The sequence below is a fragment of the Dreissena polymorpha genome, chromosome 12 (assembly GCF_020536995.1).
Source record: "Dreissena polymorpha isolate Duluth1 chromosome 12, UMN_Dpol_1.0, whole genome shotgun sequence".
Classification (NCBI taxonomy): domain Eukaryota; kingdom Metazoa; phylum Mollusca; class Bivalvia; order Myida; family Dreissenidae; genus Dreissena; species Dreissena polymorpha.
Window position 1 is genome coordinate 13,502,309 of NC_068366.1, and position 72,089 is coordinate 13,574,397.

General features: G+C 34.9%; 2 protein-coding genes across 8 annotated transcripts in view; both read left to right on the plus strand.

Annotated features, from left to right (window-relative positions):
- The first annotated feature begins 3,504 nt into the window (after nucleotides 1-3,504).
- On the plus strand, nucleotides 3,505-45,238 carry LOC127853961 (uncharacterized). 5 transcript variants are annotated; one of them, XM_052388830.1, is made up of 14 exons: nucleotides 3,505-3,639; nucleotides 5,672-5,878; nucleotides 11,986-12,198; nucleotides 13,346-13,561; nucleotides 20,479-20,706; nucleotides 22,658-22,885; nucleotides 24,176-24,403; nucleotides 35,531-35,758; nucleotides 37,002-37,229; nucleotides 38,513-38,740; nucleotides 40,027-40,254; nucleotides 43,496-43,609; nucleotides 44,387-44,608; nucleotides 45,150-45,238. In XM_052388830.1, exons 1-14 carry the CDS (start codon nucleotides 3,570-3,572, stop codon nucleotides 45,170-45,172), a joined length of 2,661 nt encoding a protein of 886 aa, XP_052244790.1. In that variant the 5' UTR covers nucleotides 3,505-3,569; the 3' UTR covers nucleotides 45,173-45,238. The 5 variants fall into 5 exon arrangements, with proteins under 5 accessions (XP_052244790.1, XP_052244791.1, XP_052244793.1 ...); XM_052388831.1 differs by having other exon boundaries at nucleotides 44,393-44,608; XM_052388833.1 differs by lacking the exon at nucleotides 38,513-38,740.
- A 26,301-nt stretch (nucleotides 45,239-71,539) lies between these two features.
- LOC127853892 (uncharacterized) overlaps nucleotides 71,540-72,089 on the plus strand; it is an 11,291-nt gene continuing 10,741 nt past the window's right edge. For all 3 annotated transcript variants that reach the window (XM_052388694.1, XM_052388693.1, XM_052388695.1), the window contains exon 1: nucleotides 71,540-71,677. In XM_052388694.1, the coding sequence (XP_052244654.1) occupies nucleotides 71,608-71,677 (70 nt within the window). In that variant the 5' untranslated portion in view covers nucleotides 71,540-71,607. The remainder of the gene's footprint in view (nucleotides 71,678-72,089) is intronic.

The following is a 72,089-nucleotide window of genomic DNA, read 5'->3' on the forward strand; positions in this document are numbered from 1 at the left end:
ACAAACCTCCGTTTACATTCGTAGGCGTGGACAACGTAGATCCAGCGTTAAACGATATGGTTGCCTGTTTTCCTGTTTGACGACGAGATCGGTCCATATAGAAATAGCTCACAGCTTGACCACTGATTCGTTTCTAGCGGCTTACCAACAATTTACAAGCAAACGAGAATATTTTGAAAAATTGTTCAGTGATAATGGTACCAATCTTGTCAGCCGAGATAAAGAACTGAAGAAATCTATAGAAGAGTGGAACCAGCCAAATATCGGAAGATATTTGTTGCAGAACAACCTAGAATGGAAGTTTAACCCACCATATATGTTCAAACATGGGTGGAGCATGGGGGTGCATGATCAGATCCACGCGCACCGTACTGAAATCCCTTGCAAATGAACAGCTATTAACATGCGAGAAATTATTAACATTGATTGCCGAGACCGAAAAGATTATAAATGACAGACCTTTCAACCCCGTTAGCAACGATCCAAAAGACATTTCAGCATTGAAACCAAGCATGCTACTATTAATGAAAAGTAATCACAGTATACCAAGAGGAGTTTTCCAAGCAGACGACACATATAGCAGTAGATGGAAGAAACAAATACAATACCTCAGCGACGTATTCTGGAAATACTTGCCCACTCTTCAAATTCACCAAAAGGGCAAAGGAAAACCAGAAACTAACAAGCCGGTGACATAGTACTGGTCGTAGATGACAACATCCCCAGGGGGCAGTGGCCATTAGGCAGAGTGACCGAAGTATTTCAGGGCAGGGATGGGCTTGTACGAAAATGTAACGTTCAAACTAGAAGCACAAATCTTTTAAGACCTATAACAAAGTTATGTTTATTAGAGGGCACTGATTAAGATGTTTACATACACAATACTTTTCTTAGATTTAGCTTTATGGTATTTTGAATATTTACATTTTTTGATAGTTTTTCTATAGAACATTTTATTATACATGATCTTTTGATAAGTGTATTTTGTATGGATTTTGAATTTTGACTATTTTTTTATGATATAAAAGTTGGAGATTTCATGGAGGGCACTGTAAGAATTAAATATATATTTAAATTCTTTGTTTTTTTTAATTGTTAAAATGTTAACTTTATATTTAGCGCGTTTTTATTTTTGGCGCTAAAAAACATGACGTCACGTTAACTTCGCCGCCTTTTTTACGTCGACGTCTCATAACAAACTTCAGCCAGTAGAATAACAAAAAATAACGACAACGGCCGATTGATAAGACAAACACATAATTATTCAGGATTTGAAGCTAAATACATTATAAGACCAAAGTTCGGTAAGAGTTTTGAATTATCTTTTATTATACACGCATATTTCATTTTGTTTTAAGCAATAATTAATAACATACGATAGTTAAGTTTTTATGTACTACATGATATTAGATCTACGTGATCTGAAATAGTAAACATTTTTGAACATATTAATCTATGTTTATGTTTACAGTGGTGTTAGGGATTTTGTTCCGCAAATAAGAGGCAAATAAGAGGTTGCTTAGGGATGAATATTTTTGGAGATTAATCTCTAACAATCCGTTTTTTAAGGGACTAATCCCTAACAATCCCTTGTAGGGATTTTTTGGGTTGAAAACGGATTATTTGGGATTGTCTGGGATGCTAGCACTCTGCGCATGCGTGCGGCTTAAAAGGCGGAGTTTAGAATGTGAGCTTTTGCTATGACTGCGCATGCGTAGGGCTGAAAAGGCGGAGTTATTATTGCGAGCTGTTACTCGCGATAATAACTCCGCTTTTTCAACCCTACGCATGCGCAGTACTTAAGCGCGCAACGAAAACGAAATCAATATCACGTGACATCAATCGAGCAGACGCTAGTCTCACTCTGTTATCTGGCGTAATCATTCGCTATTGCAGCGTGTCTGCCCGCTTGATTCCAATACACAACATTTCATTACTTCGCACAATGGAACTGAAAACATTTTAATCATGAACAAGTTTCGATATTTGAAGCAGCGTTGATAAATTTAACGTGATTTTTAAATAAAACGTAATAGATTTGAAAACCTATGAGTCTCTGAACCAATATTTAGTAATGAAATGTAAAAATGGTATTTAAGGCCGAGTTAGCTTTTTTACAAGTACACATTTCAATTGCCTTAAACTTAAATATTTCTTTCTGGAACTAATGATTTAAGAATAAATATAAGAGTGATCTCAAAATCTACAGTCTTTAACTTTAATATTTTCGCGGGTATTAAATAACAATACTTTGAGAGATTATCGGCCGAGTTAAAGTATTAAAAGGCTTGTAAATACTTCTCATGAACATATAATTTTAACGGTAGTTTAAAATGTACAAGACTAAGATTTTTTATTTTAGCGTGTGCGGTCTCAGAGATATTCAATTCTTGAATGGATTATTAACGTATTGTCTCTCAATAAACCAATGCATTTACCCTCCTTTCAGAAAGATATAGATTTGTTTGCTATTATGTTCATGAACTTGTTTAGAACACACGTACTACTGAACCAAAACTATATTCTTTAAACAAACAAATACATGTTAAAATATCACTACATAAATCTAATAAACTTCCTCTATACGCAGAGTAATTACGCGGTAACGATATTGCCTATAATATGTGTTACATTTGAACATGTACATGTATTTGTGTCGCTCATGATAATAAATCGGAACTGAGGGATCGATTTCTATTTTGGGTACCGGAAGTACTTGTACGGCGTGACTAGCTTTAGGCTGCGTTCCGATGCGCGATGCATATCGTATAAAATAGGTCAATTAAAACAAGAAGATATTGATAGAATGTACGTACAGGAACGTTGTCTTTCTTTCTCGATGCACGTTGCTCGCACTTCCGGTACCCACGTATAAACAAAATCGTCATCAACATTTACATATTATACCTAACATACATTGTCCAGTCTTAAAAGGCCGCATTTGTATGGCATTATACTTTGTTTACAATAATCTGTTGAAATATAAACATACCGAAAGTGCTAAATGGACAACCAACGACCTAACGTCCGAGCCATATCGCGTGAACGAAACAACACGTTGGTGTCTTTTGCGATTTGGGGATGTGGACATTTAGATTGCAATAAAGTTAGCTTCATAGATACAAAACATCTTTAAAGAAAATATGCATATTTTGACTGTTACGAACACAGGTCAAAAGCTGCATATGAATTTGTAAATGTATTATGAAACTTTCTATATCGGAGTAGTCTGATGTTTTCGTGAACATTTAACAACTGACTGCAAAAATTGTTTTAAACATAGTCTATACATTTCGCATAACCTGCATAGTTTACACAAAATTTAATTGACATTAAAAAGTTATGTTAAATGAAAATCCATAGTTCGTAACTGTTATGTAAAATCCAAATACTGCCCTTTGGATGCATTTAATTGTCAGTGTTTTGAAGATAATTTCATATGCTACAAAACGTGACCATCTCGCTCAACTCAAAGAGTTCAATGTGATAAGATAACACGAAACAATTTACTCCGGCGGAAATGAAGAAAATGTGTTATAGCGAATGAAGTGCATTTAAAAACGCCAACGATGTTTGCAATTTTAGTCTTCATTTACATCGGAGTGTTCTGTAGCGCTTTATCGAACTCTGAGAATGAAGGTAATATTTAAATTTAAAAATTTTAATAATCAATATCGTATCAATATTATAAACTAACTTTTTAAAGAAGAAATAATCAGCCAATGATAGACCTATACATATTAGTCGTTTCGTTCATGAACACATTACAATTATGTGAGTTTATATTATTATACTTCAATGGCTTTAAACGATTTACATTTATACAATTTAAGTATATCAGAAGAACATATTATAAGTGCTATAAAATGAAATAAATGGGACACAGACGAATGCCTCTTCTTGCTTTATTGCTGGTGCAATTTGTTTAAAATTGTATTATAGATCGAAGTAAAACAATTGTATCAGAATCATATAATTCATTAAGGCAGATACTATAAAGATATACACCTAGTATCTTCATTGTTTGGAGTCGATTAAAATCATCATATTTTAGTCCTTCCTGTATAGACGCTACATTTTCCGGGTCGATAATAATAATTGTGAATGTTTTTTTAACAAATTGGATATTATTTACTCAACCACTTTATAATGAATATACGTATATCATCAGTGCATTAAAATAACTTGTAAACAGCTTTTAAATTATAAGACGATGGATTTGCAACATTCTATCACATATTCAGCAACGAAAATAATGTGTACATAAGAGAACCAAATAGCACTAAGGATGGAATAAAAAACAAACTTAATTCATTTTGGTTTATGAGCAATCCCCATTTGAAAATTGATTTAAAACACGGGCTGCAATATAAAATACTTTATAGTATTTGCAGTGTTTCGTAAACTTCTGTTACAACACATACATCGCTTCTACAGTTATGTTGAGTGCATTTTCTGGTACAACTTCTTCTGAAATGGAAGTCTAGTGTGTTCCTGTATCAACGTTTTATTTGGTCTCACAAATAACAATAGTATGGTATATACTATACTGCTTTACTGTATTATATTTAAAGTATAGCTACTGAACCTCTTCCCGTCCGATATTTGTCTCTTATCTCTTTAATTCATTTAGTAACAGAATAAAGAAAAGCCAATATCTGTTCACAAGTCCCGTAGTTGTGTTCCTACTAATACGTCATATATATTTGGAGCGTTAAAGGAGAGTTAATTTTTTTTCAACCAATGTGCTTCTTATGTGTGCTTTATATTTACGGTTCATATACAATACAACTATTACGAATGTTGTTTCTATTAAGACAACATGAAGAGATGGCCTGAGGAAACATATCGCGTTATTCATACTCACGACGTCATTTTTACGTGCTTACTACTGTTATACCGGCGTAAGGTGTAATGCATTCATAATGAATTAAATTAATTATTTAAATTTAAATACGCCTTAGATGATCAACTCATTAAATCTAATAATCAAAAACATATATATATATATATATATATATATATATATATATATATATATATATATATATATATCCAGTGTATTCGGTTATATACAGTACATGCATCCGGCAAAATATAAAGAGGATATTTGTTGGATTCGATGGAATATCGATTTTATTTCACGAGTGTTTATATAAAATAATATTTTCACGAGTGGCGCAGACACGAGTGAAAATATGTATTTTTTATGATCACGAGTGAATCGATGTTCCATCGAATCCAACAAATGTTCTTTTTATTTTATGCTTTTCACCATTAATTTTCATTGCAAAAGAGTTTAACTGGATATTTTCGCAGGATGTATGACGTCATTTCGTCAAAAATGACGTCATTTCTATCGGTATTTTTCACTGTTATTTTTCACTGTTTACAACAGTGAAATACCATTTTTATTTCACTGATATTTCTCTATAAACCACCGGAAAGCATAAGATAAAATACAATAACAAACGATTATTAAACAAATATGAGATATGTGGCATCCCATTATGTACAAAACGTTTGAATTTGTTTGTTATAAAAAATTATTAAATATGCTGTTAGTTTTATGATGGGATTACAAATGTTATTAAAGGTCCAACATTGCAAAAGAGTGTTTAACAACTGATATTGTATAGTCGTATGAAATCACGATGCAATGGTCTTCCAGGTTGTCCAGATCTCAACAACCATACGAACTGGGAAACCACTGGGCCTTATATTCACCATATAAAGATGTTGTCTGCAGTTCGTGCTGTCGTCTACTGTCAGACTGGTTATCATGCATACCTGAATGTGCCTAAATTATATTCCGATCATTTCCCAATCGCGTGCAAAAATGGGTCTTGGGACGTCTTCTCTATTTGTCAAGAAAAAAGTAAGTACAAGCGCATTCATCATCATGCAAATAAACCATTGCAAAATTAATCAAAACGTTTAACGTACCAGAGTTGGCTACCACGTTTTAACACATCGATACTAATTCAAAGGTAACATAATTTTGAAATATGTATCGATGTTATATTGAATTTTGTCTAATAAAACAGCGTTTCTCATTCTACATAGAGGGTGATACCACCGCATGTATTTGTCAACTCGAAAAATATAATCACATTCGAGGTAAATTTTTCCATATGGGCGGTTGATAACACTTTGTATCCTCCTCGTTATATTCGTTTAATTATACGTAAATCACAAACAAACAATCATGTATTTAAAAATTTATATAAAACGGTTAAACTCAGCCTTCAGTACTGTTTATTACAATTGGCCTCGTTTCAGCGACAGGCTGGTATATATAAATGTCACATCCCGTAGAGGGTTATACAACGTATTGTCATAACTTCGGTTTACATCCCCAATTTTTAAGGCTGACAATACGATGTAGTACCCGCTACGAGATGTGATAATTTAACACAAGTTTCCATGCATTTCTAATTTTGATAATGTCCATAACGGCAAAATATTTCAAATGAGTACATTATTTTATAATTTATATATAATTTTGTCCATAATGTTTTTAAATAGCTTGATACAATTTGTAACAAGTTAGAGTTGGTTAGTGGCACACGATATGAAAATAATTACCTTCAAAAACGCAATGCCATAATTTAAAGTTAAACATTAAAAAACAACACTTTTATTTAAAATTTATCTTTAATATTTCTCCCTTCCGTCATGCATTGCGGGGTATTGAAATATCTTTGCACGAATGTTAACATTCAGGCGTCGGTGTGTAATTCGACAAAACAATAAGACTGTGTTGAGAACCACGGTTAAGCTTGAAATACAGGAAATATACTAACTATTTATCAAAGCTTTGCATGTACACAAGTAAAGAAATGGAGGAGTGTACAACTTCAGTAAAAGCGCTTGTCAATACATTTAGGTGTTGCGCTAGTTAATACTTATATGTGTGTATACCAGGTTACAACGACATCAGGAAATTGTAAAGAGTTGTGATATGAAGTACACAGCAGCAATAAGTCTTTATTATGCTCTTTAGCTTACAGTTGTCGATGTCGAAACATTGAATCATTCATCATTCTTCATTTAACGTTTGAATTATTTTAGGCGGATTACTTTCTCATTTAAAAGGGCACAACTTATCAGTAAAAAACTAGGAATATACAATAATGAATCGTTTTATGTTGGTGGTAGTTAAATATAGACATACTTGATATAGACACATGCATACAATTTGGTTTTGATTTTGTAGTCATGCTCATAGCCAAACAGTCTATTCGTTGTTGATGGTAGGACCGCATGTCTAGATTGTGATTGCATCGTTGTATACTTTGGATTCTGAAGTAATGTAAATAACCCATAATGCTGAGTATTGATGAAATTATGCTCAGGTACCATTCTTAATAAATTCATAATGAGAGCTGGTGAAGTACACTGATTATATCTTTCAGTTCGAAATTACTGGAAGTGTTCTTGAGATAATGTTTTAAGGTGGCGTGGTGCTGTTCTGATTTTGCTATGATTTCAATCTGGTTTTGGGTACCTTGTAAATAAAGAGTTATAAATGTTGTGACCAAATTGTCAACTCTGACATTGACCTTCCTGTCTTAATATTTAAACGTACTAGAACAAATAATAAACTGGATTTTTAATAGAAAACATAACAGAAAAATAATACTCCACTAAACTATGGATGTGGTTGTATTTTACGTCTGAAGTCTGAACAAATCCACGTACAAAATAAGAAACAATTGCATAATGAAATGCAGTCCAAGCATAAATGAAATAAAATAGTTTAAATGGTCGTATTAACCATTTGTGAGTTGTTATTTAAGGTAAAAGACAAAATAAACTCAAAATAAGCTCATCAGATATTATTAATACGTACTAACAGAAGCAGTCGATGAATCGTACCTTGACAGTGTGTACATTGATGATTATTAATTATAAATCCATCAGTTGACATGTACCTCGAAGAGTTTCTAGGACATTGGTCATGCGTTAATATTTGCGTAATAGCAATACTCTGAATATTGAATTAATGCGGTCTGTGTGGTACGAACGGATCGGCAAAAATGTCTGGACCCAATGTCGTATACTTCATCTATGCATACAACACACATGCCATAAACACAACACGCTTACTAAGAGAAGATAGAGGGCGAAACGATCGACCGAGTCAACAATGGTGATTTCTTGCATAAACTTATTCTTGTAAAAATGAAGCAATGTATTATTTTGAAGGGACTGGCAACCACGACGACGAAGAAAATAAAAGTTGTAAAATACCGTATTTTTTTACAATTATTAGTTTATATTGATTAAAATATTACGACTGTTATATTACATTACTTGAAAAAGTTGTTAAGTTTTCATATTTTCAGTATATTTGGTAATACATTCTACTGGGTATGTCTACTAGGTAACTACCAATCTCCTCGCAGAGTTGTCGTTCCTTGCTCTCACATACACCTCTGCGAAATGCTCAGCATGCCATATTGCCCAGAAACTGGGCAAAACCGAACAAATGCATTCAAAGTATATTTGATTTGGATTTTTTAGGATCAGAGGCGTAAAAAAATGAAATAGGAATTTAAATTTTACGATACATCGTGCAAAAACTTGCGAGTTTTAATGAAACTCTTTGGAACTATTTTATTGCCCATTTACACAGATATAATCATTCCACGCACTTCACACATGTAAACAAGTGAACATAATGTTTATTACGTGACGTTAGGCATTGTTTCGACGTATGTATGTATATAGGTTTTTTAACATCAAAACAACCATATCCATTTTATAATAATGAATTAAGACTGATATAAGAGACGATGGCATGAGATGGTTTTCTTTAATGCAGTGAATGTAATGTGACCGTCGTTCAAGAGATTGTTAAGTATACTGTAACTTCCATGATAAACGCTTGTAATGATCATGACATAAATGAGACGCTTTCATAAACAAAAGTCCGTTCTGAGCCCATCACAGAGGTGAATGTAATGTAACCGTCTTGAAAGAGATTGGTAAACTACCAGTTAACCATAAATAACGCCAGTAGATTGATCATCATCGTCACGTGGAAAAGCAGGAATGCAAAGTGTGCATGCGTTATGAATTGTAAATATCTAATATATAAAATAATCAATCTACTTGCGTTATTTATAGAGTGTATATCGTTATGTCACCATTTTTTGCGATGTACTTTCGATTTCACATCGCGACATTTTATTACCGAATATACTGAAAAAATGAATTTTTTCAAGTAATGTAATATACCAATCGTGATATTTTAATCAATACAAGCTAATAATTGTAAAACAATACGGTATTTTAGACCTTTTCTTTTTTCGCCATTCGTGGTTGACAGTCCCTTTAATATACATCCTTACTCTATAATCTCTGCCTTAAGGTTTCTTCCTGATATACATTACGATGATTACGATGATTTAATGCTTATAGCTTAAGTGTTTTATATACCTGAGATACTTTAGAGTACCTACATTGTTTAGTTGTGTTGTTATATGGTTAAACACTAATATCAAAATTGGTATTTCAATATTCGGCCGTTAACGACGTCGATTATTAGATTATTCAGTATGCATTATATGAAAACAAGCTGAAATATGGTATTGTGTTGAACATATCAAATACTAAAGTGAAAATGTATTTACAGTACCACATGTAACTACATACATCAAGTGCATATGCATTGCGTTCATACAACAAATACATGCATACAATTGTACGTTTCAACATTAACTATAATCGTTGAGAAATGAGGGGTTATACATAATTATTATATTTTCTCTAGTATGTCTCATGAGCGTATGTTGTGCAGTTTTTTTACTGTAAAAAGAGCTCGGCCTTACACTAAAAGATTAAACAAAAAACAGCAAAATCTACTGAACACAACACTAGAGTAATCGATTCTGACACTTTTATTTTTAAATAAGCGCCTAATATTTACCCATACTGTTTTTACTATTAAAGTGATATTATGGGCATCTTACAGTGTATAGGTGTCTATCGCAAACGTTGTTTATTTTTGGTGTTTTCACTTCATATACACTTATATTTGTTAATGCAGCATCAACATACTAAAACAATATACCGGAAAGAGAAAAATAATGCATTTGAAAACCAACCGTACTTTCGTTTGACAACTGATCATGCATGAACGATTTGAACCTAAATTTAGTTTAAGTGCAGATTCGTTCATACGACACAAAGACACAATTTTGTTTTACGGATCATTTTGGCTTACAGGACTGGGTGGGTCCCGTAAGAATATCGAATATAAAGTATATTTTTATAAACTACTGGTAGCAAGATGAGTTGCAGATAATTAGTCAGTAACCACATTTTAACTTACTTTTTTGGCCTGTTAATTCTTTTCAGCTCAATTCAACAGTGCCAAATGCCCATAATATCACTTTAAATAAAATACAAATTAGAGACTTCCAATCGAATTCGTAAGAAATGGCCGAATACTTATCATTATTAAAATAATCGTTGAGACCCCCTTTTTTGACTGATATTAGTGTTAGTTAATCTTTTTTTTTTAATTATTATTAGTTCGAAATAAAACTTATTGTTTAGCCTTTTAATTCATTTCGAAAACAAAAGGAAAATGGCTTAAGCCTTTAAGATATTTGAACTATTATCATGAAAGCCATTCTTATGATCACCTTAATTTGAGGCAAGTTTCAATTTGTTAATTCAATATAATACAATATATACAACACACATAAACCATACTAATGACGGTCACCGACTTCTGAACGGTAAATTCTCAAAAATATAACGTTGAAAACAGGTTTATGGCGCGTCAATAATTAATCACTCATACACGTGTGAATAAAAATCAGCCTAATAATAGTTTTGTTTAAATTAGAAATTATAACAGATAACTTTAATCGCATATTTATGTGCATGGTTGCTGGAAACATTGACGGCAAGTTAAGCTTACAGCCGTTTGTGTTTTGGATCTATTTACGTAAATTAATTTAATAAATACACATTATATGGAAACAAACAATGTGAATAATGCGCTTATTTTTATAATATGTTTTTGTACACCATTTGGGAATGAAGTTGACTGATATGTACCTTAATTGACTGTACAAGTTTTGAGCAACCGGAACAAGATCAATATATTTTTCAGACAATAGAAATGCTCGACTGCGTGTACATTGTCAGTTATAAGGAAATGGCACTTTAAATGGACTTTTAAAAAATACACAAAAACGTGATTCTTCAAACAAAGTTACCTTTTCAGGCTTTATAATTTCAAAAAAAGACACGCACGTAGACACACATCGGCGCATTTTAAAATACTCTCATACCAGTTAACAAGCCAAATTAATTAGCAGTAAAACAATCCAACAGTTCTGCACATGCAAACTAATATGTTATTCATTAAGATTTTCGGTCTTTTGTTCAGTATTTTATTTGTTATCATGATTTATTCCTTGGACTTTAAATAACATACAACCTGTTTTGATAATAATCAGCTTCCTTTTATAATATTTGTTTAACCGCGGAGAAATTTACTCTATCGTTCATTATTTAAATTGTTTTCATGATTTAATACTTGGATTTTAAATAACATATGCCCTACAACTTCTTAACAATAGATCCAAAGTGTTATGATCGTAGGGGACAGCAAAACATAAAAACAAATATTAGGTTCGGCAATTAAATGCCAAAGCAACTTTGTGTGTTCTTAAAGTGTGTAATTTAAAATGGTTTACACAAAAATATACAATACAGACTGTTTTCATGACAACCTTATATTTGAATTGTATCGTCAAATTAATTTGTCACACTCATAATCAGACATCGATCGAGTGTTTTACAAAGCGTAGATGCACACATGGAATTAGTGCTGTATTTTGCTATTCGTTCTTTTTTTCTTTCTTTGTAAATTGTTCACTGTGATCAATAATCCTGTATTATTTTCTAAATACCTGCTTTCAAGCAAATATGCATAGTCTTAATAATTTTCATTTTCAGGTGTTAATTGTCCTGACCCTATCAATAACTCGAATGATACGATGTGGCAACATACACAGCCTTTCAACTATACACGGACAACAAGTCGTTACACGGTTAAATGTGAGCCGGGATATGACGCTGGTGTACATGGAGGAAATCGATACACAGAAACTATTTTAGCAGCGTGCAACGGTGACCAATGGACAGTAAATGCCGTTTGCAGAGAAATCGGTGAACAAAACTCTTTAGAAAATCCCTAACAAATTCAAAATAAAGATAAATATTTTATATTAATTGAACAATCAGTTACAAATGTGTAGCAGTATACACAATATAATTAACAGCCTTGGTGAATGTTTCAATCAGATCGGTAATCTATCCGATGAATCGTTACATTGCTGCATGTAATAAAAAGTATAACACTTAACAAATAAAACATTGATATATGTTCAGAATTTCTCATTTACTAATTATGTACTAGTTGTATCTGCTACAAATATATTGTTCAATTGAAAGACAAACAAATTAGAGATATGAATGAATAATTGTATTTCAGGGAAAAGCATAATTAAAACTTTTGAAAATTTGTATGAAATCATCTTAATTCCGTTCTATCCGCATTTGTTGAGATTCACACACGATAATTTTACTTTATAAGTCTACCATTTTATATAAAAACTCTTAACGTTTTCATAGTTTGTTGTTGACGATGCACTTTGTACAAGTCGAAATAAATTATATGTCTGTGTGTCTGTCTGTATATCTGTCTGTGTGTCTGTCTGTATGTATGTATGTGTGTCTGTCTGTGTGTATGTGTGTCTGTATGTGGGTTTGTGTGTAACTGTGTCTGCGTGGCTGTGTGTCTGTGTGTATGTCTGTATGTGTGTCTGTGTGTAATATGTATGTGTGTCTGTGTGTAATATGTATGTGTGTCTGTGTGTAATATGTATATGTGTCTGCGTGTCTGCGTGTCTGTGTGTGTGTGTGTGTGTGTCAGTCAGTCAGTAAGTCAGTCCGTCCGTCCGTCCGTCCGTCCGTCAGTCCGTCAGTAAGTCTGTCTGTCTGTCTGTCTGTCTGTCTGTCTGTCTGTCTGTCTGTCTGTCTGTCTGTCTGTCTGTCTGTCTGTCTGTCTGTCTGTCTGTCTGTCTGTCTGTCTGTCTGTCTGTCTGTCTGTCTGTCTGTCTGTCTGTCTGTCTGTCTGTCTGTCTGTCTGTCTGTCTGTCTGTCTGACTGACTGTCTGTCTGTCTGTCTGTCTTTTTGCCTGCCTGCCTGCCTGCCTGCCTGCCTGCATGTATGTGTGTATGTATGTATGCATGCATGCATGCATATATGTATGTATGTATGTATGTATGTATGGATTAAAACGGTACATTTTAGAATGTGGAGACCCAAACATTTATTCCAACTGGCAAAATAGTGAAGCGGCGGAACGCATACATCGGATAGTATACAATGAAACCACGCTAAATTCGAGCGCCATCGTTCACTGTATGGATGGTGATGTTGTGTATACGGATGATGGTCAACGAAATAGTGATTTCTTCAACATTGTATGCACAGCAGACCATAGATGGCAAGCAGACGGAATATGCGGTACTCATTCATGTATTGCCTTTGACCAAGTTTGTGTACCTTTGTTTTAACACGATAACAAACCATATATTGTACATCAGTAGAGAAAGAAATTACCAGTATGAAATGGCATTTATATATCGTACACGAACTTTTTGTTATTAACAGTTGCATTACACGACGTAAATAACACAGCATTTATTTCCGAAATAATAATTTGTGTTCGGTTATGTAAATTATTTAATAGCACGTGAATTAACGTGTATTCAATCGTATTATATGCTTAGTACAAAATAGGAAGATATGATTTATGCAAAAACAATTAAGGAGATGATAAGTTTTAATCAAGATTAAGAAAAAAACTCCGGACAATACATTTATATTGATATATCGTACATCTTCCCTGATTTGCTTCGGTGATAAAAAGATGTTGGATGAAATCTTTTCGCCGGTTATCAGTATTGAAGTTAGAAGGAAGACACAATGTTTGTGTAAATTAATTATGGAATGTCTTGTTTCTAGAGAAGATTTAGCCCAACATATCACTTTGGTAAATTCAATAAAAGTTTTAAAGCAGTTTGATTAAATGTGCTGTATGTTCTGATACTAATAAGAACAACGTAGTGAACTAACACACTCTCTAAACTTCTCAAATATTTATAATTATTTATCCACTTCACGTGTTGTTTGTTATTGGTATGCATACACGAGGCTCATCCATCAATATGTGTAGTTGGTGACTTTAAGTAATACGTTTTTTATAATATTTTGCAAACGATGCATCCGTCCGTCGAGTAATATTGTTTGTAGACGATAATCTTTCATGCATTTAATCATCTGAATTTCACTGCATATCTTTCTATTCTAGAGCTAGAAATGTAATTAATTCCTGTATGCTATCAACCCCTCTCTAGCGCTGTAGTTTAGCCAAATGCTATGGTCTTCTGATATCACCATTGTGTTGCAAAATATGTACACATCACCTTGCCCATAACTTGTAACGATCTTATATGACGTTAGTAATTGACGATAAACTTCTTAACTGATCTTAGTCTTCGTGTTTGCGAAATTTAAGTCTTATTTCAACTTTTTTTATTACTATAAACTAAATTACATGTTTTTGATTACGTTGCTCGTTAAACGTTTTATCATCATTGAAAACGCATTGTATTTTTGTTTTTGCTGTTATGTTTTGTGTTAATGTTTTATCATTATAATCATACTTTTCGTTTTGATAAATTATCGCCTCAGTCTAAACGGTTATTCTTTTTAGGTATTACATTCATTTTCTTTTACATGTATGTTCGTAGTGTATTACAGTCACATAAACAACCAAGCTATGTAATATGGATCTTTAAAACCCAATATTGCTACCTCTTCCTGTATTTACACGACGATGATCTGAAAAATTGACTATATGATGCTATTTTCTTTAATCTTTTTGTAACAAGAAGGGATGTAGTTGACACTTGTTCGTAATTTCATTTCATCGTTACTCAAAAGGTTGTATCTCTGTTGGTCTGATCTCCTTTATACAATTGAGTTATTCATGGTTATTAAATTGAATGCGTTTTAATTCTCTTTTTTATTGTTTAATTTGAGTTGAAATGCTTTGAGGTTAACTTTTATTTTCACTTCTATGTATCATGTATATTGCTGGGCCAAGTGTGAGGCTGAACGCTCTAAAACCGGTTTAAACCCCCAATGCTTTGAAATGACCGTCCCAAGGCGGTGACCCCAGCTTTATTCTACTATGTGCGTATGTTGTTTCATTAATGTTGTTTTGTATTGTGCCGTACTGTTTTGGCATTGGGTCACTTGCCTTAAATAAAGGACCAAGAAATTGTATATAATAAGAATGCAATAATGCTGCAGCAGCTGGAGTTTCACTTCTTCATATTAAACGGGAAATACATGTCCAGTACATACAGTTCTTTGTAAGCAGTAAATACAAATTGTAAAAACATCTGAAATAGAAATTTACCTTTTTCACCAAAATTATAATTTACGCTCATGCCATGAATAATGCAAGCCATACAACCGTAAATATAACGTTATAGACTTTAGTGCGCATTGTAAAGGGGCATTTTCACCTTTTGGTAAATTGACAAAATTGAAAGAAGTTGTTTCAGATTCGCAAATTGTCGTTTTAGTTATGATATTTGTGAGGAAACAGTCGTACTGAACATTTACCATGCTTTAATACAGCCATTATATGTATCTTTTGACGATTTAAAAACCTGTAAATTATAAAGCGTTGCAACGCGAAACGATTAAAAAATTTGGAGAGTTCTGTTGTTGTCGTTATATTTTGTGAAACTACGAAGATTGCTTAAATGAAGTATAAAATACGTCTTCCATTCATACTTGGCAGGATGGCCGAGCGGTCTAATTCGTAGAGATTTTACTCCAGGACTCCAGGGATCAGTGGTTCGAGCCCTGCAGAAGTTTACTTTTTTACTTATTTTTTTAGGGATGGCAAAATTATTCGAATATTCGAATATTCGATTGAATGGTCAGTATTCGAATAATAGAATCGGAATTCGCATATTTTTTTTTCAAACGTAATTGTCCTAATATTTAATGACCTGCGAGCCGCTAACTAATTGGCACCCGAAATCATTTGCGATTAACATTTTTGGTGTGACGTTCTTCGTGTCAAACTGATAACGCGACCCGTATCAGCGTTGATTGCGTAATGCAATTTACACACTCTAAGAAAGGCCCCGAACTGTTGTTTGTCAATGGTGTGCCAAATAACGGCTTCAATTGACTGGCGAATAATAATTATGTTTCTGTGATCACAGTATGAACAGCCATTAAAATGTGTAAATTACTCAAATTGCGCAATGCAATATACACACTATAAGAAAGGTCCCAAACTGTTGTTTGTCAATAAGATGTCAATTAAGAGCTTCACTTAACTTGCGCATAATAATTTAGTTTCGGTGATCACAGTCTGAACAGACATTAAAATATGTGAATTATCCAAATTTAACAAATGATATAAATTCAGGATTCAAGAACTATGTGGCCTTGAGCCAGGACGACACTGAAGCATAAATCGCATTAAGTCCACACCGAAAGGCTTTGTGATGTTATTTGCATAACTAATTTATATGTTTCTTTTCATAAACATACATGATATCGTTATTTTAAAATTTAAAATAGAAATAAAATTATATGGCATGGTGTTTTTCCTTCTATTTGTGCCCGATTACAGTATCGGTCATAGTATTAGCCAACAGCGATACAATTATTCGATAGCAACATTAATAAACAGCCTCGTATTCAGTACACGGATGTAACTTACAAAACTATGGAAGTTAACACACAACAAGTTTCACTCTTTTCTGATATATTTCGCCTAAATAGGCTTTTTCAAAGTTTGTTTTTTACAATTAAGTTACATTTTCTTTCTATTTTTCAACACAACAATTGTATATTCAATTGTATTTCTGTGTCAATTTATATTTAATATCCCTACTGGATACGAAACTGAGTAATAGAAATTAAATCAATCCAGCCGTTGTATGCGAATATTAGAATATTCGATTGAATGGATTTGCGAATATTCGAATACCGATATAGGTATTCGATGCCTTCCCTGATTCTTTTATATTTTATTCTTGATTTTTTACTGGAGCTTTATAGATCCAACGGTTACATTTATCAATATAAAACATTTAATGACAAACTTCAAAACATGCCAAAATCTGTGAAAAGGCCACTTTAATTTGTCGGCAGATTACAAGGAAGATTAACTTTGAGGATATCGGGCCGAATATAAACACAATTAGACAATTTGGAAGCCCAGATACGGCAACAGTTTTATGCAAGATAGGATATATTGCAAGTTTTCATAAAAACGGCGACAACTACACTTTAACATGCGTAAATGGATCGTGGCGAAATAACTCCCTATGTCAGGAGCTAGGTACATGTAATTGGTCAGATTATTTTAAAAGGTTTTAAAGCTATAATTAACACTGTCATTAGTGGTCCATAAAACCTCAAAATGATTGGGATTTACTATTTGATAAGTACACTCGTCTCCCAAAAATATATCGATTAAAAGCAATATTTAAGTTTTGTTTAACATTTTACTGCTTTGTGCAGTGAAGTATGAAATTATTACGAACGGATTTACTTCGGATTAACATACCTTTGTGTTATGCGTAAAAAATCGTAATTTAATGGCAATTTAAATAGCTTTGATTACATGTTTACCTGTTCATTCAACAAGAAATAAATACAATAAAAAGATCCAATCTTAATTGCAAATTTTAATGCAAATATGCATTAACGTGAGTGTTTTATTATTCTGCTCTCATAAGATTGTCACACTCCTCCAAACCTCAAAATTGCAACACAAGAACCACGACCACAACATACAATTCCAACGCCACAAACATATGCAGCAGAGGTTACAGAATGCTTGGTGAAAACTATGGCACGTGTCTTGAAACGAACATTGGAGCAAATTGCATGTCAACTGTACCATAATGGGAAGGATTTCTTGAGTCAATATTGAAAAAGTAAAAAAATAATAAAATTTAATTAACAATGCCGTACAATGATAATGCATGTTAAAATGTATCTTATGTAGTTCAGGAACAGTAAGCTTTGTATATCAATGTGAAGTTCTAAAGTACATTTTCGCTTCAACATATGTTAAATATATATGGGGTGTTAGAACCCTATCCGTGTAAATGCTATGAATATCAACAACTATATATATATATATCTTTGTCCGACTACAAAATCGGGTAATGTCATTATCGTTATATGCTTGTGAAAGTATCGGAAGGTTTCAAACAGCTTAGTGTGTAGTCTGAATGAGTTGTCCATTGTATTCTCTGAAATAACATTATCACGCGGATTATTAAATATTGAACCTATTAGTACGTGTATACGAGTTTAGATATATATATATATATATATATATATATATATATATATATATATATATATATATATATATATATATATATATATATATATATATATATATATATATATGCGTGTGTATTCAAAAGCTTAAACTATTCTATTTTAGTAAATATTGATACTTATTTTACTTTTGGATATTACACGATGTGCTCTCTTCAGTAAATATTGTATTCAAACGAATAACACAAACAGACAATATATACAATATAATTATTAAGCAATCATGATAAGGTATGCTATTAAAGGGGCCTTTTCACAGATGTTGGCATGGATTGAAGTTTGCCATGAAATGCTTTATATTGAAAAATTTAAACATTGGATCTAAAAAGCTCCAGTAAAACAAAGACTTCAATTAAAGAAAGAAAAAAGTAAACTTCAACGGGGCTCGAACCACTTACACCTGGAGTCCTGGAGTAAAACGTCTATCGCTAAGACCACTCGGCCTTCCGTGTTCATACCATCAGTGATGTATTTTATACTTTATATAAGCCATCCTCGTAGTATCACAAAATATAGCGACTACAACGGCACTCTCCAAATTATTAAATCGTTTAGCGTTGCAAGGTTTATAATTGTCACGCTTTTAAATCGTCAAAAGATGCACATAATGGATCATAACTACAACGAAACTTCGCGAATCTGAAACATTTTTTTAAATTTTTGTCAATTTCCCCAAACGTGGATACCACAACAATTTTGTATTTAAATATATAATGTTATAATTGATATTTAAATATGAACTCAGTTTGACCATCAATTAATTATACAAATACACTTACAAAAGAAAAGTTATCTCACCTATATCAACATTTAAAATAACACACATTCTGGTGCCAATGCAGGTTTCTATAAGACAATTCCAGGAACAAGTTTTAAGTATAAAGAAATGATAAGTCCTTTCTTTCTTACTTTATTTTTATATGCTTTTTTCACTGACATTCCGGAATATATTTATATATATCGAAGTACGTAACATCAGATGAGTCGTTTGTTACTTAAGCACACATTTATTTAAACATTTAATGTTCCCCGAGTAACTTACGATTATTTACTTTTGTAGTATTTACATAAAGCATATGCATCGGGTTTTCTTTACTTGGAACTTTAAGAAATTGTAATTCATGTTTACCGCTGTATATATTAAATCATCTTAATAATATTTTGACATTAACGTATAATAACATTTAATATGTATACACAGATTGCTGTAGTCCACCAGTCCTGCAAAATGGCAACTCCAGCTAATCTGATACAACCTACTATCTGCAACTAACACGCGATTTGCAATGTGCCTGCAGTTCAGCTAATTAAGCATTTGGCAATTAAGACACACTCCGCTCTATGCGTGGAGTCCAGCCATCGAATAATGTTCGATATAAAGTATAACTTTTTGGCAAAGTAAGCAATGGTATATAGATTTGAAATTATGGAACATTGACCCGATTAGTGTTCTAACTCACGGGTAGCACTGAACTTTCAGAGCTGTATAACGAGTCGGAGCTGGTACCTAGTCTAAATGGCACAAGCCATACCGAACATCGTGAGTGTTCGCGAAATGACAATGTTTGACATGCATGCTTTATACGACAACTTTGTCAATAAACATAATTAAATATGATTGTATGTGGTTCATGTGCATGTGCGTTCATCTGTTTTGTGGACAATATACAACGTTAGAAATGTTACATTTTTGGACGATACGAACGCCTTTCTAGGAACTCTTTACGGCTCGTTTATCCGCTTTTAGTGAGTAGAAAAGGCATTGAGAGGTAAACATCGATTAATAGACAAACTATTGGTAAACGCAAACGTTCTCGCCGATAAATATGACTTACTTTGTTAATGAGACTTGTATATTCCTTGTATGTATTCTTTTATTAGTTTAGTACCTGCGCGAGCACCTGTGTTGTGGTTTCTGATGATTCAGCATTATTTGTGCGAACTTACATTTGCACGAACGATTCATTTCATAAAATTTCGCAAAGGTTGCCCGGCCCTCAAAACCGAACACACCCATGATAGCCACTGGCATTTGGATGATGCTGCGTTACACATTGCTACGGTGCAGAACTACGACGCACGCATAACACTAAGGTGTGACGAAGGATACTGGTTGAAACATGCGTCGATCTTTGGCCACCCACAGACAACCCAGACATTGAAGTGCGGAATAAACGGGACATGGACACCTGCTGAAAACTGCTCTATGATAAGTATGCATTTTTGTGAGAATTGTTTGACGTCGTTTCTCTAAATAAAAAATAAAAAAAGACGTTCCGTGCTTGTACATTTGATAGCAAGCACACTATTCTGTCTGTACTTAAATATTATATTGCCAATAGGAGGGAAAATTGATTGTAAATCGTACACAGTTGACGATACATAATGTGCAAGAATAGCAAGTGTGCTGCTTTCGTTTGTCGTGTTAAAGTGGCTATATGTAGGTGCATGTTGCCAAATAACAGGAAAACCAACGGGAACCATTTTTATTTGTATAATCATAAACCCACCTATTGCAGAATTGATATAATCAATAATGAAACAGTATGCAACGTATGATCAGATCAAGTCTTTAAAGTATGCCTGTTTTTCAAAATAGTGCACCAAATAATTTTTGCATTATTAAACAATTCGTTTCGATAAATGCACGCTTCAAGCGTGCAATCCAGCTTTTTAACCAATATGCAAAAGTCACACAGTCCGCTATATGCATGAAATCCAGCATTCTATCTGCAACTAACACGCATTTTGCAATGTGCGTGCAATGCAGCTATTTAAGAATTTGGCAATTAAGACACACTCCGCTCTATGCGTGGAATTTAGCCATTGAATATTTTTCGATATAAAGTATAACTTTTTGGCAAAGTCAGCAATGGTATATGGATTTCAAACCATGGAACATTGACCCGATTATTGTTATAACCCACAGATAGCACTGAACTGTCAGAGCTGTATAGCGAGTCGGAGCTGGTACCTAGTCTAAATGGCTGAATTCATACCGAACATCTTGAGTGTTCGCCAACAGACAATGTTGTACATGAATGCTTTATACGACAACTTTGCCAATATACATAATTCAATATGCTTTGTGTATGATGTTCATGTGCATGTGCGTTCATATGTTTTGTGGGCCATGTTCAATGTTAGAAATGTTACTTTTTTGGAAAATATGAACGTCTTTCTAGGATCACTATACGGTTCGTTGATCCGCTTTGAGTGGGTAAAAAAGGCATTTAGATGTATACATCGGTTAATAGACAAACTATTGGTAAAGACATGCTTTCGCCGATAAAAATGACTTATTTTGGTATTGTGATTTGTATATTCCTTGTATTGTTCTTTTATTTGTTAAGTACCTGCTTGAGCACCTGCGTTGTTGTTTCTTTTAATTCAGCATTATTTGCAATATGCAAAAGTCCCGCACTCCGCTATATGCATGAAATCCAGCATTCTATCTGCAACTATCACGCTTTATGCAATATGTGTGCAATGCGGCTATTTTATGCATTTGACAATTAAGACACACTCCGCTGTTTGCGTGGAATCTAGCCATTGAAGAATGTTCGATATATAGTATAACTTTTTGGTAAAGTCAGCAATGGTATATGGATTTAAAATTATGGAGCATTAATCCGATTAGTGTTAGAACTCACGGGTGGCACTGAAATGTCAGAGCTGTACAGCTAGTTGGAGCTGGTACCTTGTCTTAATGGCACAAGCCATACCGAACATCATGAGTGTTCGCCAAATGACAATGTTTGACATGCATGCTTTATACGATATCTTTGCCAATAAACAAAATTCAATATGATTGTATGAGGTTCATGTGCATGTGCGTTCATATGTTTTATGGGCCATATTCAATGTTAGATATGTTACATTTTTGGACGATACAAACGCCTTTCTATGATCGCTGTACGAAATTTTATGAAATTAATCATTCGTTTATCCGCTGTAAGTGAGTAGAAAGAGCATTTAGAGGTATACATCGATTAGTAGACAACAGTTATCGCCGATAAATATGATTTATTTTGGTAATGTGATTTGTATTTTCCTTGTATGTATTCTTTCATTTGTTAAGTACTTGTGTGAGTACCTGCGTTGTTGATTTTTATGGTAAAGCATCATTTGTAGGAATGATTATTTTCATAAAATTTCGCATAGCTTGCCCGGCCCTCAAAACCGAACACACCAATGATAGTCACTGGCATTTGTATGATGCTGCCTTAAACAATGCTACGGTGCCGAACTACGACGCACACATGCCACTAAGGTGTGACGATGGATACTGGTTGAAACCTGCCTCGACCTCCGGTTACCCACAGACAACCCAGACAGTAAAGTGCGGAATAAACGGGACCTGGACACCTGCTGCAAATTGCTCTATGATAAGTATGCATTTTTGTGAGCATTGTTTGGCGTCGTTTTACGTAATATTAAAAAGACGTTCCGTGCTTGTCCATTTGATAGCCATCCCACTATTATGTCTGATCTTAAATATTGTATTACCAGTTAGAGGGAAAATTATTGTAAATCGTACTCAGTTGACGATACATAATGTGCAAGAATAGCAAGATTACTGGTTTCTTTTGACATGTTAAAGTGTTTATATGTAGGTACATGTTGGCAATGCTTATCTCTCACCATATGTTGTATATTGTATTTTGTCAAATAACAGGAAAACCAAGGAGAATCATTTTTATTTGTATAATCATACACCCACCGATTACAGAATTGATATATTCAATAACGAAACTGTACGCAACTTACGATCAGATCATTTATCACTCAGCCAAGTCTTTAAAGTATGCCTCTTTTTCAAAATAGTGCACCAAATACTGTTTGCAGTATTAAACAATTCGTTTCAATAAATGTAAGCTTCACGCGTGCAGACCAGCTTTTTCAGCAATATACAAAAATCACGAACTCCGCTATACGCATGTAATCCAGCATTCTATCTAAAACTTACAAGCGTTTTACAATCTTTGTGCAATTCAGCTATTTAATCATTTCGCAATTAAGACACACTCCGCTCTATGCATGGAATCCAGCCATTGAAGAATATTTTCACTATAAAGTATAACTTTTTGGCAAAGTCGGCAATGGTATATAGATTTGAAAGCATGGGGCGTTTATCCGATTAGTGTTATAACTCACGGGTAGCACTGAACTGTCAGAGCTGTATAGCTAGTCGAAGCTGGTACCTTGTCTTACTGGCACAAGCCATACCGAACATCGTCAGTGTTCGCAAAATAACAATGTTTGACATGCATGCTTTATACGATATCTTTGCCAATAAACAAAATTCAATATAATTGTATGAGGTTCATGTGCATGTGCGTTCATATGTTTTGTGGGCCATATTCAATGTTAGATATGTTCCGTTTTTGGACGATACGAATTCCTTTCTAGGATCGCTATACGGCTCGTTTATCCGCTTTTAGTGAGTAGAAAGGGCATAAAGAGGTATACATCGGTTAATAAACAAACAATTGGTTAAAACAAACGTTCTCGCCGATAAATATGACTTATTTTGGTGATTTAATTTGTATATTCCTTGTATGTATTATTTAATTAGTTAAGTACCTGCGTGAGCAACTGTGTTGTGGTTTCTTATAATTCAGAATTATTTGTTCGAACTTACATTTGCACGAATGATTAATTTCATAAAATTTCGCATAGCTTGCCCGACCCTCAAAACCGAACACACCAATGATAGTCACTGGCATTTGGATGATGCTGCCTTAAACAATGCTACGGGGCAGAACTACGACGCACACATGCCACTAAGGTGTGACGATGGATACTGGTTGAAACCTGCGTCGACCTTTGGCCACCCACAGACAACCCAGACAGTGAAGTGCGGAATAAACGGGACCTGGACACCTGCTGCAAATTGCTCTATGATAAGTATGCATTTTGGTGAGCATTGTTTGACGTCGTTTTACGTAATATTAAAAAGACGTTCCGTGCTTGTCCATTTGATAGCCATCCAACTATTATGTCTGATCTTAAATATTGTATTACCAGTTAGAGGGAAAATTGATTGTAAATCGTACTCAGTTGACGATACATAATGTGCAAGAATAGCAAGTTTACTGGTTTCTTTTGACTTGTTAAAGTGTTTATATGTAGGTACATGTTGGCAATGCTTATCTCTCACCATATGTTGTATATTGTTTTTTGTCAAATAACAGGAAAACCAAGGAGAATCATTTTTATTTGTATAATCATACACCCACCGATTACAGAATTGATATATTCAATAACGAAACTGTACGCAACTTACGATCAGATCATTTATCACTCAGCCAAGACTTTAAAGTATGCCTCTTTTTCAAAATAGTGCACCAAATACTGTTTGCAGTATTAAACAATTCGTTTCAATAAATGTAAGCTTCACGCGTGCAGACCAGCTTTTTAAGCAATATACAAAAATCACGCACTCCGCTATACGCATGTAATCCAGCATTCTATCTAAAACTTACAAGCGTTTTGCAATCTGTGTGCAATTCAGCTATTTAATCATTTCGCAATTAAGACACACTCCGCTCTATGCATGGAATCCAGCCATTGAAGAATATTTTCACTATAAAGTATAACTTTTTGGCAAAGTCAGCAATGGTATATAGATTTGAAAGCATGGGGCGTTTATCCGATTAGTGTTATAACTCACGGGTAGCACTGAACTGTCAGAGCTGTATAGCTAGTCGAAGCTGGTACCTTGTCTTAATGGCACAAGCCATACCGAACATCGTGAGTGTTCGCCAAATGCCAATGTTTGACATGCATGCTTTATACGATATCTTTGCCAATAAACAAAATTCAATATAATTGTATGAGGTTCATGTGCATGTGCGTTCATATGTTTTGTGGGCCATATTCAATGTTAGATATGTTCCGTTTTTGGACGATACGAATTCCTTTCTAGGATCGCTATACGGCTCGTTTATCCGCTTTTAGTGAGTAGAAAGGGCATAAAGAGGTATACATCGGTTAATAAACAAACAATTGGTTAAAACAAACGTTCTCGCCGATAAATATGACTTATTTTGGTGATGTAATTTGCATATTCCTTGTATGTATTATTTAATTAGTTAAGTACCTGCGTGAGCACCTGTGCTGTGGTTTCTTATAATTCAGAATTATTTTTTCAAACTTACATTTGCACGAATGATTCATTTCATAAAATTTCGCATAGCTTGCCCGACCCTCAAAACCGAACACACCAATGATAGTCACTGGCATTTGGATGATGCTGCCTTCAACAATGCTACGGGGCAGAACTACGACGCACACATGCCACTAAGGTGTGACGATGGATACTGGTTGAAACCTGCGTCGACCTTTGGCCACCCACAGACAACCCAGACATTGAAGTGCGGAATAAACGGGACCTGGACACCTGCTGAAAACTGCTCTATGATAAGTATGCATTTTTGTGAGCATTGTTTGACGTCGTTTTACGTAATATTAAAAAGACGTTCCGTGCTTGTCCATTTGATAGCAAGCACACTATTATGTCTTATCTTAAATATTGTATTACCAGTTAGAGGGAAAATTGATTGTAAATCGTACTCAGTTGACGATACATAATGTGCAAGAATAGCAAGTTTACATGTTTCTTTTGACTTGTTAAAGTGTTTATATGTAGGTACATGTTTGCAATGCTTATCTCTCACCATATGTTGTATATTGTCTTTTGTCAAATAACAGGAAAACCAAGGAGAATCATTTTTATTTGTATAATCATACACCCACCGATTACAGAATTGATATATTCAATAACGAAACTGTACGCAACTTACGATCAGATCATTTATCACTCAGCCAAGTCTTTAAAGTATGCCTCTTTTTCAAAATAGTGCACCAAATACTGTTTGCAGTATTAAACAATTCGTTTCAATAAATGTAAGCTTCACGCGTGCAGACCAGCTTTTTAAGCAATATACAAAAATCACGCACTCCGCTATACGCATGTAATCCAGCATTCTATCTAAAACTTACAAGCGTTTTGCAATCTGTGTGCAATTCAGCTATTTAATCATTTCGCAATTAAGACACACTCCGCTCTATGCATGGAATCCAGCCATTGAAGAATATTTTCACTATAAAGTATAACTTTTTGGCAAAGTCAGCAATGGTATATAGATTTGAAAGCATGGGGCGTTTATCCGATTAGTGTTATAACTCACGGGTAGCACTGAACTGTCAGAGCTGTATAGCTAGTCGAAGCTGGTACCTTGTCTTACTGGCACAAGCCATACCGAACATCGTGAGTGTTCGCCAAATGACAATGTTTGACATGCATGCTTTATACGATATCTTTGCCAATAAACAAAATTCAATATAATTGTATGAGGTTCATGTGCATGTGCGTTCATATGTTTTGTGGGCCATATTCAATGTTAGATATGTTCCGTTTTTGGACGATACGAATTCCTTTCTAGGATCGCTATACGGCTCGTTTATCCGCTTTTAGTGAGTAGAAAGGGCATAAAGAGGTATACATCGGTTAATAAACAAACAATTGGTTAAAACAAACGTTCTCGCCGATAAATATGACTTATTTTGGTGATGTAATTTGCATATTCTTTGTATGTATTATTTAATTAGTTAAGTACCTGCGTGAGCACCTGTGCTGTGGTTTCTTATAATTCAGAATTATGTGTTCGAACTTACATTTGCACGAATGATTCATTTCATAAAATTTCGCATAGCTTGCCCGACCCTCAAAACCGAACACACCAATGATAGTCACTGGCATTTGGATGATGCTGCCTTAAACAATGCTACGGGGCAGAACTACGACGCACACATGCCACTAAGGTGTGACGATGGATACTGGTTGAAACCTGCCTCGACCTCCGGTTACCCACAGACAACCCAGACAGTGAAGTGCGGAATAAACGGGACCTGGACACCTGCTGCAAATTGCTCTATGATAAGTATGCATTTTTGTGAGCATTGTTTGACGTCGTTTTACGTAATATTAAAAAGACGTTCCGTGCTTGTCCATTTGATAGCCAGCACACTATTATGTCTGATCTTAAATATTGTATTACCAGTTAGAGGGAAAATTGATTGTAAATCGTACTCAGTTGACGATACATAATGTGCAAGAATAGCAAGTTTACTGGTTTCTTTTGACTTGTTAAAGTGTTTATATGTAGGTACATGTTGGCAATGCTTATCTCTCACCATATGTTGTATATTGTCTTTTGTCAAATAACAGGAAAACCAAGGAGAATCATTTTTATTTGTATAATCATACACCCACCGATTACAGAATTGATATATTCAATAACGAAACTGTACGCAACTTACGATCAGATCATTTATCACTCAGCCAAGTCTTTAAAGTATGCCTCTTTTTCAAAATAGTGCACCAAATACTGTTTGCAGTATTAAACAATTCGTTTCAATAAATGTAAGCTTCACGCGTGCAGACCAGCTTTTTAAGCAATATACAAAAATCACGCACTCCGCTATACGCATGTAATCCAGCATTCTATCTAAAACTTACAAGCGTTTTGCAATCTGTGTGCAATTCAGCTATTTAATCATTTCGCAATTAAGACACACTCCGCTCTATGCATGGAATCCAGCCATTGAAGAATATTTTCACTATAAAGTATAACTTTTTGGCAAAGTCAGCAATGGTATATAGATTTGAAAGCATGGGGCGTTTATCCGATTAGTGTTATAACTCACGGGTAGCACTGAACTGTCAGAGCTGTATAGCTAGTCGAAGCTGGTACCTTGTCTTACTGGCACAAGCCATACCGAACATCGTGAGTGTTCGCCAAATGACAATGTTTGACATGCATGCTTTATACGATATCTTTGCCAATAAACAAAATTCAATATAATTGTATGAGGTTCATGTGCATGTGCGTTCATATGTTTTGTGGGCCATATTCAATGTTAGATATGTTCCGTTTTTGGACGATACGAATTCCTTTCTAGGATCGCTATACGGCTCGTTTATCCGCTTTTAGTGAGTAGAAAGGGCATAAAGAGGTATACATCGGTTAATAAACAAACAATTGGTTAAAACAAACGTTCTCGCCGATAAATATGACTTATTTTGGTGATGTAATTTGCATATTCTTTGTATGTATTATTTAATTAGTTAAGTACCTGCGTAAGCACCTGTGCTGTGGTTTCTTATAATTCAGAATTATGTGTTCGAACTTACATTTGCACGAATGATTCATTTCATAAAATTTCGCATAGCTTGCCCGACCCTCAAAACCGAACACACCAATGATAGTCACTGGCATTTGGATGATGCTGCCTTAAACAATGCTACGGGGCAGAACTACGACGCACACATGCCACTAAGGTGTGACGATGGATACTGGTTGAAACCTGCGTCGACCTTTGGCCACCCACAGACAACCCAGACAGTAAAGTGCGGAATAAACGGGACCTGGACACCTGCTGCAAATTGCTCTATGATAAGTATGCATTTTTGTGAGCATTGTTTGGCGTCGTTTTACGTAATATTAAAAAGACGTTCCGTGCTTGTCCATTTGATAGCCAGCACACAATAATGTCTGTTCCTGAATATTATATTACCAATAGGAGGGAGAATTGATTGTAACTAGTACTCAGTTGACAATGCATAATGTGCACGATTAGCAAGTTTACTGGTTTCTTTTGTCGTGTTAAAGTGTTTATATGTCGGTACATGTCTCAATGCTTATCTCTAACCATATTTTGCATATTGTCCTTTGTCAAATAACAGGAAAACCAAGGAGAATCATTTTTATTTGTATAATCATAAACTCATCGATTGCAGAATTGATATATTCAGTAATGAAACTGTATGCAACGTACGATCAGATCATTAATCACTTAGCCAAGTCTTTCAAGTATGCCTCTTTTTCAAAATAGTGCACCAAATACTTTTTGCAGTATTATTTATTAAACAATTCGTTTCAATAAATGTAAGCTTCACGCGTGCAAACTAGTTTTTAAGCAATATGCACAAGTTACGCACTCCGCTATATGTTTGAAATCCAGCATTCTTTCTGCAACTAATACGCGTTTTGCAATGTGCGTCCAATTCAGCTATTTATGCATTTGGCTATTAAGACACACTCCTCTCTATGCGTGGAATCCAGCCATTGAAGAATGTTCGATATAAGTATAACTTTTTGGTAAAGTCAGCAATGGTATATGGTTTTGAAATCATGGAGCATTGGTCCGATAAGTGTTATAACTTACGGGTAGCATTGAACTGTCAGAGTTGTATCGCTAGTCGGAGCTGGTACCTCGTCTAAAAGCCATACCGAACATCGTGAGTGTTTGCCAAAAGACAATGTTTGAAAAGAATGCTTTATACGACAACTTTGCCAATAAACATAATTAAATATGATTGTATGAGGCTCATGTGCATGTGCGTTCTTATGTTTTGTGGACAATATCAATGTTAGAAATATAACATATTTTTGGACGATACGAACGCCTTTCTAGGATCGCTATACGGCTCTTTTATCCGCTTTAAGTGAGTAGAAAAGGCATTTAGAGGTATACAACGGTTAATAGACAAACTATTGGTAAAAACAAACGTTCCCGCCGATAAACATGACTGGTTTTGGTAATGTGATTTGTACATTCCGTGTATGTATTCTTTTACCAGTGTATTACCTGCGTGCGCACCTTTATGTGGTTTCGTATGATTCAGCATATTTGTGCGAACTTACGTTTGCACGAATGATTAATTTCATACAATTTCGCATAGCTTGCCCGGCCCTCAACGGCGAACACACCAATGATAGTCACTGGCATTCGGATGCTGCTTCGTTAAACAATGCTACCGAGCAGAACTACGACGCACAAATGACACTAAGGTGTGACGATGGATACTGGTTGAAACCTGCGTCGAATTTCGGTCAACCACAGACCACCCAGACAGTGAGATGCGGAATAAACGGGACCTGGACACCTGCTGCAAATTGCCCTATGATAAGTATGCATTTTTGTGAGAATTGTTTGACGTCGTTTCCCGTTATAAAAAATTAAACAAAGACGTTCCGTGATTGTCCATTTGATAGCCAGCACACGTTTCTGTCTGTTCTTAAATATTGTATTGCCAATAGGAGGGAAACTCGATTTTAAATCGTACTCATTTGACGATACATAATGTGCAAGAATAGCAAGTTTGCTGGTTTCTTTTGTCTTGTTAAAGTGTCAACATGTAGGTACACGTATTCCTTGTATGTATTCTTTTATTAGTTTAGTTCCTGCGTGAGCACCTGTGTTGTGGTTTCTTATGATTCAGCATTACTAGCTTGCCCGGCCCTAAAAACCGAACACACCAATGATAGTCACTGGCATTTGGATGATGCTGCGTTTAACAAATTTACGGTGCAAAACTACGACGCTTACATGCCACTAAGGTGTGACGATGGATACTGGTTGAAACCTGCGTCGACCTTCGGCCACCCACAGACAACCCAGACAGTGAAGTGCGGATTAAACGGGACCTGGACAACTGCTGCAAATTGCGTTATGATAAGTATGCATTTTTGTGAAAATTGTTTGACGTCGCTTCACGTAATAAAATCAAAGCGCCTGTAGGCGAAGAAGACCTGGGGCTAGATTTAGTGTCCTTTGTAAGAAGTATTGTCCGAATTTCTCCCTTTGTCTGAATTTATACGGATTGACCCTAGCGGTGGAGTGCAGAAGCTCAGAGACTATAAGAAAAGACAATATTTGTGAATATACTACAAAGTACAAAGACGGTGAAGGACTACACGATACTGGTGGTGGGAACGATAACCTTTTGTTCACTTCTACAGATCTTGTACAGGTTCGACTACATAGGCGGTGAAGATATACAACAATAACAACAACAACAACATGGCCGCAAAAAAAAACTGTTATCGTAGGGCGTCAAATAAATCACTTACAATAGCCTAAAATAGCTTTTTATTACATAATTAACAGATCATGAAAACACTCATACTTCCTTTGTAATGTGTATACACAAGACAATCCAATAACCCTGATAGAGAACGGTGTACAGATTGTGTTTTTTGTCTCACGTAGACACGGTACCTATACCACGTGACTTTTTCGGATCTGTGTTGGGAGAATAAAGCGCGACACAGTTAACATTTTAAAGGGTCTCTTTTTAAACATTTCACCATTTTCAATGGGAACAGTGGAGAGCCCGCTCATTCGTAGGAGTTTTCTTTAGGTATCATGATCTTTTTAAACAAATAAGTATTTTTTCAGTAAAGCGCAACCGCGCGTTTAAACGGTTAGAAAAATGTCGGATCAGTGTGGGGACTTCATAATACAAACGCGCGGTTGCACTTCACTGAACAAAAATACTTATTTGTTAAAAAAGATCATGATACCTAGAAAACTCTCACGAATGAGCGGGCTCTCTACTTTATTCCATTAACAATGGTGAAATATTTTAAAAGAAATCATATAAAATGTTAACTGAGTCGCGCTTTATTCTCCCAACACAGATCTTAAAAAGTCACGTGGTAAAGGCACCGTGTAGAATATTTCGCGCTCGATTTGCGCGCTCGATCTGCTTAGTAAAATACCATATCCAGTTACTTCTTTTTCCGTGAATGATCGTGAATATTTGTGTTGTTTTCATTGTCTTTTTTTTTTGGAATGTCATGTTTGCGCAAAATAAAATGACACTATTTTAAAACATGTTTATAAATACCAAATATAGGGTCTTCAAAAATGTCTCAGAAAAAAATGTCTCTGTAAACACTTGTATCTTTTCGGCATAGACCGTCAAGTGAGGAACTTATTCTCGCATGAATAAGTAAAAAATAAAAAATAAGCCAATGCTTAGCAATTTTGCTTCAATAATATTCTTTTGCAATGTTTATGACACTGTTATGTTATATAGTGATGTTTTGTATTTACAAGGCGAGTTATTGAGATCTGCGAATAGCTACCTTTATTGCGCACGAATAAAGTGGTAACTCGGAGTTTTGGGAACTTTGGGTTTTGGCAGCCGGCCAATTCGGATAGGCTCAGAAATTTGTATCATTACTATGGCCTTGGGGCTTCGTCCAGGCAAAAAACAAAAGACGTTCCGTACTTTTACATTTGATAGCCAACACACTATTCTGTCCGATCTTAAATTGTATATATAGGAGGGAAAATTGATTGTAAATAGTACTCAGTTCACAATACATAATGTGCAAGAATAGCAAGTGTGCTGGTTTCTTCTGTCTTCTAAAAGTGTCTATATGTAGGCACATGTTAGCAATACTTAACTCTCACCATATTTTGCATATTGTCGATTGTCAAATAACAGGCAAACTAACGACAACCATTTTTATTTGTATAAGCATAAACCCACCGATTGCAGAATTGATATATTCTATAATGAAACAGTATGCAACGTACGATCAGATCATTATTCATTCTGCCAAGTCTTTAAAGTATGCATCTTTTTCAAAATAGTGCACCAAATAATGTGTGCAGTATAAAACAATTCGTTTCAATAAATGCACACATCACGAGTGCAATCCAGCTTTGTAATCAATATGCAAAACTCACGCACTCCGCTATATGCATGAAATCAAGCATTCTATCTGCAACTAATACGCGTTTGCTATATGCGTGCAATGCAGTCATTTAAGCATTTGGCAATTAAGACACACTCCGCTCTGTGCGTGGAGTCCAGCCATTGAAGAATATTCGATATAAAGAATAATTTTTTGGCTAAGTCAGCAATAGTATATTGATTTGAAATCATGGAGCATTGATCCGATTAGTGTTATAACTCACGGGTGGCACTGAACTGCAAAAGTCATGCACTCCGCTATATGCATGAAAACCAGCATTCTTTCTGCAACTAACACGCGTTTTGCAATGTGCGTGCAATTAAGCTATTTAAGCATTTGGCAATTAAGACACACTTCGCTCTATGCTTGGAATCCAGCCATTGAAGAATCAGCAATGGTATATGGATTCGAAATCATGGAGCATTGATCCGATTAGTGTTATAACTCACGGGTAGCACTGAACTGTCAGAGCTGTATAGCGAATCGGAGCTGGTACCTAGTCTAAATTGCACAAGCCATTCCGAACATCGTGCGTGATCGGCAAAAGGCAATGTTTGAAATGAATTTTGTGTTGTATACGACAACTTTGCCAATATACATAAGTCAACAAGATTGTATGAGATCCGTGTGCGTGTGCGTTCATATTTTTTCTGGACCATATACAATGTTAGAAATGTAACATTTTTGGATGGTACGAACGCCTTTATAGGATCGCTATACGGCTCGTTTATCCGCTTTTAGTGCGTAGAAAATGCATTTAGAGGTATACATCTGTTAATAAACAAACCACTGGTAAAAACAAACGATCTCGCCGATAAAAATAACAAATATTGCTAATGTGATTTGTATATTCCTTGTATGTATTCTTTTATTAGTTTATTAACTGTGTGAGCACCTGTGTTGTGGTTTCTTATGATTCAGCATTATTTGTCGGAACTTACGTTTGCACGAATTATTAATTTTATTAAATTTTGAATAGGTTGCCCGGCCCTTCAAACCGAACGCACCCATGATAGTCACTGGCATATGGATGATGCTGCGTTAAACATTGCTACGGTGCAGAACTACGATGCACACATCCCATTAAGGTGTGACTATGGATACTGGTTGAATTCTGCGTCGATCTTTGGCAACCCACAGACAACCCAAACAGTGAAGTGCGGAATAAACGGAACCTGGACACTTGCTGCAAATTGCTCTATGATAAGTATGCATTTTCAGGAGAATTGTTTGACGTCGTTTCCCGTAATAAAAATAAATAAAAGACGTTCCGTGCTTGTACATTTGATAGCCAGCACACTATTCTGCCTGATCTTAAAAAGTGTATTGCCAATAGGAGGTAAAATGATTATAAATCGTACTCAGTTGACGATAGATAATGTGCAAGAATAGCAAGTTTGCTGGTTTCTTTTGTTTGTCTTGTTAACGTGTCTATATGTAGGTACATGTTGGCAATGCTTAATTCTTACCATATTTTGCATATTGACTATTGTCAAATAACAGGAAAACCAACGAGAACTATTTTTATTTGTATAATCATAAACCCACCGATTGCAGAATTGATATAATCAATAATGAATCAGTATGCAACGTTCGATCAGATCATTATTCATTCTGCCCAATCTTAAAAATATGCCTATTTTTCAAAATAGTACACCAGATACTATTTGCTGTATTTAAAAAAATTCGTTTCAATCAATGCACGCTTCACGCGTGCAATCAGGCTTTTAAGCAATCATCTTTTAAGTCATGCACTCTGCTATATGCATGAAAACCAGCATTCTTTCTGCAACTAACACGTGTTTTGCAATGTGCGTGCAATTAAGCTAGTTAAGCATTTGGCAATTAAGACACACTTCGCTCTATGCTTGGAATCCAGCCATTGAAGAATCAGCAATGGTATATGGATTCGAAATCATGGAGCATTGATCCGATTAGTGTTATAACTCACGGGTAGCACTGAACTGTCGGAGCTGTAGAGCCATTCGGAGCTTGTACCGAGTCTAAATGGCACAAGCCATATCGAACATCGTGAATGTTCGCCAAAAGGCAATGTTTGACATGATTGCTTTACACGACAACTTTGCCAATAAACAAAATTTAATAAGATTGTATGAGGTTCATGTGCATGTGCGTTCATTTGTTTTGTGAACAATAAACAATTTTAGAAATGTTACATTTTTGGACGATACGAACGCCTTTCTATGATCACTATAAGGCTCGTTCATCAGCTTTTAGTGAGTAGAAAAGGCAATTAGAGGTATACATCGGTTAATAAACAAACTATTGGTTAACACACACGTTCTCGCTGATAAATATGACTTATTTTGATAATGTGATTTGTATATTCGTTGTATGTATTCTTTTATTTTTTAAGTACCTGCTTGAGCACCTGCGTTGTTGTTTCTTATGATTCAGCATCATGTGTGCTAACTTACGTTTGCACGAATTATTCATTTCATAAAATTTCGCATAGCTTGCCCGGCCCTCAAAACCGAACACACCCATGATAGTCACTGGCATTTGGATGATGCTGCGTTAAACAATGCTACGGTGCAGAACTACGACGCATACATCCCATTAAGGTGTGACGATGGATACTGGTTGAAACCTGCGTCGACCTTCAGCGACCCACAGACAACCCAGACAGTGAAGTGCGGAATAAACGGGACCTGGACACCTGCTTCAGATTGCTCTGTGATAAGTATGCATTTTTGAGAGAATTGTTTGACGTCGTTTCCCGTAATAAAAAAAAACAAAATACGTTCCGTGCTAACACATTTGATAGCCAGCACTCTATTCTGTCTGATCATAAGAATTGTATTGCCAATATAAGGGAAAGATTTTTGCTGGTTTCTTTTGTCTTGTCTTGTTAAACTGTCTATATGTAGGTAGATGTTGGCAATGCTTAATTCTCACCATATTTTGCATATTGCCCATTGTAAAATAACAGGAAAACAGACAAGAACTATTTTTATTTGTATAATCATAAACACACCGATTTGAAAATTGATATAATCAATAATGAAACAGTATGCAACGTACGATCAGATCATTATTCATTCTGCCAAGACTTTAAAATATGCCTCTGTTTGCAAAATAGTGCACCAAATACTGTTTGCAGTATTAAACAATTCGTTTCAATCAATGCACGCTTCATGCGTGCAATCAGGCTTTTAAGCAATATGCAAAAGTCACCCATTCCGCTATATGCATGAAATCCAGCATTCTTTCTGCAACAAACACGCGTTTTGCAATGTGCGTGCAATTCAGCTATTTAAGCATTTGGCAATTTAGACACACACTCCGCTCTATGCGTGGAATCCAGCCATTGAAGAATGTTCGATATAAAGAATAACTTTTTGGTAAGGTATATGGATTTAAAATTATGGAGAATTAATCCGATTAGTATTAGAACTCACGGGTGTCACTGAAATATCAGAGCTGTACAGCGAGTCGGAGCTTGTACCTCGTCTAAATGGCACAAGCCATATCGAACATCGTAAGTGTTCGCCAAAAGGCAATGTTTGACATGCATGCTTTATACGACAACTTTGCCAATATACATAATTCAATATGATTGTATGAGGTTCATATGCATGTGCGTTCATATGTTTTGTGGACAATATACAATGTTAGAAATGTTACATGTTTGGACAATACGAACGCCTTTCTATGATCACTACACGGCTCGTTCATCCGCTTTTAGTGAGTAGAAAAGTCATTTAGAGGTATACATCGGTTAATAAACAAACTATTGGTTAAAACAAACGTTCTCGCCGATAAATATGACTTATTTTGGTAATGTGATTTGTATATTCCTTGTATATATTCTTTTATTTGTTAAGTACCTGCTTGAGCACATGCGTTGTTGTTTCTTATGATTCAGCATTATTTGTGCTAACTTACGTTTGCACGAATGATCCATTTCATAAACATTCTCATAGCTTGCCCAGCCCTCAAAACCGAACACACCAATGATAGTCACTGGCATTTGGATGATACTACGTTAAACAATGCTACGGTGCAGAACTACGACGCATACATCCCATTAAGGTGTGACGATGGATACTGGTTGAATCCGGCGTCGACCTTTGGCCACCCACAGACAACCCAGACAGTGAAGTGCGGAATAAACGGAACCTGGACACCTGCTGCAAATTGCGTTATGATAAGTATGCATTTTTGTGAGCATTGTTTGACGTCGTTTTACGTAATAAAAAAAAGACGTTTCGCGCTTGTACATTTGATAGCCAACACACTATTCAGTCTGATCTTTAAAAGTATATTGCCAATATAAGGGAAAAATGATTGTAAATCATACCCAGTTGACGATATATAATGTGCAAAAATAGCAAGTGTGCTGGTTTCTTTTGTCTTGTTAATGTGTCTATATGTAGGTACATGTTGGCTATGCTTAACTCTCACCATATTTTGCATATTGCCCTTTGCCAAATAACAGGAAAACCAACGAGAACTATTTTTATTTGTATAATCATAAACCCACCGATCGCAGGATTGATACATTCAATAATGGAACAGTTTGCAACGGACGATAAGATAATTATTCAGTCTACCAAGTCTTTAAAGTATGCCTCTTTTTCAAAACAGTGCACCAAATACTGTTTGCAGTATTAAACAAATCGTTTTGATCAATGCACGCTTCACGCGTGCAATCATGCTTTTAAGCAATATGCACAATTCACGCACTCCGCTATATGAAATTTAGTCTTCTATCTGCAACAAACACGCATTTTGCAATGTGCGTGCAATGCAGCTATTTAAGCATTCGGCAATTAAGACACATTCCGCTCTATGCGTGGAATCCAGCCATTGAAGAATGTTCGATATAAAGTATAACTTTTTGGTAATGTCAGCAATGGTATATGGAGTTGAAATCATGGAGATTGATCCGAGTAGTGTTATAACTCACGGGCAGCATTGAACTGTCAGAGCTGTATAGCTAGTCGGAGCTGGTACCTTGTCTTAATGGCACAAGCCATACCGAACATCGTGAGCATTCGCCAAATGATATTGTTTGACATGCATGCTTTATACGAAAACTTTGCCAATAAACATAATTCAATATTATTGTATGAGGTTCATGTGCATGTGCGCCAATTTGTTTTGTGGACCATTTTCAATGTTAGAAATGTTACATTTTTGGACAATACGAACGCCTTTCTATGAACACTATACGGCTCGTTCATCCGCTTTGAGTGAGTAGAAAAGGCATTAAGAGGTATACATCGGTTAATAAACAAACTATTGGTTAAAACAAACGTTCTCGCTGATAAATATGACTTATTTTGATAATGTGATTTGTATATTCCTTGTATATATTCTTTTATTTGTTAAGTACCTGCTTGAGCACCTGCGTTGTTGTTTCTTATGATTCAGCATCACGTGTGCTAACTTACGTTTGCACGAATGATTCATTTCATAAATTTTCTCATAGCTTGCTCAGCCCTCAAAACCGAGCACACCAATGATAGTCACTGGCATTTGGATGATGCTACGTTAAACAATGCTACGGTGCAGAACTACGACGCATACATGCCACTAAGGTGTGACGATGGATACTGGTTGCATCCTGGGTCGACCTTCGGCGACCCACAGACAACCCAGACAGTGAAGTGTGGAATAAACGGGACCTGGACACCTGCTGCAAATTGCTCTTTGATAAGTATGCATTTGTGTGAGCATTGTTTGACGTTGTTTCCCGTAATAAAAAACAAAAGACGTTCCACGCTTGTACATTTGATAGCCAACACACTATTCAGTCTGATCGTTAAAAGTATATTGCCAATATAAGGGAAAAATGATTGTAAATCATACCCAGTTGACGATATATAATGTGCAAGAATAGCAAGTTTGCTGGTTTCTTTTGTCTTGTTAATGTGTCTATTTGTAGGTACATGTTGGCAATGCTTAACTCTCACCATATTTTGCATATTGCCCTTTGCCAAATAACAGAAAAACCAACGAGAACTATTTTTATTTGCATAATCATAAACCAACCGATCGCAGAATTGATACATTCAATAATGGAACAGTATGCAAGGACGATAAGATAATTATTCAATCTACCAATTCTTTAACGTATGCCTCTTTTTCAAAATAGTGCACCAAATACTGTTTGCAGTATTAGACAATTCGTTTCAATCAATGCACGCTTCACGCGTGCAATTAGGCTTTTGAAGCAATATGCAAAAGTCATGCAATCCGCTATATGAAATTTAGCCTTCTATCTGCAACAATGACGCGTCTTGCAATGTGCGTGCAATGCAGCTATATAAGCATTCGGCAATTAAGACACATTCCGCTCTATGCGTTGAATCCAGCCATTGAAGAATGTTCGATATAAAGTATAACTTTTTGGTAAAGTCAGTAATGGTATATGGATTTGAAATCATGGAGATTGATCCGATTAGTGTTATAACTCACGGGCAGCATTGAACTGTCAGAGCAGTATAACGAGTCGGAGCTGGTACCTTGTCTTAATGGCACAAGCCATACCGAACATCGTGAGTGTTCGCCAAAAGGCAATGTTTGACAGTCAGGCTTTATACGAAAACTTTGCCAATAAACATAATTCAATATTATTGTATGGGGTTCATGTGCATGTGAGCCCATATGTTTTGTGGACCAAATTCAATGTAAGAAATGTTATATTTTATGACAATACGAACGCCTTTCTATGAACACTATACGGCTCGTTCATCCGCTTTAAGTGAGTAGAAAAGGCATTAAGAGGTATACATCGGTTAATAAACAAACTATTGGTTAAAACAAACGTTCTCGCCGATGAATTTTACTTATTTTGGTAAATTGATTTGTATATTCCTTGTATATGTTCTTTTGTTTGTTAAGTACCTGCTTGAGCACCTGCGTTGTTGTTTCTTATGATTCAGCATCATGTGTGCTAACTTACGTTTGCACGAATGATTCATTTCATAAAAATTCACATAGCTTGCTCAGCCCTCAAAACCGAGCACACCAATGATAGTCACTGGCATTTGGATGATGCTACGTTAAACAATGCTACGGTGCAGAACTACGACGCATACATGCCACTAAGGTGTGACGATGGATACTGGTTGCATCCTGGGTCGACCTTCGGCAACCCAAATACAACCCAGACAGTGAAGTGCGGAATAAACGGGACCTGGACACCTGCTGCAAATTGCTTTATGATAAGTATGCATTTTTGTGAGAATTGTTTGACGTCGTTTCCCGTAATAAAAAAAGACTTTCCGTGCTTGTACGTTTGATAGCTAGTACACTATTCTGTCTGATCGTAAATATTGTATTGCCAATAGGAGGGAAAACTGATTGTAAATCGTACTCAGTTGACGATACATATTGTGCACGAATAGCAAGTTTACTTGTTTCCTTTGTCTTGTAAAAGTGTCTATATGTAGGTACATGTTGGCAATGCTTAACTATCACCATATTTTGCATATTGTCCTTTGCCAAATAACAGGAAAACCAACGAGAACCATTTGTATGTGTATAGTCATAAACCCAACGATTGCAGAATTGATATATTGAATAATGAAACAGTATGCAACGTTCAATCAGTTCATTACATCCCTATCAACATCGCATGTAGAAAAAGACCTTCTGACTGACAAGTGGTAAGTAAACTACATCCCTATCAACATCACATGTAGCAACATGCCTTTTGACCAACACGTGGTAAGTAAATTACATCCATATCAACATCACATGCAGCAACAGGACTTCTTACTGACACGTGGTAAGTAAACTATATCCCTATAAACATCACATGTAGCAACAGGCCTTCTGACCAACACGTGGTAATAACACAACATCACTATCAACATCACATTTAGCAACAGGCCTTCTGACTGACATGTGCTAAGTACACTACATCCCTATCAACATCATATGCATCAACATGCCTTCTGACCAACACGTGATAAGTACACAACATCCCTATCAACATCAAATGCTGCAACATTCGATCTGAGTGACGCGTGGTAAGTACACTACATCCCTATACACATCACATGTAGCAGCAGGCCTTCTTACCAACACGTTGTAAGTAAACTACATCCCTATCAACATCACATGCAGCTACAGGTTTTCTGAGTACACAAATACCCTATCAGCATCACATCCAGCAACAGACCTTCTGACCAACACGTGGTAAGTAGTCTACATCCCTATCAACATCACATTTAGCAACAGGCATTCTGACCAACACGTGGTAAGTACACTACATCCCTATCATCATCACATGCAGTTACAGGCCTTCTTACCAATACGTGGTAAGTACACTACATCCCTATTAACATCAAATGCTACAACACGCGATCTGACTGACGCGTGGTAAGCACACTACAACCCTATCAAAATCATATGCATCAACAGGCCTTCTGACCAACACGTGGTAAGAACACTACATCCCTATCAACGTCACATTTAGCAACAGGCCTTCTGACCAACATCTCGTAAGTAAACTACATCCCTATCAACATCACATGTAGCAACAGGCCGCTGACAGACTTGTGGTAAGAAACTATATCCCTATCAACATCATATGTAGCAACAGACCTTCTGACAGACATGTGGTAAGTACAATAATACCCTATCAACACCACATGTAGCAACAGACCTTCTGACTAACAGGTGGTAAGTTAACTATATCCCTATAAACATCGCATGCAGCAACAGACCTTCTGACTAACACGTGGTAAGTACACTAATACCCGATCAACATCACATTTAGCAACAGGCCTTCTGACTGACATGTGATAAATAAACTACATCCCTATCAACATCACATACAGCAACAGACCATCTGACCAACACGTGGTAAGAACACTACATCTCTATCGACATCACATGTAGCAGCAGGCCTTTTGACAGACATGTGGTAAGTACACTTATACCCTATCAGCATCACATGTAGCAACATGCCTTCTAACTGACATGTGGTAAGTACACTAATACCCTATCAACACCACATGTAGAAACATGCCTTCTAACTGACATGTGGTAAGTACACTACATCCCTATCAACATCACATGTCGCAACAGGCCTTCTAACTGACATGTGGTAAGTAAACTACATCCCTATCAACATCACATGTAGCAACAGGCCTTCTAACTGACATGTAGTAAGTAAACTACATCCCTATCAATATCACATGTAGCAACAGACCTTCTGACCACCACTTGGTAAGCACACTTCATCCATATCAATATCACATGTAGTAACAGACCTTCTGACCAACACGTTGTAAGTTAACTACATCCCTATCAATATCACATGTAGCAACAGGCCTTCTGACCAAGACGTTGTAAGTACACTACATCCCTATCAACATCACATGCAGCAACAGGCCTTCTGACCAAGCCGTAATTATAATGATTAGATCTAATATTTATTAGAAATGTGAATTGAAACGAAAGAAATATTCGTTCATGAACACGTTTATAATAACGAATATCAATGTTTGCCGTAAACGTTTCGTTAAAATAATTCCTTTGACATGTAAAATGCATTGTAAACATGATAAGGCATTTTTCCGTACGCGCCCTCAAAATGTGGCTATGATAACTCTGTAAGTCTGATTTAAAAAAAAAGAATATCCTTTTTTGGTACGGATACATACCTTGGGAATAATGAATCGCTGTGACCTACATCAGATGAGTCGGTTGATATCTAAACAAATATGTTTGAGAACTGTACAATTTATGAAAAGTAACTAATGCTATTTCACTTGCGATAATTGGATGAGTGCATACTATAATATAGTTTCCAAATTGATAAAAACAGGTCTAAAATCAGTGTGCATGTGCTTAACGTAACTTCGATTACTTATACCTATATAAAAAAAAACAAATACATTCCTGGGACTTAACGTATGTACGTCCTCATGTATAATACATATGCAAGTAAACAAATTTCGACAACAATTTAAATCAAACGGCATTAAACAAGCACCCATTAATAAGTTTAATGCTATATAATTTATATATAATTTGCAATTATGTTGGCAGTCTTATATTGTTATTTCTAAACGCTCGCACAAGTAAGTAAAAATAAACAAGGTATGTATGTTTATGACTAAAAAATGCATCATTAAGATACAGTTTGAAACATTGTTTCTTCTCTGTATGCCTTATTTGCAATTTAAGAGTTTCATTTCATGACACTAGACAATGTTGTTAACGACTTACATCACATATGTAGAGGTTTACAGCTAGACGATACAATAACATTGCCAGCATATTTGGAGAAGGGATATCTCACCATAAAAGCAAATAACATATACAGCAACATATTCATTAAGTAATATATTATTCACTCTCTCAATTACAGATTGGTAGTTGCAAATAGATACAAGGAGGATTAGTAGCGCATACAGTTGCAATAAGTTCATAATAGCCATGAAATGTGTTGCAGCTTCTACCACAGTCGCCACAGCAATATCATCGTCAACCACGCACACTTCTATGACTACCACACAACAATCGGTCACACTGATGTCGACATCAGCAAGCTTTATCAACATCACAGGTAATATCGAAGGAAATACACTGAAATAAGTACCTAAACACAATCGACGGCATTGCCCCTTTCTAACGCCACGTTGAGTTGCTCAACCGATTGTGTTGTATCTTATTTTTTTTATTTAATACACATGTAAGAAATTCATCTTGTGGTTCATTTTTTATGTTCGTTGTATACCGGGTATCGTGTATACAAATAAATAATATTATGTCTTAAAATTGACTATTTGTAGGTGGATATTTTGCAGAATATACAAGGCGTTGGCTTACAGCTACATGTATATCAATCATTTCATATCGTATTTATAAACACTCGATAGTTAACTTCAATTGACAACATATTATACGGTTGCAAAACTGCAACTTTCTTAGTGATATCCAAGCAGTAATAAAAACATGAGCTAAACTAAAATAATATATAAATCCACATATGATTGTTTTTGGCATGTACATTTCTCACTTTCATCTTTCACAATTCGCATGCATGCACATTTTCAATATTATGACATATTCACAAATAATGTAAAACGAACAGCAAGAAGCTGTAAGTATAAAAACCCATGTTTGTTCAATATTGCATTGGAGCTTAAACGCTTGTATATGTAAGTGTGTATGTTACTTTACCACGTTTCAAACGTTGAAACCGCCATATGAGTATCATTTAACCAATAAACGTTTGCCAAACGCATGGTAATATTAGCGTTCCGTATATTTTTCTACGGATATTGTTCTTCTTCAGATTTTAAATTATGTATATGTAAGTACCTTTACATACATTAAATAGAAACAGTTTTAAGTTGCATCGATCTCTACCTCCCCGAACACTGGGGAACGATCGGACCCAACATTCAACATATCAAGATCCTGCCGAGTCCTAATCATGCTATAGTCTACTGTCAACCTGGGTTTAGCGCATTCCTGACTAGCCAACACACATACTCAGACCACTTTCAAATCACGTGCAGAGATGGCTCCTGGAAAGCCCACTCGATTTGCCAGAAGATAGGTAATTATATACCATCACATGGCATATGTCCGTTTTCGAATCACCAATGTGCATTTTATAAAATAGTAAGAGATGACATATAGAGAATTCATTCCAAACCATTTCCTGACTAACCTATTTAGGTACTACATTTTATTCGTAATATAACTTTGAATGTCTTGTCCGCTAACATCGAAGTAAATCGACAATTTGAAGGGAATGCGAATAGCTGAATATTAGATTAAATATTACCTTCCTAGCTCGCAAATGCTTATAAAATCTAAAAATAAATGTTTATATTTAAAACTTTGAATGTCATTATTTTCATTTAAACCTAACATTTTAATCAACACGGCTTGGTCGTTGTTAGTCAGCTTGGAAAAAAAAAACATTTTTAACTTAGCTGAGAAAATTATTATGTAACTGTAATACCTCGAAATCAATCTAATCATGTTTAGATTCATCGTTAACAAGATGTATTGTATTAACAATGTGTACAGATATACACTTTCGTTGCTCATCAACGGCTTCTGAAGAGTGTATTGAACTATTGTACTTATAGATGCAGTACATCTGATCGGATAGCGAATCGTCAGTGACATGAAGCTGGAATGCTGTGCGGTAGTTAATAAATATGGGACAATAATACAATTATGTTCTTGCTTGTAATTGATCTGTTTGGCTGTGTGTTTCTTGCCTGTAGTGCAAATCCTGTATTGAAAAAAAGACGGAAATTGCATTGTAAAACAGAGGGTTGTCTAAGTTTATTAAACACAAAGTGGTGATCTAAAAGATTCTACGAACATAGGTGGAGACTCAAAATGTTAGGAAGCTAAATATCATCATATAACATTTATTTGAAGATCATGTATGACTGGCATAACGTTACAATCATATACTGGTCAATACAAGCATGTTACATAAAGACGAGATTTGTTTCCGCCGATTAAGTCAATACAAGCTAATCATTATAATACATGTTTAAGCATTAATGTGTACAGTTGGTCATCGCGAAAGGCTACCTTGCACATCATTGCTGCTCCTGTAAACTATGTTAGCCGATAAAACTGTTATCTTAGTTGTACATACATTTCAATGAAAGTTTAGTTCATTCTACTCTCATCATTTCCAACTTAATTGTATATTATTGTTAAAGTGATAGTACATGACATGAATCCCTATAAATATGTGCCAAGTGACTGACATTACAAAACACTGGAAACATACATTAATTTTAATAATTCCGTAATCAATTATTCACGCAACACGTATGTCTTGATATCGCGCACTTAATTGCCCACGTGTTTGTTTTTTATCGTTATTAAACTCTCTTAAAGGTAATACAAAAGTATGATCTGACTGTGACTGAAGCAATTTCGGACACACTTTCATACATTAACCAATTCCTCGTACATATTATATATGATTGAATGTGATGATTGATGTAAGAATATGTATATGAAACAACGAGGCCCCGAACTTTAATTGTTGGTATGTAATTTAGGATGTAGGCATAGTGTAGTGTACTCTACAAGGTTTGTTCAAATTATGACACTTGATGATAACATTTTTCAAATTCTACAAAGACGAGAAAACATTCGTGGTAAACTGGATGTTCTGTTATTATATCATACGATATTCAATCGGATCAAAGAGGGACACATCCACACATAATTTATTCTATATGACACAGTTTACAGTGGCATTGTAGCTGATAACAAACTTATTTGTATTCACACTGCTATATTGGTGATTAATACTGGGCTAAGTTTGACGCGTCATTCGGTTTAAACCAAATTTTAATTGCCGTTCCATGGTTGTGACTCCAGCTTAAACCATACTTAATGTATTATGTGTTGTTGTTTCTATCCTTTTATGGTATAGTAAATTATTCACATGCCTTAAATAAAATACCAATGGGGTTAATTAGATTTTTATTATAGTGATGTAATATTTGAGCTTTCTGTTTTCTTAAAGCATATGCAACGGCGATTCTTTTGCAAGCGACGATTGAATTCGTTCATATCTACAATACAACCATCAACTGTACAGGCTTAACTAGCCACTGCGATTGATGCAAACTGCAATATGAACAACACAACTCTTACCACAGTGTAATTATAGCCGATATCATATATGTTAAAAATAACATGATTACACCATATCAATAGCCGACGATGCCATATTTTCATACTGGCAAATAAATACACGTTTTTTTAATACGACAAGCAAGAACGAAAACAAACACACACATTAACTATACCCAAACCCCGTTAAATACTACGACAATAACTTATTGGGATACGAAAACCGCTCAAACCTAACGTACTCACAATAAATTGGAAATTAACACATGGCGTTTACAATTCAAATGCATTTTTTCAAACTAAGCATTTAATAATGTTAAGTAAAATAAGGCTATGTATCACCAATTCGTTAAACATCGACGTTAACTTGGATGGAAAAGGTAGTTGTTTGCGTTTTAAATCCATTTGGTGCGAATTTAAAGTCCGTTATATACTGCGGAATATGCAGTAAAGTTTTTCTTATCAGAACGCATTTAATGTAAGTTTGCGTGTGCAATAAAAAGTATCTAGAGATAAGTTCCGTGCTGAAAGATTGTATTTATTAATCTTATCGTCCAGAACATTAAAACTTATGAATAAGTCGCGAAAAAGGAATTAACTTTACATATAAAAAATGGATTATGCCCACGCACCAGTCTCTTCTTCAGGTGGAGTCCTCCTTCATTAGATGTTTCGACGCTATACACGACATCTACCGGAGGTGCGCCGCCGAGGGTAATCTCACCTCGACCACAGACTGATAATCTGTCCACTGCTGATCTCTCATCTGCCATAACCATTTTTATGCTGATTCTGCTTTCCTGCAGACATTTGTTGTTGCCCGTTTCCTTGCCATTCCAGTGATGCCAAGTACTCCGTAGGCCTTCCAGAGTGACTGTCCGGCGACGCCCCGACTGCCAACCTCGATATGATATATTATTCTTAAAGCATAACACAGCTTCTTTTTGCAATCAAAAACGATTGTATTGATAATATGCATTTTAAAATATGTTCGTAACCAACAAGTTCAACATTTTATTGTTAACGGCAGGGTATGTTTATTTCGGCATTTAAGCGATAGTATTTTAATTGACTTATTAACGGCATTTCATACAGACGGGTATCATATTGTTGCAAATTTTAAGGACACATATTTAAATGCCTTCAGTGGAATATGAACTCAAGGCGGCAGCCTAAAAAGTACATACTTCGTTGTGAATTAACTACAATTCCGTATCCATAGTTCGAATTCCTAAACACATTCGACGTTAAACTTATTCATTTGGATTGTACTACTTATTTCCTCGACTTGATCCATTCTTTCCACCTCCATGACGAAAAAACACATTTGAGTTGTTAATTCATTTAAAAATCTGCTTTTTTATTGGTAAACTGTAAAAACAACTCAGAACTAGTGAACATGATGCGCGAGTAATTTGCGAGTATTTATTAAAGCGAAACATGGGGGGGGGTGTATTAGTTTCTAATGGTATGTCTGCTATAATAATTTAAAGTAACTACTACGTGTCCATTTATACGATAATTATGGGTAATTGATACATCGTTACCTTAACCAAGAATTGTAATAAATTAAATATTTTAAATAAATCTACACGTGGATTTACCATACATTGTATAAATGTATGTCTGGTAACACATTATCCTCCCCGATTTATGTCGCCTTCGACATTTCATGTAAACAAATAAAAAGAATGTGTAAAGTATTGTAATAGCATACGATTTTATTATACAGTGATACAACTGTTATTTTATTGTAAACGTTTTTTTTTAGTCGATGCATTTTATAAAATATTAATGTAGAAACGTTCATAAACAAAATGTATAATACACGTCAAAATATGTACACAATATATGTACCATAACGAAGAAAAACACACAGTACATAAATGTTAATAATGCTAAAACTCACCGTTAACCTACCACGCTGGCGGTTTTCGTGAGCGATCTGATCGTCTCGGAAGTACACCAATTTCGCCAGGTGCTCGCCTGTGGTTTACATACTCCTGATATTTCAGATTCTGAAGATGTACAGCAATTCATGTCAGATTTAGAAGAGATTTAATTTGATATAGGTAGGTTTTATCAATGGTAACATATTACTTTGTTGTAGCGTTTTGATAACCCCGGATTTGTCTCCTGTTTGCACCTTAAAAAACATGTATAAGGGGGTGAGGTCGATCAATATTCCGATACACATATCAGATATCCGAAAGTTTATGTTTCCATTTCAATCTCATCGGATAGAAGTGGATTTTAGGTTACCTGAGAGTTTTCGGGCGTCCATGATATTAATATTTTGACGTCATGCAATTCACAAATGAGTTGGGAAGTATGCTAATTATTTTGCAGGCATATTAAAAATGCGGCCGGAACCCTAACAGTTGTATCGGGGATGTTTAAATTTACTACCCTAGGACATATTCTAAGCCTAGTCGATGCGAGCGGTGACTGTTCTTTGACAGCGCTTATACTATCAGAGGGTTTTCTCAAAATACCTGAAACAATTACAGCTTCGAAAGACTGGATACTAACCGTTTTTTCGGTAGTTTTGACTGTGCTAACCTTTTTTCATGTGTTAATATTGTCATCGGAGCGGCGTTCCACGCTTTCGACAAAAACTAGAATTGTCAACACCTGACATATATTTTATTACATTCGTCACTATGATGACGAGTTGGTCTATATTGAAATCAGTTTAACATACTATACTAATATGAACCGGCTATTATTCATTTGTAACATTTGGGACATTAAACAGGCTTCGATGTAACCTATGTAAGGACCCTCCTTATCATATTCCCCTTTAACGGAAAGATTTAGCTCTTCGAGGGTATGTAACACTGGGTTCGGTACTAACTGTTCAAAGAATGCTTGACTGACCGTTGTAACCATAGCTCCAATGTCAATTAGAGCCATAGTTTTCAACTCATACTACACATCGCAAATGATTACTATCGAACTGCAGTCATTACGACTGAAGACTTGGTAAACGAGTAAGAATTAAATTCAATACAAATAAAGAATAAGGAAACAGTTACTTATTTCCAATTAAACCCGAATAAGGAACTTGGTAATCATTAACTAAAACTTAGTAAAGATGTACTGCAACTAATGTTTTTGATACCGAACCTACGTTTAAAATACTTTTCATTATTTAAGTGGTTTCTTTGGTCAATGTTATTATGCCAGTACCTTGTTCGATTGGAATAGTTAATAAAGAACCAGAGTTTCTTATTTCCTTATTCAAGTCGAATCCTTATTCTGTGTTATAATTTAATATAACTAGGTCCAAATGTATTGCAATAAATATTTTTTTATTTTCCAGTTTTGCATATTCAATGATTTTCATTGACATTTAGTGTCGTTTGGTTAATGTATATTCAAGTTTGAGATAATACACGTTTTCAGCGTGTATCGCCAAATTACATATGCAGTACAAAAGTTTCAAAACATATTTATATACCATAATAAAGCTTAACTCAAACACACAACATATAAAAAAATGAAATATCCGAAAGTGATCGTTACAAATACAGGCTTCCAAATAAATAACTCGCTAAACGCCAATTCCCTTTTCGGAGGCCATAATTTCGGAAACATAAAATCGGATCATTCCAGCATAGCCCAGCTTTATACTCTTGATAATTGTCTATCTTCAATGATAAGTATTTTTTTTTCATTTATAGCTCTGATACATTCTAGAAGTTTTATCTGACCACTACCTCTGGAGAAGGCTATCCGATTGCTTAATACTAGACATGTTTAAAATATCTCATTCCGTTCTCATACGGGAATACCTACGAGGGGATATGATCGATGATGGACATTTATTTCAATGCGTAACCATAAAAGCAAGACTGCACCGGAAGATGCGGTCCAGTTGCCTCAACTAGACAATGAAGCTTAATCGAGGTGCCTCAATATTTTAATTTATATTACTATTCAAACACCTCCGCGCATACTATCTATAATATTGTGTTGTCTTCATAGATTTGCTAGTGCGAATACACTCATGCACACGTCCGGAGACTTTCAACCTCGGCACACGATTATTGACCGTGGGATCTACAAAATGGCGATGGCTTCGACGGTAAACAGTTTTTGTCGGTCTTAGTGTTACAGTTGCTCTCTGTATTCGTACTGAGTGCCAATATTTTGGATATTGCTGTCGTAAGTGCGACGTCACTGACGCTACCATGAAGGCGAAACCGTACCGGTAGCAGCGGTTCACGTTCCTCTAATAGACTAGAATGATCCATTGAGATTTAACGGTATAATGTTTTTGTTTGTCAAATAATAAAAAAACAAAGCGTTACTGCTAAAATTGAGTGTTTTTATTAAAATAGTTGTTTAATCTCCGATCGCGTTTTATCGCTCTTGGATGCAAACGGTACATCCTGCGATCTTCAACATTGGAACACGATCAAAGGTCGTGGGAACCGACACACTCGGCGCTGGACTCTGTGGTAACAAGTGCTATTTTTCCGAAATTAGAGCAACTGGCTACTTTTGCTTTAATCAATCGCGAAAAAATGAACTGGGTTATCATTTAAATAAAACTGCCGTAAGTAGAAATGTACTGCAATAAAAAGTGTGATACCCAACCTACATTCACCATATTTGGCATTGATTTATTTGTCATTTTGATTAATTAGATTTTTTCTTTTTTAGTAAGAAAATGCCTGTTTTTTTTTCGATTTGAATAAGGAATAAAGAACCAGCTCCTCACTCCTTATTCAAACCGAGTAAGGAACTGTGTAATCCTTCAATGAAACTAAGTAGATATGAACTGCAATTGTTATGTTTGATACCCATCCTACATTAAAAATGATTTTCATTGTTTCATTTGTCTTTAATATTTAATTTTATTTTATGATTTAACGAAACAAAGTATAAATGGACGGCAATACAAGTATGTGATACTCAACCTACAGTTATAATGATTTTCATTGATTTATTTGTCTTTTTGTTCATTTGAATTTATGTTTGAATAAAAAAGTACAGCTCCTTATTGGATTTGAGTAAGGAATAGGGAACCAGTTCATTATTTCTTATCCAAACCGAATAACGAACTGTGTAATAAGGTTAAATATATTGGACTAACTAACTTAAATATCTAACCTATAAATACAATGATGTTTATTTATATGTTGTACATTTTTGATCGATTTCATTGATGTTTAAGTAAGAAAATGCCAGTTCCTTATTCTGCTTAAATAAGGAATAATGCACTAGTTCCTATTTTTTTATTCAGCGGCAAAAATAGGAACTTGATTATAACTAAAAACAAACATGATAAAATGTATTAGCTTGCATTTTTATATCACATACATGGAAACTAATGCCATATGTTTTAGATTGTGTTGATGTGAAGCTTGTAATAGAAGTAGAAAATGTCGGTTCGGTTTAAATAAAAAATCCTATGCAATCGCGAAGTAGAAACATGAATATATAATGTAATACATAACGTAAATATATTCGAGTTGTTTTGTTTTGATTTACTTAATAATTGTATGCATTGTTTTCTTACAAACTAAATATATTAAGCTTGAAAACAGATTTAGGAACCACAAATAAGGAACCATCTAACTCTCCATCGTGAAAGTTTTTGTTGTCTGGTTATATGTATTGTGTTCGAATATTTGTTCAGTATAACATTTGGTAAGGTAAGATGTATTATCTGTTTCTAAAATCGATGAACGATTTTATGATGATTTTGAACTTTCAATATAATTATAGGTTTTATTTAAGAATTATTATCGATCAATATATCAGAGAGCGAGATACGCACACACTTTGTTCGAAAGTGACCGATTTAACAATGCAATATTATAAACACAAAATAAAAATTAAGATATATAGTATTTTGTCGTAGAATGTGTATCATTAAACGATCTTTGAAACAGTGTTCTTTTTGTTTCCAATTTTCAACATAAGAGTGGCATGTCATGATAATATACAAAGGTGTTCACCACTAGGTATAAAATAAGACATTAGAATAAAAACATATACTGAGAGAAGGAATATCTCACCATAAAAGCAAGAACATAATTTATGAAAACGATTCATCCATCTTTCATTCATTCTAACACCCTCTCAATCACTTATTGAAAGTACTCTATAAATATCAGTAGCATAAGTAGCATAAACTGTTACACTATGTACAAAATAGCAACAATAAAAATTAATTTCTTTAAATTTAATTTCTTTCATATGAAGAAGCGAATACATGTCTCAGGTAGATTAAGGTTGAAATCTCGTATAAATCATTAAATACAAGCAGACGACAATAAACCATGCGTGAAATCGATTTCAGTAGTGACTGTCTGACGTCACTAATACTGTATATATGCTCGTGTTTCATGTATCTCGTTCTTTTTGCGAAATAGCTTTGACTGAGAAACTTGTGTTCACACATCCATAAAACGTAAATCTACAATGTCGGGTAGAGGTCGTAGCGTGTGAAGACGGGTGGGGATGCGGGCGGCAGTTGATCCGGCCCCGGCAAAGGAACAAAGTTCAGTTATCTCAACTGACCAGCATTGATCAGTATTCGTCAGCATTTTAATGCTTAACTCTTCCATTATAACCGGTCCTATTTACTACCGAGTATATATTATTTCTTACTCGGGATCTTTTGGATATATTAGGATATCTTGATGTTTATTCCGTGTGATTAATGTTGTTCGTGAAATGTTATTTCCATTTCCGCATTAAGCACTAATTATTAAATAGATATAATTATATATGTTCCTTGCCTGATGGTTTGATGATAATAATTCAAAATCAACGACCTTGCCAAGGCAGTTCAATTTTATTTCTGTAAAGCGAGACAGAAAATACGGTTTGCGTGAAGCTTAAAATACTGATAATAGGGGTGTGATTTCGATCATGTTAGATCGGCAATCTCCGGACTTTCCGTAAGATAGTTTTCCATAAAAGTGCTAACTGGTATTAATCGGTTTCTCCTTTTTTGGTAAGTTCCTATGTATATTTTTCTGGTGAATCAGTGAAAATTTACGGCTAATAATAGATTTTTATAATTCCTCGGTGCTGAATAAGTGACCTGCGTACTGTTTTTCCACCCTGATTATATTCTTGGAACTTGAGATGTGTGTTTTGTTGAACCGAATTCTCTTATAATTATAGGTCTTTAACCTCAACCGAAATATATGTTTTGTTTCGTTTTTGTTAATAAGAATTTGCTTGCGAAGTATTTTCTTGCTGTAGGTAAAGACAGAGGTGTTAAAACATGTACTTATTTCTTTTGTTCTTGTTAACCATTTGCTATTCTAATATGATTATTATATATGATAATTATATCTACTAAAAATAAAATGAAAATTATATTTAATACAAATAAAATTAACAATTAATGTAAATACATTGTATATTAATCCATGAAGTCAGTGTTTTGTTTTTAAAGGTATTGCACCATACTGATTTTCGCAAAAATTTTGCCCAAATGCCAAAAGCATTAAAAAATATCAAACCTAATCATGTACATAACGGAATCCTCCAGACTATTATTAACCTGTGACGTATGCACGCTTTGGGTACCTTAAGCGCCGGTTTCACATGAGGTCCGCTTCCGCGCATTTCAAAACAAAGAAGAACTACTAAATAGCACAATCAGTGTGTGTTTGTATTTGGATCTGGATCCATTAATGTTAATACTTTGTAAGTTTAAAGACATATTTTAAGTTTGTTCCTGAACACTAGCGAGTTATCTGCATTTATAATATATACGATATCGGTACGAAACAAACGTGGCTGCGTGTGTGAAAGATGCATTACAACTGGAAATACACGACACACTAGACGTGCAAGTCAATGACATGTACAAATAAAGATGCGCCCATGAATTAAACGGTAACGGGCATATTGACAGGGTAAAATAAATCATAGCAGACGATATTAAAGCTGAAATTTAAACTACGTGAAAACAAGCGGTCGATAGCAAAGTTAACATGGCGCGGGTTATACGAGTATTGAAAATGTGGACATAAAGCAGACGGAGTGTATTTACGAATTAAATCGGCACTATGGGACAACATAATGTGAACATGATTTAAACGAAATGTGCATGTGTAAGTCGTTTGCGACCACGGCAGCAACTCCAATGCCGGCTTATTTATGGAATGTATGGAATGTATTCAATATAGAGTTAAATAATTGGTACTCGCAGGCATTTCTAAAAACACGCAATAAGAATATATAACGACGATATGTTCATTGAATAAATTAAGTGAGTTGTATAGGTTAGCTGTAGTATGGCCAGCTCTCGGGGTTGTCATTTTATCATAGGATTAACGTATTGTACTGCATTTCGGACATATTTTTTGTAAGCAGAATACTTCAGGGCGGTCACTGTCGCGGATAAAAGAGTCCCATATATCGATTTTTATGTTATGTTCGATTCTGCCTATGGTCGCTCATGATAAGCTTGAATCTGTATTGGTCAAGAATATCTCTACGTTGGAATTTATTATCGTTCATTCAGAATCAGCGAATTAGAATTAAAAGGGCATTTCCGGCGAGCATAATAGTATGAAAAACACCAGGTTTTTCAAAAATGATGGCGTTCACTTATCTGACGTCGGACTTTGATGGCGGACATTGGAGGTGATCGGAACCATTAAAAGTATAAATAGGTAACTATATATAATGATGTACATACGTCCGGGGGAGGTAAACATAGCATTTTGTTGTAACCTATCACGTAGTGCTCGTATGTGTGAGGATGGCAGGAATGCTTTCAAAGTTATTTTCGGGACAGTATGGGTGTTCTAGTACTCGCTCGATGGCACGGCGTGCTTAGTCGTACATGAAATAGCTCTTTTGGGCTTGAAAACCTACGGTACGGTATATTTATAATAAATATGTAACTGACAAAGCTGGCTTTTCTTGTAAGTATTCATCAGCCCTTGCTCTTGTTAATTACTTCGCGTAGATTAAGTGAATGCCGCCAAATGATAAGTAGGCTATTGTAACGTGCATGACATACACAACAGGTAAAGGACGGTTACACTTTGTTATCCGAATAACTCTAACCGGATGAATGAATCGAATCTTGTTTAACGAATGGCGTACTGAGCTGCTTTCTGAAATAATATATAATGCAGCTACTACGTCAGTCGCCACAACAACATCTACCTCAACCACACACACATGCAGAAGATTACAATACAACAAACGGCCACAACGATGTGGACATGAACAAGTCTGATTGACATACCATATAATATCGACATAGTTTACTGCATTATTTATTCTTGACAATATAATACAATATACAATTTAAATTAAAACTTTTTAATTAATTTAAGTAACGATGAAGTAAGTACCTAAGTACATTACTGTCGATAACATTGTCGACATGTTATGTCAAATTCTAATAGATCGTTGGTTTGCTAATTCGAATGTGTTTTAATATAATGTCTATTAATTAAGACGATCGTCTGCTTTTAATTTTTATTCTGTTTATTTAACACTGCTAAATGCGCATACACATATATAGATAACCATATGATGGTGTGTATCATGCCCATGTGTTACTGGCATATTTTTCAATGCATACGCATTTTCAATATTTTGACACATTCACAAAGAATGTCAACCGAACAGCAACTATCAAACGAAAGAGAATATGCGTATTTAATAATAAAACAGGCATATGTGTATCACATTACTAACACAAAGTATGTACATGTATAGTTTTAATCAGACGCATGGTAATGTATACATTCCCTATGGGTTTTTTCTGCAGAGATTCTTCTTCGTTAAATGTTATATATGGAATGAGTGATGTATTGGACGTCATCATTGATGACGTTCATTCGAACGAATGATAAAGGGGGCTAAGTTTCGTTAAGTTGAGGCATATAGCCGCGATTTGGGTCTCTTGAAAACTGGCCGAACACGTTTGCTGAAATTTGACATGTATATGGACAAGAATGCGATCTACCTGTTGGCGTAGGCGTTATACCTGGCAAAAATCAAGTTTTCGAGTATTTTGTGTTTAGACTTTTTTTGTGGGAACGAGCACGCGCTCAAATAAACATTGTGACGTCACTTCACAAACAGCGCTAGAGATCCGCCATCTTGTAACGCAACAAAGAAACTCAGTGTCATAAATTCAATAAACACAGAAAAATATGATTGTGTTTTATAATCATTAATACAAATGTCTATATTTTGTGCAGCGGATGTTTATTAAGACAGATACGGCAGAATTATGTAAGTATCTTTGTGTACTTTACAGTAGATTTGATAGTGGTAAACAACTGCGTACCGGTTAAGTTCAATCTAGCCGATTTTACTACGCAAGAAATTTAAGTATCTCACTGGCAAATTGACACATAAACAACAATCGCATCCGATTTACATCCACATAATATTGTGGGAATCCGATGCAATGCAAATTACTCATGTTTGATAACGTTTGATGAATTCGTTATATCAATATGCATTTACTTTCAAGGGGAATAATTTTAAATTGAAATGTGCGATTCAATGACAGTGTTATATTGGGATAATAAGTCGTTTAGCCGTTATCATGATAAGTATATTGTTTGTTGTGTTTCATTTTCTTTAAAAACATACTTTTACTGTTTTTTCCTTAAAGTAAAACAGTTCAGTAGTCATTATATCTTGAATTTAAAATATTGAAATAGATGTCGGATTATTCATATTTTCGGACGTTGCTACGTAAGCTAGTTGTCAACATAATTATTAATATACTGATTTACCTTTTACGCATACAGTTGTGCAACTGTTGTCTACGTAATGATACGCTGTTTAATGTCTTCCTGCCCCTGATGATAATAAGTATTTATCTCAACAAACCCCAGCAATGTCAATGGTCTGTCAACATAAGAAAAATATTAGCTAAAGAAACTTCAGCGTACAATTTATATAGCAGTGTCCGACAAATCCATTTTTTCATTGGGCTACTGAAATGTTCAGCTGACGCCCGCCGGGCTACTATAAATCTATAAGAGCGGTAGCCCGTTTTATTGACAGACATACGTAGAATAAACACGCTGACCATGTGTTTCTACACCGTGTCTTGTTTATAATCCGATAACAAAGTGCAATCAATTATCTTATCAGTCACCGATCACTTGCGGTAATGTCGTAAACAGTAAGAGTGAATTTTAATCATTCAATCAGAATCAACATTTGTCGTCTGCTAATAATATAATGAGAGCCGGTTGGATAGTTGGCGCACATGATGCAACATCATTTCGCAGTTTGGAATTCTTTGTTAACCGCAACTATGAGTAAGAGCGACTACGTTTTTTATGTCGTTAAATATCCAAGGATGCAGAACATTAAATAAATCAAAACAATAGCGGATTCTTCAAAACGGTAATGAAACCGAAAATGAATATTAATAACAACGCGGTTAACACCTGCTAATAAGTTTGCATTGTCAATTAATAATTGGATTGATCGACTGTTAATCAATAATCCCATATATGCCCAATTTAATTTTTTTTAAACCAAATTATGGGAGGGTAATATAGACGATGAGAGTCATAAACACAAACGTTTGAAATTTTCTTAAGTGTCAATTGAATTTCGGCATATGATTCTATTTAAAGATATGATGAAATAAGCTCCCAATCAGGACCGTTCAATTGCAACTTGCGTAAATCACCTGCGACGGTTTGCACACGTTGTGTACAGCTATTTTAGGTTACAAAATTCTACATTTAATAAATGAATTTCTTTGTCCAGACAGGGACCTATACAAACGTATAACCCCTGGTCCAGATAAAAAGCGCACACAAATTGGCATGGGTGTATTTATTTGTAAATAAAAATTTTGTAGTGGGTACATCATTGAGATCATTTAATTTCCATTAAAAGTTTCGTTGTGAATTTCAACTAAAGTACCGGGGTATCTCGCGAATTATTTGGCATTGACATTTCCTCTTCATAAAATATAATGTAAACACGCTGTATCGTTACGGTAACACTCAGGGCTCGAATTTAACTTTTTTTTTCTACTTGCAAAACATTGCGAGCAGCTTTCATACCAACTCGCAAAATCAAAAACATTCTCGAAAATTTTGCTGAAAACATAATTTAACGTTTTTGTTTTTTTTTACTCAAAGGTTAACTTTGCTTTATCTTTCGTATTGTTATTTACGCCTGTGGGCAAAAAGAAACTAGTTATTTTTCGCTTCGACACCATGTCTGTTCAAGTTCAATGAACACGTTTGAATTAGTAGACTGTTTAACGTTCTCTGTACCAATACCATCCGCGAATCTGTACTATATCTTTACCAGTCTACATACAAGGTGCGGACTTCCGCATACGGGTATATGGACGTTCTATGACCTACGGTTTAGCGTTCAGAACGTCAAGCATATTTAGCAATATTACTTATTTTTTTTTCACTATTTCTTTACTCGCAAAAAATTACTAGTGGCTTAAAACTTAACTCGCAATCCGTATTTTTCACTCGCATTTTGCGAGTGTGCGAGTGTTAATTTCGAGCCATGACACTGTATCAGTTCCTTCATTATTGAAACAATTATTGTATTGTATACTGACTGCACACTAGTGTCGTAACATACGGATGCAATATGTAAATTCGGACAGAACTTAAAGTCGGACACAAGTAAATAAATGATTTAATACTCTTGATTTCTTGAAACTCGGTATTTGTTGTTAAAAAGAGCAATTGCATTGATTAACACCATACGAGTCAGTCGTATTGATCATCTAAACGCTTTATTTACGTTTCCAACTTAATGTGCTGTCCGAATTTAAGTACACATACATGTGCACATACATGTAATATCTACATGTAGTATATGATTTTCTTTGGTACATTTACATTTAAGTACACGGTGCCTGTACTGTAACATTAATTAACGATATTGACTGTGTACATCAGACTACTTGCTGTATTATGTATATGTATGTATACATATTATGTATATATGTAAATGAAGAAATAAAATAAAGATGAAAACCTGCATCTTATCATTTTGTAGGAAAATTATATGGGCTACCAAATATTTTTATTGGTAGCCCAGTGGGCTCCCTGAAAAATAAGAAATTTGTCGGACACTGATATAGTATTGACATACCTGTATGATGAAGCCAACCCCGTATCGAAAGTCAACCAGAGTCGTAACATATTTATGTCACGCTATAAATCAAAGAATACTCATTTTCTTGGATACATTTCTACATATATTGGTGAATGAATATAAATTACTGCACCAAGGAATATTTTAAGGTTCAAATGTTTCAAATGCATCTTACAATAGATGAAAATAACTCTCATCAGTCTGAAATTCACAATTTTGACGCCATTGTCGCTTTGTCCAAGACTAGTTTTAATTTGGATACTTTCGAACGACCTTGACATTTTTTGCTGAAATTGTAAACATTACTTTCGTTTTCTGAAATCTATTATTTGTGATTAACAACAAGTCTGGTGGATTATAAAAATGATTTCAGTGTGAAGTTTTAAATATTTACTTTGAGTTTGTATTTACACTACAATTTGTTCACAAAACAAGCCAGAATATTCTAAAATACCGGGAAATGTCATTCTGAATTTGAAAACACTTGAGCACATGGTATGTTACTAAAAGTAGAAATACCATCATATGACCGTGAAATCTCGGGAGATTCGCATTTCAAGAAAGTCTGTCACATCGCTGTTTTTCTCGATATGAAAGAGCAGAATAGATAAATTTTAAATGTTTAAGATAGTATTTTGTGAAAGAATGTATCAGTTAAATGTGAAAAATGTCAATCTTTCCAATCAAGTGATTGATATGGGCCAATAACTGCATTTAAAAGCTGTTTTGGACCGGTCTTTGTAAACTGTCGACTTTCGGCATTTTCTGGTTGACTTTCCTAATGGGGTTGGTCCATAACTATAAAGTCGCGCCAGTCAAAAATCATAAAAAGCGACATTTAAAGTTATGGTAGCCAGAATTCAAAAAATATGTACAACTGAGCAATCAATCATGACACTCTGATGCCTCAGGTTAGTGCAGTGATTTTTCCACCAGATTCTCACCAAGGTGATCCCGGTTGATTTCACCACAATTGAATATATGTCAGTACACAAATAAATTATACAGCAGGTAATGACAATCGATAAATGTCTTAGTTTTAATTTAATTGTTCGCACAAATTTGGACACTCTTTGTGTCTGAGATATGTTGGGTTAAATGACCTTTACAACAAAACATACATCTCTGAATCTGCGATACATTACAGTTAAAGTTTAACACATGTAAAATACCAGTATTCAGATCTGAAAATATTCTTAAAAAATTGGATGGTATGAAATACATATATCTTGTGACGTATTTTCATTTTAAATCTTGAATTTGATGACTACTTGAATTTAATGACGACAAGTCGGACATGCAGTTAAATATTTTAATACGTCTATCGTGTGACATAATTTCATTTAAACTCTAGATTGTAACGACATTAGTCTGACGCGTGCGGCTTAATTTTGTTTAACAGTAAAACAAAAATTAAGTAGACTATCAAAAAAATACAAAAAGTGTACTTGTAAATAAAAACTCCTTCATTCCGTATAAAGATTGTACGTTACAGCAGAGCTCCAGATAACTTTTTTGAGTAATTTGGTTAATACCCACTACTTTTGAGTTCAATTGGGTATTTTCATATTCAATTGGGTACAAAAAAATCGGTACCCACTACCGGGTACTTTAATTGACAATTGGGTACCTTTGTTTTAAAATTGGGTATGTTCATTGTCTTAAATTCTCACCTGCTTACCTGAATAAGCTGGTTGTAGTTCCACTCTTAATTGATTAGTTTCAGAGATTTTGTGTAATTATGTAGATGTATCCATAATATACAGTCTTGATTAAAACAAAAAGTTCAACGATTTTTTCCACCAGTTTTCTTACAATGTAAGCACTGACAGCGATTGCCTCCGACATAATATCGTCAAGAATTAGTTTCACTATATTTTCCGCTTCTGATTTTGTGTTGCCTGCGGTTAAATATCTTAAAATTGAGTTTTTTTGTTCCTAGGATACGATGTTTCCATTTTTAAGGCCTCAAGGTTTCGACATTTTCACAACAATAACATGTAGTCACAAAGACACTTTTTTCCGTACATATTATTGTGCTGAAGGTTATACTGAAAGCACTTGGACAAAGCGGAAAGAATCCGGGTATTTCTGACCAGGGTATTTCCGGGACAAATTTACTCGTTATGCAAAGGAAAAATATGATATGCGTAATCGGCAATTTCAATTGGGTTTCGGAACGCATGGTTTTATTTTTCTATGCGTTATCGGCAATTTTACATTGGGTATTTACACAAATGCGCACCTTATCTGTAGCTCTGTTACAGTAATCTGTGAAACAAAGTCATTAATAAAACAAAAAAATATGTTTGACCACAACGGTGGCTAATAATGTTTACGAAAAATACAAACAATATAGATTTATCTATTACATAACATGTTAGAATTTTATCATGCATTTATAATCACTCATAAAGAGATTTCAATAAACAGTTACATGCATAGACAGTTTTTTTAAGCCAGTGTCTTTTGAATTCAGAAAATAATCCAGATAAACCATAAAATTGGGAAAAATAGATAGTAAACCATAAAATTGAGAATTTATATTATAAAATGCTGCTTGAATTTCTTTTTACCTTTCATATGTAAAAGAAGAAATATTATCTGCTAATGCAAAATATGCGTAAGCTGGTTTATGGTCATTTCGTAGCAAAAGAGAAGAAAATAAGTGCATTAAATAAATGAATTCATATTTTTGTATCTGGAATAGTTGTACTTTAAATAGATCCTCCACCCTTTTATGACCGACTAAGGGCTAAATTGCTCTCCGACTTGAAATGAAAAGGCCAATGGTTGATCGTGTAGCGTTTATGTGCAAAATTTGAGAGCCAATCGATAAAGCTTGTTGATGCCAAAACAGGTAATAATAATAATTTATTATCAGGTACATGTACACAAGCAAATAAGTATATTTAACCCTTTCAGTGCAGGAACCGAATTTTAAAGGCCTTTGAAAACAGTTTGGATCCAGATGAGACGCCACAAAACGTGGCGTCTCATCAGGATCCAAACTGTTTGCTATTCTGATAGTATTCTTTGAAAAAAAAATGAAGAAAATGCTGATTTTAGAAATTCAGCAGACGACATTTTAGCAGACGACAAATTTACCAGCATGCAAAGGGTTATTAAGATGCTTAAGGTGTGGAAGACTCATAATCAGGTTTGGTGTCCCTCAAACCCTAAGCGTCTTGTAATTCCTTATGCAGTTTGTATAGATAGTGCCGCATCCTGACACGTAAAGCTTGTGCTTTGTTGGCAGCGTTAGTTGGCTGTTAACAGGTTCATTGTGGTTATCTCCAACATCAGTCTGTCCGTCTGTCCTAGCCACTATCTCCTACACCATAAGCACTAGAACCTTGAAACTTAAACACATGGTAGCTATGAGCATTATGTGCGACCCTGCACTATTTGGAATTTTGATCTGACCCCTGGGTCAAAAGTTAAAGGGGATGGGGTGGAGACGGGTCAGAGATTTTCACTCATTTTTAGCTCGACTAATATATATGAAATATATATAATGGAGCTATCCTGATCACGTCGGCGTTACCGTTAGCGTGCACATGTTAAAGTTTGTGTACTACCCCAAATATTTTCTTTGTCCTTTAACAAATTACTTTTATATTTTGCATACATGCACTTCTTTACCAACATGACCCTTATCTATAAACAAGAGCAGACAACTGTATCAAGCATTTTGACAGGATTATTGCCCCTTTTATACTAAGAATATGCATACACTGTCACTCCAATATAACGCGGATGACGGGGTCCAAGCCACGCAACAGCGTTATAAACAGAAAGCGTTATAAGTTTTGAGCTAATTTATTTAAGGGGCTATAAAAACAGGTAAAGTATAGCCTATAATATAGGTCTTGTGTATCTTCATGCTGTGTTGTCAACCGCAAATACATGCATGTAAACCGAATCGAGCGATAACAGTATAACTACCGCTTTTCTAATGTGCACATTTATCCGATAATCCAATATAATTATATCACTTACGAAAAAATAATGTTTAACATTTATGACAAGAAATATGTTTACGAACTTCGTTAACAAATTCATATGCCTACGCCATTTTTCAGAAAAATTAGTACAGTGCATTATGGGACACAGCTTTCATTGAACGAGCGAATTTAAATTTAGATTGAATGCAATACGATGCAAAATGATACATGTACAAAGAAATGTTTTATTGCGTCATACGCAGCATGTAAAAAACGTGCTTTCCGTGGACTTTCTGATAACTGGCAAAAATTTAAGTGCATCTCTGTTAACTATTACACTGCGTTAGCATGTAAATAAATCGTCAGGATTTTTAACCAGGTTTTCCAAAGGAAAAAAATGGTTATTAGATTGGCGAATGCGGGCGGGCTGGCGGAACAAGCTTGTCCGGGCCATAACTATGTCTTTCATTGTCAGATTTTATAGTCATTTGGAACATTTGTTCACCATCATTGGACGGTATGTCGCGCGAAATAATTACGTCGATATCTCCAAGGTTAAGGTCACACTTTGAGTTCAAAGGTCAAAAATGGCCATAAATGAGCTTGTCCTGGCCATAACTATGTCATTCATTGTGAGATTTTAAAATCATTTGGCACATTTGTTCACCATCATGGGATGGTGTGTCGCACGAAAGAATCACGTCAATATCTCCAATGTCAAGGTCGCCACGACTAAAAATAGATTTAAAAAAAAAAAAAAACTTATAAAGGGGGTTAATTTTGTTTGTTCATTTCAAAAGTTCAGTTTGACTTTTCTCCGTTTATCAGATTTTTTTTTCACAATGAAAACCTGGTTTTGTGACAATTTTGTCCCTTGTTAAATGTATTTTTCGTATACCTACTGAAACATTAAACACACACAAAGATAACTTTATTTATCAAGCATGTGTAGCATATAATAAACAATAACACACTTACACAGCCATATTTTATACCAACGAAATACAATACACGATAAATATGGAACATAAACAGGTAATAGTTTTAAATAACTTTAATTTGATAATTAATCCGCTTGCACTTGCCTTATTGAAATTAGCGCATCGAACCGCTCTGATAGGGAATACATGTAATAAACACTGACTCGCTTGTTTTCACACCTTTATTGACATTACACAACAGATTAACACCAATTAGCTGTCGAGTGTTGTTTAACCTCTAATCGATTAAAATCAGTTAAACGGGCGGATAAAGCAATCAAGCTGTGATCGCCAGCTTCTTTGAATTTATGAAAATACATGAAGTTGCATAACATGGATTTGAATCAGAAATGGAAGGTTGGAGAAAAAAAGGGATCCAAGGATCCCCCGCGTTATATTGGACACAGCGTTATAACGGACCGCACTATATTGGAGTTAAAGTGTATTATTGATAAATCTATGTTAAAGTTTGCATACCACCTCAAATATTTTCTATGTCCTTTGACATATTGCTTTCATATTTTGTATACTTCATAACCAACATGATCCCAATCTATAAACAAGAGCAGACAACTGTATCAAGCATTTTGACAGAATTATTGCTCTTTTATACTTAGAATATGCATATTTTTGATAAATCTATGTTAAAGTTTGCATACCACCTCCAATATTTTCTATGTCCTTTGACATATTGCTTTCATATTTTGCATACTTCTTTACCAACATGATCCCAATCTATAAACAAGAGCAGAAAACTGTATCAAGCATTTGACAGAATTATTGCCCCTTTTATACTTAGATAATTGAACATTTTGCTTAAATTGCCATAACTTCTTTATATATGATCACATTTGATTCATACTTTGACAAAACAACACTTACCTGACATACCACAATGCACTGCACCCAAACTATCCCCCATGCCCCACCCAAGAATTCCCCCCCCCCCCCCCAATTTTATTTTTATAATTATTTTTGAAACTTCATCTTTTAAATTACCACCAACCCACATAAACCACCCCTCTCCATGATGGCTTACATTAACCTGTCAAGCACTCGAAATCTCTTAAGACAATAGTTACGGTCAATTTCAACCATGCATGGCCACATTACCAAACCTGGGGCGCCCCCTGGGTCAAACATGCGGCGTGGGAATACGCGTCGGCCTCTGCCGCACCATTCTTCACCAATTGACTTCAAATTAATACTAAAGATTTCTTATGACAACACAGTGTCTCGACCATCCATGTTCACATTACCCACCCCAGGGCCCCGCCCACTTTGGTGGTAAAGATCCCAAGCTATTTCAGCATAATTAAAATCCAAGCCATTTTTGTGGTCAAGACCCGAGCTTTCTCACCATAATTAAAATCCAAGCCAGTTTGGTGGCAGAGACCCCGAGCTATTTCAGCATAATTAAAATCCAAGTCAGGTTAGTGGTCAAGATCCTGAACTATTTCGGTATAATTAAAATCCAAGCCAGTTTGGTGGTCAATTTTTGTGGTAAAGACTCCGAGCTTTCTAACCATAATTAAAATCCAAGCCAGTTTGGTGGAGGATACCCCGAGCTATTTCAGCATAATAAAAATCCAAGTCAGTTTGGTGGTCCAGATCCTGAACTATTTCGGTATAATTAAAATCCAGGCCAGTTTGGTGGTCAAGACCCCAAGCCTTTTCAGCATAATTAAAATCCAAGCCAGTTTCGTGGGGGAGACCTTGAGCTATTTCAGCATATTTAAAATCCAAGTCAGTTTAGTGGTCAAGATCCTGAACTATTTCGGTATAATTAAAATCAAGGCCAGTTTGGTGGTCAAGAACCAGGGCTTTTTCACCATAATTAAAATCCTAGCCAGTTTCATGGCCGAGACCTCAAGCTATTTCCGCATATTTAAAATCCAAGCCAGTTTGGTGGTGAAGATCCTGAACTATTTTGGCATAATTAAAATCCAAGCCAGTTTGATGGTCAAGATCCTTAGCTATTTCAGCATAATTAAAATGCAAGCCAGTTTGGTGGTCAAGAACCCGATCTATGAGCATAATTCAAATCCAAGCCAGTTTGGTGGTAAAGATCCCGAGCTTTTTCAGCATGATAAAAATCCCAGCCAGTTTGGTGGTCAAGATCCTGAGCTATTTCAGCATAATTGAATTCTAAGCCAGTTTGGTGGTCATGACCCCGAGTTATTTCAGCATAATTAAAATCCAAGCCGTTTTGGTGGTCAAGACTCCAAGCTATTTTAGCATATATTTTTTCGTCATAATTTTTTCTTACCCAATTGTTTTCGTACACACATTTTTTTGTACCCATTTTTTTCTGTTTTTTGACTGAATAATGCCCCCTTTTATAGTTAGAAAATTGAAAATTTGGTTAAGTTCAGGTCTACTCTTATCCTATTTGTGTTAAGGTCTACTCTTATCCTAAAGTATCAAAGCTATATCGTCTACTTAATGTTATAAGTCATGTAACTGACATTTTTAAACATTTTATTTCTTTCCCATTTTTGTTTTTTTATTAAGGCGACATACATCAACTGTTTAATAATAATTATTAAGTCTACCTTTTTGGTAAAAATAATGTTTTTTTAACCAAATTTTCAAAATGGACATTACGGACACATGTCATTTGCTGAATGTAAAAAGTAGCATAACTGATATTTAGTTAAATTTTCAGGAGAAGGAAAAAACTGCTTTATTGAAATAAAATAGGGATACTAACAGAGTAAAACAAACACATGGGATGTTTTCAGATTTGAATACTGGTATTTTACGCATCTTTAGGCAGTTCTGTGTACCAAGGATAAATACAACACTTAAACATTCATGTACAATGCACAATACTAAAAACCTGAATTGTAACTGTAATGTATTTCAGATTCGGAGATGTCTGTGTTGTTTCTAAGGTCATGTGAAAAATTAAGTTTATATGTTTATAGGTTTAAAATTGCAAATTGTCCTCTTACTTGCCCTTGTATTTCAAGATAGAATACTTTCCTTCCCAGAGGAAAGAGATCTGGGTTTGAATCCCAGTGGGGGCTTCAGAGGATGATTCATTTTAAGAAAAATAAATATATTTGCTTTACTTTGTCTCTAACCTAACCAAATAACTCTGACAATGCCTTTACAAGTATGCAGTTTTTGATAATTCAATTATGCAAGAAACATGTATAATTTTAGGGTAGACTAAGACAGCAAACTAAGAATGGGCATCCATTTTAGTTTTTTAAGTCAAAACAACAATAAATGCATATAGGAACACATATTTAAATTAAAATGCAACAATCAGAGGACATAATCAATTAAATAGTAAATGACTACTTTAAATATTTTTGAGCACTGTTTGTTATTCAGAGATTTGTGAATATGCCGTTTAATGTTCTTCCCATTGAACTAATGCAATATGTGCTGTGGAACTGGAATCATATAGTGTTGGAAAGCTTATGTTTCACGTCTAGAGGGTCCTTGCTTCCTGAAAGCTGAAAATTGTATATGATCTCCCCACTCATTCCATCCCGCGAAACCCTTAAGGTGTCGCAAGTCTAGTAATATACCTTATAGTACTTTGTAAAAAAATACATCAAATAAATACAGCTTTAGGTTGCGTCGATCTCTACATTGCCGAACACTGGGAAACCATCGGACCCAACATTCAACATAACAAGATCCAGCCGAGTCCTAATCATGCTATAGTCTACTGTCAACCTGGTTATAGCGCATTCCTTGCTAGCCAACACACATACTCAGATCGCTTTCAAATCACGTGCAGAGAGAGCACTTGGAAATCACACTCGGTGTGCCAGAAGATAGATAATTATATACACTTAAATTGCATAGCTTGTTGTTTGTATTTGCGAATGGATACACATTATATTTTATTTAATGCTAATTAATGAACTAATGAACATTCTCGGAGGATTTAAACTCTGTTGTTGTTTTTTTTTTTTTTCAATTTTAATTTACTCTGCCATGTGGTTAAATTTATATTTACATAGGTATTTTAGTGATTGATTCCGACTTTTGAAACGCGTCATTCAACCAGTTGTAACCCCTAATACTTTGCATTAACCGTAAAATCATTTAACATATTACAATACTAAGCAAACATGTTAAAATTACATTACCTATAACATCTTCGATCATTTGAAATGTTCGTACTAGAAAAACAATCTATATCAAATGTATTTATAAACCACGAGATACAACGACACATTTAAAATTTATCCAAATCAACGTCCACCATTTTTGGGTTATCGTACAGCTATTTATCAGCATTTTTGTACAATTAATGCCGAAATCTACGATGAAAAACGTATATTTCTGCTTATTTCTGCTTATAGACTTTGCAGTTTTAGATTGCAATGTACCTCGAACTATGCAGTAAACTTTTCAATACACACATATTTTCGAAAAATAGCGCATTGTATTTTTGTATCGACTATGAGCATTTAACAGTAATTTGAAATTAATATTTAATTGCGCGTTACCAAAAACGTTACATGCCCGTAAAACAACCATTATATCAACACTTATTATTTAAGCACAATTTTACTATAACCCGTATTGCACTCATTTGCTTATCGCGAACTTCCAGGACAGTATCGTTCACTTCTTTAAACATAACGATAAACATGTGCAACCTTTGGTACATTTACTAGTTGCCACTCAATCTACCGGTAATATAAATGAAGAAACACAAACGTGTAGGTTCTTCTCGTAATTATTAATATGGTTTTGTTCACTTTATATATGCATTTATCACAGCAGTCTTCTGCCGGTTGAAGCTCTGACGCGTCCTTCAAATAAACACGTGTTAACAAATAATATAACCAGCGTTGCAATTACTTGTTAAGCTGTAACATAATACAAAGACATACATACATAATATGTAGATTCAAACAACAGTATACTAATACTATGTATCACCTAAAAATATAACAAGATGATATAATACTTTATTTCCAATTATAACAAGTATAAATTACATTCACGTTTTAAAATCAAATAAAATATATTTCCATTGAGATAAATGTTACTGTTGCGACCTGATCGACTTATTTTAATATAAAGTCCAAGAAACATCTCTGATAATATGACACATATATTTCTATGTAAAAATCATATAAACAATACAGCACATAAGTACTTACAAAGTTGTGGAATAATGTCACTGAGCTTCATCCAGTATTTCCTTATTTGTTCAATTTGGCGTGAGGGATTCCTGATGAATATTTTAATAAACTGAACAGACACCCAGGTCGTGCGACTGCAGGTGATTGCAACCTGCAAATTATTAAAAGTGCACGAACACGATCAATAAAATTAGGAAATACACAAAAATCATATTGAACCATATAAATATAACAAATGTCAACTAACATGAATTATGTAAAAAAAATGACTGTCAAGCATTTGCAATAGCATATAAACCTTATTACCCAACATTATGATACATACCTAGAATTTAAAAAAGACTTTATAAATTAAACAATGTCAAAAACTGTCAAAACATGTATCTGTTTTCCTAAATGACGTCTGTTCTTCTGGCCCGCCAATAGCTCTGGCCCTCCCACCACAAAAACATACACGCAACAGTAAATAGACAGCTGAATAGAATGTTATGAACTGTTAATAGCATGGGTAAAAAACTGGTCGGGTTAACATGTAAATAATACCACTGAATTAAACTTCTATACGTCTACTTAATAAATAGTGATCTTTTGATTCCGAGGACAAAGCACTGCTTAATTTTGGCCAGTAAATCGAAACGGCTAACTCGAGTTCTGTGTCTGGCATCGAAAATGTTGAGTATGTATATTTTTTTTACTGAAAATAAATTTTAAATAGATGTGCGCAGAACGTGGCCCTGCTTTTGGAATGGCCGTTAGCTTCTCTTCCGGTAGCCAGATATGAAGAACATTGTGATCGAAATATATTTGTTTAAAGACTTGCAATACATCAAACCACTTAGCATTTAAATGTCATTAGCTATTTATTCACTATCAATTGTTTAAAAAGGGCACACCGAACGTGTAAAATTAACAAACTACGGCCTAAAGTTTTAACCCTGTTTTGTTTTAAACATACTTTTTGCATTATTACAGATATTAAAGCGATATGTAACTCTTTAATTTGGTGGACAATTAAGTTTGCCATACACTAATCTTTAAAGAAAAGGCTTTTGTTTGAAAAGAAAAGATGCTTGTTGTCTCTATTAAAAACTACTCGTGAGAAAAAATTACAATTTGTTGTATAAAAGTATAAAAGCTTTGTTTGTATAAACTTTGTATAATCTGCATAAATAATTAACACATTCAATTGACCTTTATAAGTTGTTATGCCCCAGAAGGGACGCATATAGTTTTTGAACTGTCCGTCAGTCCGTCCGTCCGTCATTCTGTCCGTCAGTCAGTCCGTCCGTCCGAAAACTTTAACTTTGCCCAGAACTTTTGTAATATTGAAGATAGCAAATTGATATTTGGCATGCATGTGTATCTCATAGAGTTGCATATTTTGAGTGGTGAAATTTCAATGTCAAGGTCAACCTTCAAGGTCAAAGGCAGGTCAAATATATGGCTTTAAAGCGACGCAGTAGGGGGCACTGTATTTCTGACAAAACAACTCTTGTTCTCTGTTAATATTAATTTACATGAAACATCTTTGACACGAAAACGCTTGTTTTTTTATAAAGGTCATGTCTTATAAAAATAATGACTTCTGGCTTCATTTAAATGGCACTGCTTTCAAGACAACTCTGTCGTCTCATATGAAACAAAAACGTGACGATCTCTCTTTATTCATAGAGTTCACTCTGACGAGATAAGATAACACAAAACTATTTTCGCCGACGGCAATTTAGAACGTGTGTTATAGTAAATGTAGTGAATTTCAAGGCGCAAACGATGTTAGCTTTTTTTCTCGCCATATATATTGGAGTGTGTTGTAGCGCAACACCTAATGCAGAGAATGAAGGTACATTTTAGAACGTATTGTTAATTAAGTATTGTGAAGCATACTATTTAGTTAGTCAAGAATGTACTGAAACATATCAGTCGTTATCGTGTTTGTTTCCTGGTATAAACATCATATTGGTGCTATAATATAAACAGACATAATGCAAAATAAATTCATGCTCTTTTAATTGATAGTGCATGGTTCATAGTGCATATATGACTCATTTGCTGTACTCGTTGATAGTTTTCTAACATTTTATCAAAATTCATCAAATAAAATTAATAATATATATTAGAAAGCGAAATGTTATTAAGCAACCAATTTAAAAACAATTACGATAATTATAAAGCATCATTTGATATTGATTAAAAGCATAATACTTGTGCTGTTTTGATAAAGTTTTATACAAGGCACGCATCGCATATACAGT

What these genes read in the sequence shown, in the direction of transcription:
- LOC127853961 (XM_052388830.1), top strand. Translation starts at nt 3,570, where the DNA reads ATGTTTGCAATTTTAGTCTTCATTTACATCGGAGTGTTCTGTAGCGCT. An exon ending in TTCAGATTGCTCTGTGATAA is followed by an intron (nt 35,759 to 37,001) that starts GTATGCATTTTT and finishes ACATTCTCATAG; the next exon opens with CTTGCCCAGCCCTCAAAACC. An exon ending in AAGCTTTATCAACATCACAG is followed by an intron (nt 43,610 to 44,386) that starts GTAATATCGAAG and finishes TACATTAAATAG; the next exon opens with AAACAGTTTTAAGTTGCATC.